General features: G+C 31.3%; 1 protein-coding gene across 1 annotated transcript; it reads left to right on the top strand.

The window, feature by feature from the left end:
* The first annotated feature begins 6,642 nt into the window (after positions 1-6,642).
* On the top strand, positions 6,643-57,538 carry LOC134701604 (uncharacterized). Its single transcript, XM_063562746.1, has 9 exons — positions 6,643-6,766; positions 34,030-34,154; positions 35,283-35,710; positions 36,343-36,396; positions 37,091-37,229; positions 45,861-45,976; positions 46,351-46,429; positions 51,661-51,983; positions 57,508-57,538. Exons 1-9 carry the CDS (start codon positions 6,669-6,671, stop codon positions 57,526-57,528), a joined length of 1,383 nt encoding a protein of 460 aa, XP_063418816.1. The 5' UTR covers positions 6,643-6,668; the 3' UTR covers positions 57,529-57,538.
* Positions 57,539-72,089: the final 14,551 nt, after the last annotated feature.

Consider the following 72,089-nt stretch of genomic DNA (forward strand, 5'->3'; position numbering starts at 1 on the left):
TACGAACACATGGATTGATTTGAGTGTCTGACGTCAGAAAAATTATATACGTCACATAAATTTGTCGTTCAATGTGCATACAATAGTTATCAAAAGTACCAGGATTATAAACAATTTTAACATTTACATAGGCAATGTACGCATACAGGGTTAAAAAATCTAAAGTATGTAAGAATAAATTACAGAAATAGACCGAGATTCAAACTAGTCCAAAAATTATACATAGAATTTATGATAATCCAAAACTTTTAAAAGAGAACAATTTAACAGGACACAAAAACATCTACCGTCTAAGAACACATGGATTGATTTGAGTGTCTGACGTCAGAAAAAATATATACGTCCCATAATTGAGTAGTAGTCTTTTTTTATCTCTATTATAGTTTGTTTTCGTTTACTGTTTCGCAAGGTGTGTTCTTTTGTTCACTCTTATAGATAATCGGAGTGCTAGGCGCCCGCTAAATGTTTAACATATCCAAATTATGTATGGTTCTCAACACAATACCGGCGGTGAACACATTCTATATGTGCCAGTGAAAAGTCAGGACCCTGTAATTCAGTTGCTGTTGCTTGTTGGTGTTTGTCGTATTTGTTTTCGTATGTTAATCAGTCTTTTTGTTTTGTCATTTCAGGGTAGTTTGTAATCGCTTGATATCGTTATAAGTTTTGCTCATTGTTGAAGGTCGTATGATTATCTTTATTCGTTAACCTTTCCGTAATTTGGTCTATGATAGACAGTTATCATTGGTACCTGAATCTTCTAATCGAATATGAGGTGTTCCGGAACGGTCGTCATTGCGCCACTTGTTGTATATGTTCCACAAGTGGGTACATGCATTGTTGTGTTACTCATTGCAAGAACAATCACGGTATAAATTGCGATGAGTTATGTCACAATCGATGAAAAGAAAATGGAATAACTTTACGACATTAGCATTGTTCCATGATGCATACAATGTAGGTTATAATCCAAATAAAAAAAGGTAAGATGGATATATCGATTATTTTAGAATCCTTTCGGTCATATATAAGTCTGTGTGTGTTTTTGGTACTGATCGTTCTAAAATGTAGCTTTGATCTTTACTGTCGAGGGTAAATTCAAGATTGTGCTTTAGACGCATACAATGTTTTAGGTGGGGTTTTTTATTTGCATACTTCAAAAAACTCATACAGCAATTTCATTTACAGTATGAAAGGGTTAGCTTCAGTTCTCCCAAAATAAATACAAGACACAATTATCGAACCAAAACAGACGAATGGTAATTTCTATCAATAAATCAAAATTATTTTCCAAATGTCGTATTTAAATACGATCACAAGAATCATAAGAAGTCAGAAGTTTACATCATGTACATGTACAATCGTTCATACGAAAACGTACTTAATCATAAAATTGAGAATGGAAATGGGGAATGTGTCAAAGAGACAACAACCCGACCAAAATAAAAAACAACAGCAGAAGGCCACCAACAGGACGTCAATGTAGCGAGAAATTCCCGCACCCGGAGGCGTCCTTCAGCTGGCCCCATAACAAATATATACTAGTTCAGTGATAATAAACGCCATACTAATTTCCAAATTGTACACAAGAAACTAATATAAAAATAATACAAGACTAACAAAGGCCAGAGGCTCCTGACTTGGGACAGGCGCAAAAATGCGGCGGGGTTAAACATGTTTGTGAGATCTCAACCCTCCCCCTATACCTCTAACCAATGTAGAAAAATAAACGCATAACAATACGCACATTAAAATTCAGTTCAAGAGAAGTCCGAGTCTGATGTCAGAAGATGTAACCAAAGAAAATAAACAAAAAGACAATAATACATAAATAACAACAGACTACTAGCAGTTAACTGACATGCCAGCTCCAGACTTCAATTAAACTGACTGAAAGATTATGATTTCATCATATGAACCTCAGGCACAATTCTTCCCGTTAGGGGTTTAGTATTATACCATCATAACATATATGAGAAGAACATAACCCGTGTCATGCCAACAACTGTTTTTAGAATAAATGTCTTCAGTTCCGACGCAAAGACCGTATCAGTGACTCAATATTAACGCCAAAATATGCAATCTTTAATGACTTTAATCACTTTATTTCATTGTTGTGTTGATGGCACAATTTTGTAGTTTGAAAAGACTTGCGGATCGAATTCCGACCTCACCACCTCTGTTGACATTGATCATTGTAAATGAACATACTCTACCACTTGGTCACGGGTATAAATGAATCAGAGACAGCGAAAAATAAAATGACATAAATATCGAACGCCGAGGAAAACTCAAACAGAAAGTCCATAATCAAATGGCAACATCAATAACTCAAACACATCAGAGGAAAGCATAACAATTGTTACATTCCTGATTTAGAACATGCATTTCCTCATGCAGAAAATGATGGAAAAAGCCTGATTATATATCTACCTAAACCCCTTCCTTCATGATATGTTCATAATTATAAATTAACTGTTAACTAAATTTATAATTTTTGTAAAACTAAGGCTTTCCTAACTCAGGAATACAAAACCTCAGCTGTATTTAGCAAAACTTTAAGGAATAGTTGGTCGTCAATGCTCTTCATCTTCGTACTTTATTTGGCCTTTTAAACATGTTTTGATTGGAACGTCAATGATGAGTCTTTTGTAGACGAAACGCGCGTCTGGCGTATATATGAAATTTCAATCCTGGTATCTATGATGAGTTTATTCCAATTGTTTATAATCACGGTGTATTCAATAAGTATACTAAATTGTTGTTTAACACCTTTAAACTTTTAAACATTAAAAATAAGACTCAACGTCACAGCTTAGAATGTAATCATTTAATACTACACTGTCATTTTGTTTTCTATATACCAGTATACGAGACCCACAAATAACAACTTAAATCGTTGGATAGTAAGCTTGCTTTTCAAAGGTTACTGAATGTGAGTTGAAATAATTTGATGCAATCTTACAGTTAAAACATTATATTCTCAACAGAGATGAACTTATACCAATTTGTCCAGTTTTTATGATTGATTAACTGTACCCCAAGGAGTAAAAAAAATTTAAAAAAATGTATACATTTGAGGGTCAGAACTTTTCAACGTCCATCTGTTAAATGTATTAAAAAATTTCAGACAACAATAAACATTGAAATGATCATCAGTGAAATAAGGTAATGTAGGTAAATAATACCTATAAAGAAGCATGTACGTGATCTATCGATGTTTTAGTTGAGAATTATATAATTCTATGTAATAAAATTTTAATTGCGTACTTTGATTTATTTTTGAAAAGTTATAGTATTGTAATAAGAAATATACTTACGACAGACATATTTCTAGGGTAGTAGACCAAAGTTTTAAACTTTTCAGAGATCCAACGGTTGCCCATTCCTATCGACACGTTCCTATCCTTTTCTGATGCAGACTCATAAAAGACCTGCTCACACAGAAAGAAAACGAATTGGCATAATTTTGTTATGTAAGGCAGCTGAAAAGATGAATAATAAAACATTTGATGACAACGTTGATTCAAATTCACTGTACTTTAAATTAAGGATACAATTGTGTTTCATATCTTAACTTTCTTTGATAAATTGACAATATGGGTCGATTGAAACAACGTTCGATTTTGCAGATGTAAACATTTTTCTGTAGTTACAATTGAGCAGAGCATGCATATGTAATATACTATATTTCGGGGTTTAATATTACAATTATGACTTCCTCGATAGAGGGTTACCACTGCCCAACTGGTATATTTCGTCTCTCTTTTAGTGATGACATGAAAGCTAATAAACCAAGTTTCAAATGATGAATACTGGTCCCTTTTCCTCGCAATCGTCGATGATTTTTGTTTTGCTTGACATGACTCACAGGGGGAATCAACAACCTAGTCTATCTCGATTTGGTTTGGTGCAGTTTGAATTGTTCGGTTTTTAATTTACTGTTTCATCTTTGGTTAACTTTTTCTTGGTCGTTGTATTTTTCAGTTTTTTAATGTACAACAATTCAAACGAGAAAACTAACGGCCTTATATATGTTAAAAAAATGAAATGATAAGTATGCATGATTAGGACCTTAAGTGTGCAAGGAAATTCAGATTCACAGGGAAAAAACTTATCCTATACACGAAAGCAATTTTAGTTTCTTGTGTACAATTTGGAAATTAGTATGGCGTTCATTATCACTGAACTAGTATATATTTGTTTAGGGGCCAGCTGAAGGACACCTCCGGGTGCGGGAATTTCTCGCTACATTGAAGACCTGTTGGTGACCTTCTGCTGTTGGTTTTTTTTTGTTTTTTTTTTTTTATTTGGTCGGGTTGTTGTCTCTTTGACACATTCCCCATTTCCATTCTCAATTTTATATATCAAAGCCTTTATTAGTATAATGATTTGGAGGCAATGTCATTAGCTGGATTGCTATTGCACCGTCTTTGATAAATTATATGCAACTTTGGAAACAAAATCCTTGCTTAGTTTTATACAATCATGCAGTACGTTTAAAACTGCAAAACCGAGTTTCAAAAAAAAAGAGTTTAAAAAAAATTAAACAACAATGATATCGCGAAAAATGATAATGATAAATGAAAACAGGGTCGTGTCAAAATTTAATGTTCGTATTTAAATCACGCGTAGATAAACTGTTTATCTTAACAATTTAGGAATAAGTATTATTGATAACAATAAAACTTTCAGTACATAAGTTAGGTCAATATATGTATTTACTTTAACTCTTCAATAAGGCAACAGTAGTATAATCCATTGCTCTGTATCAGAAACCTCAGGTTTGACACTTTTATGTCAAAGTCATTTCAATGTCTCCCACAAAAAGGGGAAGCAACACATGATTTGTTCCAATTCTTTATTTTCTATGAACTAGTATGTGATCTTAAAATTAGATTTTAAAAAAGTAAATATAAGATAACAGTTGTATCGCTGTATCAGTCAGAAACCTTAGGTCCGACACTTGTTTGACATTGTCATTGCAATGTCTTACGCAAAGAAGAAAACGTAACCAAAACGTGATAAGTTCCACTTGTTTTCTATAGAGTCGATTCTATATAGAAAAAAATAAAAAGTTATCAAGACGGAAATCAAACACATAAATCCAATTAGGATACTGTGAATTCGTCACTATCCATGAGATAATGATTGTCAGGGGTATCGTGGCCTTTCGTGAACTTTTAAATGTTCATTCGAGTAAAAATGGTCGATTCCAAACATGTATAAAAATGTATAATGCAAACTTTTGTTTTACCATAAAGTAAAATATTCTTAAAAAAAAAATTCCTGATTCAACAAAAACTTTTAAAAACAAATATAAGTGAATTCAGAGATAGAAAAAAAAGACAAGCAATAAACAAAAGACAGCTACATTTCTTCAAACACATAGCAAAATAACGACAACAATTTTCAAAATATTCATGTATCTAGGGATCAACATATATTCTTCGACAATCAATAGTTTCTATACAATTGACCATTGCAACTTTTGTCCAAGTGAGAGGTTTAGCTAACTATAAAACAAGTGTTTATTCACCATTTCTTCATAAGAAAATGCCTGTACCAAGTCATGAATATGACAGTTGTTATCCTTTCGTTTGATGTGTTAGAGTTTTTTTATTTTTTTTATTTTTTTTATGGACTTTCCGTTTAAAATGTAATTGGAGTTCGTTATTTGTTGTTAATTTACTTTTATTCAAATAGCGACCGAAGTCAACAACAGATTTGTCTTAAATAGAACACATCAAGGCATTGCCATGAACATCAACTTCTTCAAATATCAAAAACATAGAGATAATACATATGAAAACAAATCATGAGGGTCCAAACTTTGTACAAGCATAGACATTTGTGTTTAGGTTAAACTAGTTATTTTGTTTTCCTTATATCATTATATTCATCATACTAAAATCATTTATTTATTATAATTTGCATTATTTTCTTGTTTATCATTAATTTATTATTATTTTTATTATTATTACTCATATACATATATACATATATAAATATTTTTTTTTTTTTATTATCATCATCAATTATATTATCATTATCGTTATTATTATTATTATTATAATCATTTGCATTGTCCACTAAATTATAATCATGACCGAAGTCATCATCCACAATTTCATATTTTTGATAATGAACATCATTGATGATGAAGAGTTGTTCCCCGTATGTTTTCTATTTTTATTTTTTTATTATAAAAATCTCGTTTAGCTATGCACAAATTTTACGAGTGCATGCATAGGTACTTGTAATGACTATTTCAATATTATTAACTGCATTTTTTACACATTATTCAGGTTAATGGTAAATTGGCTGGTACGTAACATACCGATGTAGTAAAAGAAAGTAAAAATGAAGTGAAAACCCCACATTATACAATATATCCTTGATTATCACTGATGGTATAGTATATAATTAGACTACAGTACATCATATTATATTATTTTATTGGGTTATAAGTATATCGTATTTCATAACAATAAAATCAAATTTTATTTGAACAGGATGCAATTCTAAAAACTGTAAAATGTTGGAAGCGCTTCTGGATAATACAGTAGTAAAATTTACGGGCCTTTAAATACTGTTCCATTTGGAAACAATGGGTACTTAAATATAATTCGGTCTTGTGGTCCATCTCCTATTCATTTAGTAAGTTAATGTCAAACATGACAGGCGAAAAAAGTGAAAACGGATTATCCACTCAGTTAACGGAGAAACCTGTGGATGAAAAAATTAAACGGAAGAAAAGTAAAAGGTAGTCGATATTTAACACAGTCACATACATTTAGTTTACGAACATTGTTATGGTATTAGTGTATTTTTTTGGGAAAATGCATATTCCGTATATTCAAAATTGTTAGTTTCACATGTACATTTCAAAAGGAAAAGGTTTAAGAACATACAGATTGGTGGTAAAAAAAACTCTGAAAGAGTTTTTAAATTCGAACAAAATGTTTTAAATCTAAATTGAAACTGAAACACGTAATTATATTTTTTTTTAAATGAATAATAATACTATCAATACTATTTTCAACGGAAGACTCTTGGTATGGGTATTTTTTAATTCAAAATTTGTATACGTAATTATATTGTTTGTAAAAATTAGAGTTCAAAATTTTATTCTGCCTTAGAAAGTTTAAATTTAAAAAACAAAATGTATTCTCAAATACATGTACAACCAAGAGCGTGTGCATATTCATTTCATTAGCAACATTGCAGTTTATCGGAATGTTTAAGCATCTTATACCTGATCAATTTAACATATTACTAAGTGCTTTAAATACTTTAATTCAACTTTTTAATAGTTAAATTTCTTCTTAGAAAAAAATTCACTAAACATCCCGAAACAAAAGTATGCCCCTAGATCCTGATTGTTCTTTTTGGTATTAAAAGTCAATGTAATGCAAAGTTAAGTAAAATATGAGGAAGAAGTTCTTTATAACAATAGGAACATTTCAGAATACTGGGGAAATCAAGGAAATTGACTTCGTTTTACAACATCACCGCATTACTCTGTTGACGGAGGCTGCCATATTAGAATATTGTATAGCAAAGTAATAACGATTTCCCGCAAATTTATTATATCTTATTACCAAAGCGTATCGATCACGAAAATAGTAAGAATTTTGTCATTTTTAAACGTATTGTCTGCTTACTTTTTTCTTCACACAAAACAACATGCAATAATTTATGGGGTTTTTTTTGTAATTTCAATAGAAAATGTTTAGGGTATAGAGAACCTGCGGCTTGGTGGTGTGAATACCCTGAAAAGTTGTTTTTTTTTGTTGTTTTTTTAATTTTAACAATATGTTTGATAACTGAATTTGAACTGTTATACGCATATATATATATCAAAAATGATTGAATACTAGTACAATGAATATTATTTCAACGATAAACTCAAGCTATTTTTTTTTTATGTTTTTTCATCATTTCAATTTTTTTCTAAATGCTTATATTGTGGAAATTCGAATATGATATTTTATTTGGTATTACATATTTTACTATAAAAAATGTAATCTCACAAAGACAAACAAGATGTTGAGTAGATTAATTTCACTAGCAACATTGATTGCTAGTTTATTTATATATTTAAGCAACTTATACGTGATCACATTATCGTATTAGTTCGTTCCTAATCCAATTTTCTGATTAGAAATGATATCACAAAATATCGCAATACAAAAGTATGCTACCTAAATCCCAGTTTCTCTTTTAGTGTTAAAAGTCACATAGTTATCAAAGGTACCAGGATTATAATTTAGTACGCCAGACACGCGTTTCCTCTACATAAAGACTCATCAGTGGCGCTCATATCAATATATTTTATAAAGCCAAACAAGTACAAAGATTAAAAGCATTGAGGATCCAAAATTCCAAAAAGTCAAAGAAACGAATTGTTAAGTAAAGTATGATGATGAATTTCTCTTTAAAAATAATCAAATTTTAAAATAATTGACTTCGTTTTACAACAATCGCTTTACCGTGTTGACGGAGACTGTCGTATCAAAGTTTTGTATAGCAAAGTAATAACGGTTTCCCTTAAATTTATAATATTTTATTACAAAAACATATCGACCACGAAAACGATTTCGTAATTTTTTAACGTAATGTCTGCTTTTTTTTCTTCACATATAACAAGATGCAATTGTTTCTAATTTCAATACAATATGTTTAGGGCATAAAGAATCTGCGGCTTAATGGTGTTAATCCTCTGAAAGAGATTTTAATTATAAACAAATACACTCGAATTTCATAATTTATTCGGTATTACATATTTTACTATAAAGAAATATAATTTCTAAGACAACGATGATCGTGAGCAAATTCATTGCACTAGCAACATTGAATGATAGTCTCTGAGTATTTAAGCAAATTAAGTGACAACTTAAATGAACGTACGGACTTTAATTCAATTTTTTTCTTAGAAATAATATCACAAAACATCGCAAAACAAAAGTATGCTATCTTTATCTTGGCTTTTCTTCAAACACCAAGAGTCTAATAAAAGTAACTATGCCAATTTTCTTGCACCAGATGCGCATTTCGACAATACATGTCTCTTCAGTGATGCTCGTGGCCAAACTTTTTGAAATCCCAAGCTTATATAAAAGATGAAGAGCTATAATCCAAAAGGTCCAAAAAGGCTTGCCAAATCCGTGAAAGGAATCAGAGCTTTGAATGAGGGAGATACATTCCTTAATTTATAATAATTTATAATATTTTGTAACAGCAAATTTTAATAACACAAACAAATCCTTATTAGGAAGAGCTATAATCCAAAAGGTCCAAAAAGTATAGCCAAATCCGTGAAAGGAATCAGAGCTTTGCATGAGGGAGATACATTCCTTAATTTATAATAATTTATAATATTTTGTAACAGCAAATTTAAATAACACAAAAAATCCAAAGTAATGCTTAATCATTCCAAAAAACCATTACGTGTTGACTCCAGGTGACTCTTAAAATGTCGATAAAATTGAAAAAGCTCTATATTAGCTCCCTTTGGTGCAAAAATGCCATTTTTTTTGTATTTTAAAAATTGAAATATTTTTTTTAACTCATCGGTGAACTATCTTTTTATAGTTGTTTTCGAATAAGCTGTACATAAACTAAATAATTCTAAAATTTAAGCTATTTCTGTAATTGAGTTGAACTTCTTCTTTTATTTCGATATTACCGCTATTTCTCCTATTAGTTCAACATTAAAAAAAAAGAATTTTAACAAAAATGTATGCTTCTTTCGAAGGCAGATCGTGAGCGTAAATAAACGGTGACCCCAATTTTTTATTTCATTTTTTTATTGAGAAAAAGATAAAGTTCATTTATAGAAAAATATAGCGAAATCCTATATTAAATAAAAATAATCATTTAGACTTATACAGTAAAATATGAAGATGAAGTGCTCTATTTTAATAGAAAAATTGCAGCAAACTTTGATGAAAAATTGTCTCATTGGCACTCATACCATATATTCTAAAACTATTTTACGAAAACATCACAAAGAATCCACGAAAACAGTCTAAACCACTTGTTTAAAATTCGACTTGTTTCAATTACAGAGTCAGTGAGAAACGTAGTAAAATAAGAAAAAAAAATACTTAAAGTTTGAATGATTAATTACATGTAATAATTTATATATTTAAATAAATATTAATAAAATCAAAATTTGATTTAGTGTAACCAAAAAATAAATGATGGTCTGCTGTTTATACAATTTTGATTGCAAATGTTATGATTGTATATAATTAATATATGATTGACACCAGGTACAGACATTATTCATTTTATTAAAAACTTACTGCATTTCTTTCGAAACATGTTTTCAAAATTGATTTGATGTTTGTGTTTGTCGAATGTCCAGCGACAACTGGTTCGTGAATATTGGGGATTTGCTAAAAGCGAACTTTGATTTTCTTCCGAATGATTTTTTTTTTTTGTGACATTGGTTGGTAAATTTTGTTTGAATAAATTTTTGGCAGATGTCCAGTGAAAACTAGTTCATGGACGTTCAGGATGATAATATATTAAACTGTAAAAAAAAAATTTGCGACAGAGTAACTTATCACATTGGGGCATTTTGCTTCATTGAAAGGAATCTTCCTCATACAAAGAGCTTACTTTTCACCAACAAAGCAAATATGGTATCATAATTAACGGACGTGGCAGGGTATTTTGACTGGCTAACATTATTTTGTTATTAGCCCATAGTCATAATTAAGTTATGTGACCGCGATGTCATCAACGTTTTTTCATGGTTATCTAAGGTTTAAAATGGAATTTAGAGTAAAATTATAAGAAATGACTGGAATATTTTTTCTGTCTATTCAAAATAACATAAAAAATATGGTGCACACTGTTAAATAATCCGCTACAGTCATTCCTTAAACATTTGTTAAATGAACTCCAAATTGTGAAGAAAAGTGACTTGACATGAAATCGAAATTGCATGACAAATCTTACATACTATATTTTGAAAATGAAGACAAATAATTGTGTTCTGTCTGCAATGTATGTATCATGTGCGAAATGTAATCATTCCCATGCCAATTTCGTATTTGTATTTATGATATACAAATGAGTTGACAATCTTGTTTTATTATTAAATTTACCGAATTGAAAAACATTATAAAATTTATATAATAACTTAAAGAGTTAACCTTGGATTCATTAAATCGTGTTCTGTATCTTTATTTCGTAGACAATGGACATAAATATATCTGACAGGTGTGCTTCTCCTTTGTCAATATTTTGATACCTATATGGCACTTAATTCTCGACTTTTATTTAACTTTCCATTTAAATTGATAAACAAATGACATTTTCGATGATTGTTTAGATTTATATTCAAGTACATCCCCCTGAATGCAACACAACCAGTGTAACTCGTCTAAGCTTAACACGTGCTGCTTAAAAAATAAATCAAATTATATAATGTATTATAAAATCATAAACATGTGTATCGATCAGATATTTTTTTAATTATTTTTTTTATGAATACGCATGAATAAAAGCTATCGTATGTATGAGGTAAGATGTTTGACATGATATATGATATTATTCTACTTGCAAAGAGTTAGAAAACCAGAACAAACTAGTTGAACACAAATATGTAGGTATTATGTACAGTGACTTAACATTTTAAATGTTTATATCCCAATGGTGAAACACTACCAAACATACTTTAAACATTGGAAGAGTCGACGAAAAAAGGGGCTCACTGGTGTTAAAACTGGTCATTTAGTTTAATTTCGCAAAATTTCGCAAAAAAACGCTATTGTAATCTAGTCTCATATAGTATACATTGTCTCATCTACATTGACCAGCATATAATTTGAAAGACTAAGGGGATTCAATAATTATTACAAACATCTTCCTTTGCCATTTTCTTTTTTTCAAACCAAGAAAACACTTACAAATTAACTACAAAATAAAAGGTATTCCGTAACAGATTTCTGTTGTATCACGTGTATGTGGTTAGTCTTATCTCATAGTGCTGTTTTTATTATTTTTGACCAAGAAAGCACTTTTAAGGAGAATTTAACTTGCATATAAAACCATTCTGGTTAAAATTATTGGATTAATTTTACGTAAAATCAATTCCATTTTTAACGACAAAGAATTTGTATTCACCTTAATTCGAACCGGAAAGCTTCAAGTGCAATAAATTTAATAGATATTTACTTATATTAAATAAACAGGATTAAGTTTAATTTATTGAAGTATTGTTCAATCGTTATATATAAAGTCAAAAGGTAATTAAACATCACCCCTTTACTTCAAAATTTCTATAGTGCGCGTTCTCAAAAATGGGTACCGCAAAAGAAATTAGAAATGGAAAAAAGAAAATGGTCTATAGTCCGAGTACGAAGAGTCTGGCAGACATGGAAAAGAACATTTTTGGTGATACAAGTCTTGTGACCAAGTTTGACGAGCATAGGAAATCTAAACTCCAAAGAAAAAGCAAGTGGTATCGGTAAGCAAAGCAACGCATAATTAGCTAGTACGTGTTTTGAGTGTCACTCTTGGCAAGAGTCAATAAATGTTTTATTATATAATAAACGGATACCCCAATGTTAATATTTACGGGAGCACATGCATGTATGTCATTCCATAGATGAAATTGTTAACTTTTACCGCATAATCAAAAAAATAAAATAAAGATATAATCGAAATACGCCATAACGTTTTACAGCATTTTTAATAGTTCTTGGCTGTCATTTTAAGGGTGCGCAGATAAATAATAACAAAATACTGATATTATTAATAATGTCTTTACGTTTATTCAAAAAGGGTTGTAGTATAACTAAGATTGCATTTCTATCAAGCAAAGTTAACATAACACGCTCATTGTTGCTTTCGAGGTGGCTCTTTTTAGTCTCTTCAATTACAATTTAATTTTCATTCATTACTTTACATTCTATCTAACTACATGATCGTAAATGTATGTCGTCAGCTGAACCTGCTTAATTGTATACCATAATATATGTGGTGTGTATGGATTCATGATTTTATTTTTATTTTTTAAAATGCTTACAGTCCATGAACACTCCTAGTAGTACCTTGTAAAACTAACTATGATATTGATTTCAGTGCGCAAAAAACATATTTCTTGAATGATTTTTTTCAAGTACACTGACCACAAAAAAGATTAGAATCCTAATGGAGCAATTTAGTATTTAAGAAAATCAGAATTAAAAAAAGATGTAGCCGTTATATACATGTAGAACAATAATAATGTGAAATCAATATTGAATGAGTTTTATATATTTTATCCAACTTCCGAAGCAAATTGTTGGGCTCTCCGGACTTTTAAGGTGGTACCTAACACTACAGGGAGATAACTCTGTAAAATCAGCTAAACGTTTTAATTACGTTGTGTCGTAAGGGAATATTTAGCTTCTCAATGATCAAAATTAGTTTTTGTCAAACTGCTATATAACCAGTGTAATTTTTCTGATAAAACGGTTGGTTCAAATTTTCTAAAAATTTTATATTTTTGTCAATGGGTCAAAGTAAGTATTTTGTAAGAATTTTAAGAAAATTAAACGAGCCAAATTAATTTTAGTCAAAGTGTTGGGTACCACCTTATTAGCTTGTCATTACTCTTCACTCAAACTATGAACAAAGTGTAGTAGTCAGCCGAGAACCACCTGAACTTTTATCGATTCCGAAGTTCACGAGTTCCGTTCGTTGACTTAGTCATGTATGAATATCCTGCTTTTGAAAGGCACACCTATCGTCATATCCATATTGCAATTAAATAATCGTCGATGGAAACAAAATAACGCTTTACAGTAGACTATACGAACTGTAGATTGTGTTGTTTATTGTTTTATGATATTTTATTTTATTTTAAACTACGCACTTTATTTATAACAATATATACGAATTTATGAATTATAATAATGAGTAATTTAAATTAATTCACATTTTCGAGTTGCAAGGCTTAATTGCAACATCTTCACTTTTCCGAAGGCTGCAACTTTTGACCTTCCGAACAAACCATGACTATTTTAGTGTCCAATTACAAAAATATTGAACCAATGATTTGGTTATAGTCTTCCAAGTTTCGGGAGAAGATGTTGGGATCACGCTAAAATGTTTAACCCCGCGGCATTTTGTAAATGCCTGTCCCAAGTCAGGAGCATGTAGTTCAGTGGTTGTACTTTGTCGCTGTGTTACATGTTTGGTTTCGTTCATTTTTTGTACATTAATTAAGCCGTTAATTAACTCGTTTGCTTTTTTTACATCTTTGATTCCAGGGACTTTTATAGATGACAATGCGATATGGTCTTTGCTCATTGTTGAAGTCTGTCCGGTGACCTAGGCTATAGCTGTTGATGTATGTGTCATTTGGTCTTTTGTTGAGAGTTGTCTCATTTGCAATCATACCACATTTTCTTTTTTTTATATTTACTTAATTGAATATACAAATATTTGACTGAACTAATTTTCAGTTTGAAGTTTACATTTCACTTTGAACATTTTTACTTGCCAGAAAATTTTTGGCAAGCTGGACATATCGGAATTGGTAGTTCCTCATCCAAGCAATTGATGAACTTAGTTAAGAAAAAAGCTACTAGCACTATTATATGTGATAAAAAAATACTAGCATAAAAAATAAGGAGACGTTATTTTAACATGCATTCGATCATAAATTATTTCACATTTATAAAAAACATATGTATAAACTAGATGACAAAATTTAAAGACCCTACTTTGTACATACATGTACCTATTTATTATTTTAACTTAAATATTTACTTCATTTTTAAATCAAATAAGGACCCATATGCACCCTCCTTTGTTGTGTATTTGATTTGCAAGTTTATGTGCAATATAAATAAAGTTAAACTGTGTCAACATGCTTACATGTATGTAATAAACAAACTAAATCGTAAAAAACATCACTAAAATGCAGGTTAAATCGTGAAATAAATAGTCAGACATTGTACGTAATTACCTATGTCCTACAAATGTATGTCAGTACATATGCATTATGTAATATATAGTGTGTGAATTTCTATACCAGTTAAACAAATATATAATTTAGAATAGTATCCTAGCATAACTTTGTATTACCTATCGTGCGAAAAACGTTTGAAAAGCTTAAGATGGGGTGATAAGTAGAAAATACTATATATACGTAACCTTACGATGGCAAGTTAACTAAAATTTCGCTTTTCGACCTATAAGTAGCTGTATGGGGACTTCTTAAATGCCTATCGAAATTTTATTTTCTATAAATGTATTGCATGTCCATTAGTTATTAAAACCTACATGGAACACATTCTAATAAAAAAAGAGGCGACAGATACCAAAAGTCATAATTATCAAACTCATAGGTCGAAAACGTCTTTACAATGCCATGGCAAAGTACAAAGAGCGACCAAGGGCAAACAACACTTTATTCTATACAAAACACAACATAGAAAACTTAAGACTGATCAACAGTGAACCCTATCAAAACCGGGGGGTATGATCAGATGCTTCGGACTTGTAAGCGGATCCTGCTTCATATGTGGCACCCGTCGTGCTATTAGTTTTGACTACGATACTCTGTCCTAAAATTAGAGAGCGAAGTGTAAAAGAGGGACGAACGATTCCAGAGGGACAGTAAAACTCACAAATCGAAAACAAACCGACAACGCCATGGCCAAAAATGAAAAAGAGTTTAACGAGTAAAAAAAAAAAAAATCGAAAAACAAACGTATCTATATACATTTCTTATTGATATGTTCTCGTTTTGAACATGCAAGCATGCTATGTTTGCCACTGAACTTTAAGCAACCAATAAACAATCTTACGAATATATTTTGAACATCTATAGTATTAAAATAACGAGGTCCAATTTGTCAGCCGTCATGGGGTAAAAACGACAAATCAAAGAATTCAACGTTATAATAGCCAAGATAGGACTATGGTGTAGAGTATAAATTACATCACTCCAGACCCTTTTGTTTTCCACATAATTAATTATGCCAATAATTAACAAGTTCCGGGTCGGATTCGATACCGATACCAATAGTATATTCACCTGGCTACCTATTACCTTATCTGTATGTTCCACATCTGACCGGCGCACCACCAAACGGTGTATTTAGGATTTTGCTATAAACACGGGTCATAATCACAGGGTTGACACGTCTATATTCAATCATTGTCACAGTGTTCCCTTTTGTAGTGTTTTAATCAGTATGACTTTCTAGGATGAAAATACTAATACTTAAAATAAGGCGTATAGGTACTGTTTTCAATTTGTTAGCCGGCATGACTTAAAACAGCGAATCAAAGAATTCAACTTTATTTATAACTAATAAAGGACAATGCTGTTGATTAAAAAATACTCCATTCCAGGCCCTTTTGTTTTCAAAATAATTAATAGTACCAATAATTGATAAGTTCCAGGTCGACGAGTTCAAACAGAAAGATTTTGAAAGCAGAGAAAACTGTGCATCTTATAATCGGCATGACTTTATCAGATGACAATACCAATACTAAAATGAGGCTTACAAATAGTTATGTACTTTAATTCATTCACGGACTCGCGATATGACGGGTGTGTTTCTGCGATAATTTAAAATCCGTTCGTATTTCGTGCCTTTATGATAAGAATCCATTATAATCGCGTATGTACATTTATAAAACTGTACCCAACATCGCAAACAAAAACTGGAAAGACAAATAGAATATGAATAACAGAAGATTTATTGATTGTTATCCTACTGTTTAGTGGCATATATTTCATAATTAAAATTAACTTTAAATCAATATTAATACAAAACTTAAGGTTCTTCAATGAGAGAGATAATGGGGGTGATGTATGTCAGACACATTTGAAAGTTTCAAAAATATGAAATTGAATTCGAAACAGATTACCAATCATAGAGTTGTTTCGACATTTTTGTAAGATATACTGAACGTAGACCTCTACCTACACGAGGTTTAAGTTTTTATTAATGTCCCTATTCTGACCCGACTGTATTGTTATACACCCCACACAATCACTAGTGCCCATCTTGTATTTTACTGTTGCAGGAGTACTAGTACTCCAGATTACAATATTTCAATGTGGTTGGAATTAAACATGTTTAGGCTCCGTGTTGAAGGCTCCGTGTTGAAGGCCGTACTTTAACCTATAATCGTTTACTTTTTAAATTGTTATTTGGAAGGAGAATTGTCTCATTGGCACTCACACCACATCTTCCTATATCTATTAGTTAACCAAAGTTATTCAATATAATGATCTTTTTATGTTGTTCCAATGACAAAATTACACCCCAAACAGCCCTTTTTTTCGATCACATGACATCTACCGCATGTCATACATTATAGTATTTTCAGGTGATACAATTTGACATGCGTTGAATAAAAAGATCCACATTTCGACTCTGGTGACCACTTAACATACATTTCTATCTAAAATTTTACACAACATGTCATGTATTAGCTATAATTAATTATTCAATTTTATATTTAAACTTTTTCAAAAAGATTTGCAAGTAATAACAATTTCAGATGAAAGGAAAATGAACATGCAATTAATTAAATGATAATGAAGTTTCCTTGTTCGTTCAAGAAACTAAGATAATGTTATAATAACAAAAGAAAATTATAGCTGTTGCATGCAAAATGTTTCACGTCACAAAAGTCATACGTGATCATATGAATCTAATACAAGAGATGTTGACTTGAAAACTTAAGCTTGTATGATGTCCTCTAAATGTCTTTTGGTTATTTTTGGCATTGGTCTGACGTTTACCCTAGTTCTCCTAATATTCATACACGCAATTGAACCCCTCAACACAATACATCACAAACACATGGTTATTTTGTCGGGTTTTGATAAGTTGAAAAACGCTGTAAAAGACTAACAAATGATAGCTTGTGTTTACCATATTTTGACCATTGTTACACAACATATATACGTTGGAGGAGCAACCAGTTTCAAGAGGGTTATTTGTCTTTGTCTGAGTGAGCACTCTCTCCATTTTTTAAGTTTATATGGTCATTCCCTTCCTCTCATATGATCCAGTCTTTTTGACTGCTAAAAAGAATTTTTACTCAACCATTTTACTATGCTTACCCTGAGACAGGAAAGTAAATCGGGGATGATAGCATCCTCCTAATCCCAAAATCGTTCAAATACTATTACAACCATATCAATCAGTTATACAAATTAAGTCAAAATTAACACTGATACGGCGTTAAACAGCAGTCAATCAATCAATCAACCTATCGTATTTCTACACAGACTACATGTGATTGGATATCTCTCAGAGAAAAACAACTTCAAGTTGGAAAGTTTTTCTTTATTACCAGATTACTACAAAAAAAGTAGGCTACCGTAAAGCGGATTATTTTCGCGGGTGTTAAATTTCGTGATTTTCAATGAATAAGGTATACGAAATATTTTAGCGGTTATTATTTTGGCGGATTTAAAACTTTTATCAGTACCTTTGCATGTATACTTTTAAATTGGCGGAATTATTTTAGCGATTTTGTTCTATCAGCGAAAATAAGCGAAAATGTACTACCCGCGAAAATAACCCGCTACACGGTACTGTTCAAATGAGTTGGTGTGGTACCTTGGGAACGTGCTGTTCGCAGTGAGTCGGTGTCGTATTGTTATCATTTAATCTGTAAATGCATGTACATGTATTCATTACAAGGTAAAACAATGCATGTTAGTTTTGTGTGTACTTTATAAAGTTTATTTCAGAATTCGACATGAACTGACAGCTCTACTAAACTTTTTCATCAAAAAGTTGTTTTAATACAATGATTTTTATTATTCTTTATCAACACATGTACATTAGTCCCGATATTATGCCAATATTCACAGATATATATACAGATATATATAGTCCGGTGCGGAGGGTCCGATATGAGGTACAGGAATGCTATCTTTACTAGTATATACTAGTACATCTCAAAAAAAGAATATTATTCCCCCCTCTAAAAAATGAAGATGAAAAATTTGCTAGCAGCATTGACGCATTGTCTACTCTTCGTGTTTTAAAACTGAAAGTTTTGGCGTCATCAGCTAGGAATGATATAGTCATTGATGCAGGCCTTTGCACAAGCTCAACTAGACCGATAACACCATATCAACTGTTATGATATGGGTTGAGCATTTAAACGCTAAATGGATAAACAAAAAATATATCCAAAATGGACGTTGATAAAAAATAGAAAAATGACAATTATAAACAGTGAAATTCGTATACAAATTGTTCTTTTTTTCTCTCTCCCTGATTAAACTTGGTTTTATTATACACGTTCCTAAAAATGCATTATAATTCTTGAGACTTACTGGACATGATAATAATCAAATGTTTAAAAGATATGCACATTTTTGAAATTCAGACCAAAAAGAATATAATATTCATATTTTTTTATAGACATTGAACGAAAGATAGTAAAAACATACATATTTTAATGGATTTCTTTTATTGGCCTAATACATTGTATATAAATCTGAAGGTAATTTACTACTGTTCTTGTTTTTCTCGGCACATCGATTACCCTAACATTGACCGATATTTAAAGTACATGACATATATATATATACAAGTTACTTATCACATGTGCGTCAACGAACGACAGTATACAATGTATATATATGCCTCTTAACGTTCGAGGCATACCAGAGGGTCTGGTGGGGGTTCACACAATAAAAAATAAACAGCAAAAGGTGCAGATTATAGAATAAACAAAAAGAACAGAGAAAATAAGCAAAAATAAATTAGGAAAAGACAACAATAGGGTGATAACAGAAAGAATAATAGGTGTTTTTTGTACATTAATTAGGCTGTTTGTTTTTTCGCTTGTATTGTTTTACATTTGTGATTTTGGGGGATTTTATAGCTTTTTGATGTGAGCTTTGTCCATTGTTGAAGGCCGTATGATGATATGTTGCAGTTGATTTTTGTGTCATTTGTTCTCTTGTGGAGAGTTGTCTCATTTGTAATCATAACCAATCTTCATTTGTTTCATAAAAAATCATAAATAAAGAATGAAGGACCCGCATTCAGATTCTAATTATCAGAGATGACAGATACAAATATGAAAATAGAAAGTACATATGCAAAACTATGTTGTTTACTTTGTATTTTGCATCAATCCACCTACTAGGATTTCATCAAATCAATCACATTTGCACTCTTACAGTTTCGATACTGCATACAAATGAATATAAGCAGACAGTGTGCATTTGATCATGCATGTATGCGCATTCTTATACAATCACATTTTGTTTTAACATGTATGCAATTGTTTTAACAATTATAGTTTGTCCATTCCTTGTCCTCTGCTTGTTTTACATGGGCATTGACAGTTTGTTATAAATCAAAAGTTAGTTATTTCCGTATTAGATCTATGCGAATCAAGTTGGTTTCGGGTAATCCATAACTCAAGTGTGACTGGACAAGTATAATACTAACTTTAGAGCCCAGAAGAAATGTTTGTATATGGAATGATACTGAAGCCTGAATAGTAGTGGGGTGTGATTTGACATCGTTTTCTGTCAGTTTCATTAGAATGGAGATAACAATATTGTATTTTAAGCTCCGACGGCATCAATTAGTGATTTGATGGTCGCAAATATCCGTTTACTGTCTCCGCAAACGCGTCGCCAGTAAACTTAATTTGCGATCATGAAATCACCAATTGATGCCCTCGGAGCTTAAAATACAATTCAGTTATTTCCTAAATATAGTAAAATATACGCGTTGACAATTCGGCATTGAAACGTATAATTGAAGAGATAACATAAGTAATATTTCAATGTTTTATTTATATAGCAGGACCCTTGCGTATGTACTGTATATCACACAATCACAGTTTAATGTTTATATGAAAGCCAACTGTCAACGTTTCGTTATATATTTAGACGTTAAATATAAGTGCAAACTTTTAAGTTTTTTTTTATCTACATCTCGTTTTATCTGCATACTGTGGATTCATTTATTTTCGTGGGTACCAATTTTCGTGGTTTAAGGAAAATTTACATATTCGTGGATATTTAATTTCGTGGTTTTGGCAAAGTCTACACTCATTGCTTTAGAAAACTTGTTATTCGTTGAACATTTGAATTCGTGGTTCTCCTGTACCAACGAAATCCACGAAAATTGGTATACAACGAATATTATTGAATCCACAGTATATGCTTATATTTCTACATTTGCTAGAGTTATAAGGGGAGGGTTGAAATCTCATAAACATGGTTAACCCCGACGCATTTTTGCGCCATTCCCAAGTCAGGAGCTTCTGGCCTTTGTTAGTCTTGTATTATTTTAATTTTAATTTCTTGTGAACAATTGGAAATTAGTATGGTGTTCATTATCACTGAACTAGTATATATTTGTTTAGGGGCAAGCTGAAGGACGCCTCCAGGTGCGGGAGTTTTTCCGCTACATTGAAGACCAGTTCGTGATCTGCTGTTGGTTTTTTTTATGGTCGGGTTGTTGTCTCTTTGACACATTCCCCATTTCTATTCTCAATTTTATTTATATATAGAATCATGACTAGAGATCTTTAATAAAAAAAAATGTGTACATAATGGTATTTTTCCATAGCATTTTTGAGTCATCTAGGTTATTAAACCATTTAACCTATCCAGTATACAAGGGTCAAGCGCGAATACGAAAATTAGGGTTCATTGTCCAAATGAATGTTGAGAAATATACACACGAAGCAAATTGTAAAGAATGACTAATTTTTCATGTCAATCAAAGTCTTAAACACATTTTAAATACAATCTAATTTTATATTCATTTGTCAAATTTGTAATATATGTCCAGTCTGAATGAAAGTGCCATCAATCTAATAGGTGCAAGGTCAAACATAAATAGTTTTTCAGATTTAATTATTACTGTGCATGAATGATTGGTAGTAGAAACGTGTGAAATAATGAGCATCAAAGACGTTGTTGGTTAAAACTGTAATTTGGCCCTCGTAAATTTTAACCAGTAATAATTGATTAGTTTTAAACATAAATAATATAATTATATAGCTATAGTGGATTGGGAAACAAGTTGTTACAACTTATACTATATCAATCCCTTTCCACTTTACGGATGCGAGTGCTGCCTTGTAACGGCATTAGCCTGCTCTTCTTCGAAATTTACAAGGGCATCTTTTACCTTCAAGAGATATTGCATAGTTAATTAAAAATTAATCAAAGTTTATGCATGCAGTTTTTGTACTCAAAACCATACCAGGCAATGGGGTCATGATGTCAATGACACATTAATTCAAAATATGTAAATATTTTGGATAATCAAAGGGATTGGAAGCATGAAATTGATTTTGCTAATAAATTACAATTTAGATTTAACGCCTACGTAAATATCCATCAACACATGAATGCATGCGACATATATATATATATATATTATCATTTATCTTCGATCATAAAAAGGTCACATGCCTCGATATATATGCGGCAATTAAATGGTACTTATTAATATCTACCAAATGGTTTATATAATTATGGTTATTGTTACATAAAAATGTTGAATGCATTGATATATTTTATGGTGATTTTGGAGGTTACAGGATGAAATTTCACCGGCTTAATTATTTGGCTTAGTGGCAATGTGAATATTGGAGGGTTGAATGAACTTCTACTTGGAATTTTATATCAAATTCAGAAAAAAAATATTTCAAGGACTTTTAAAAATATCACCAAAAAATCATATCGTCTTGACATTGTACGGATTTCGCTGTCTTTTTTTATCAAGCATTGTTCAGTTCACGGAAGCGTATATACGTATTAGTGCCACAAAACTCTTTTTTGAATTTCTTATTATGTTTGCGTTGTAACTCAAATCTTTGAAATATAAAGGGAACATTTGCAAAATAAGGCAAACCTTTCCGTTAAACGCAAACATTTGAGATATAACATAAACCTTTGCGTTTCAACGCAAAGGTCGCAAATATTTGCGAAATAAATAAAGTTGTGTGGCGCTTATACGCTTCCGTCCAAATTAAAACTTTAAAAATAAGCTTCTTTCTTTATAGTGATGGGTGATAGCTTAAAATCTCAAAATCAAAAATATAATTGATGACAATTATCCATTGTAATTAGATTTGATGTTTGAACATATAATGAAATGTTGCCAAAGGTCAAAATATAATCAAATTGTGATTGTCTGATTTACGGTAAAAATTACAAGAGTCCTGCTTTATAAATAAATCATAAGAATATTACTGCCCTTATCCCTGAAGTTATTGGCACAGAATAAACAGTATGTTCAACTGATTCAGATAGGACACCTTCTAAATAGAATTATACCTTATCCATTACTAGGTAAAAATATAGACGTTTTCGATTGAAATTGTGATTAGTAAAATAACAACTTTGCAGATATTTATTCATTTGTTGACTAAGAAGAAAATCACTGTGTATTTCCACAGTATTATTTAGTGCGGAAAATACCATAAAAACAATGCATGTATTACATGAACTTTTTGTTCAATTCGAAAAAATGAAAAATATTGAGGAAATTTAATTAAAAAAATTATACTATTTTTTATTTGATATTTCGTTCAGTTGATTTTAAAAAGCGCACCAGGAAGGTTTTTTTTACGGAAACTGTCCAGGCTGTGAAATACACTGTCCCAACCTTATTGTGGTAAAGTTATTTTCTTAATCTGAATGGTCGCCCTTTGCATGTTTTCTGACGATTTCACATCTTTCCAAAAGGAACAGTGGTACATGTGTAAACTATGTTCTTTGTACCATGTCGTACCGATTTCTAATAAGAACAAGCTCGACTGTCAAGTTTGTTTATTATCAAAATATAAACAAATATACATGTATGATTGATGAACAGCTACCTGTTTCCATTAACATTTTTAACCTTGTGCATGCCTTGCTGCGTGCTTACATGTACATGCAGTAAAGATATATCAGGAAATAAAAAGAGCTTCAAACATTATTTTCTAAATGTACCAATATAATTTGTCTAAACATCATCCCAACAATGTTAGATCTGAACGCAATTTTTTTTATTGTTCCCTTGTCGGGATTCGAACTCGTGCTCCTGAGATATCGTGGCACCAAATCGCATTGTACTTTGCCCGACGCGCTTAACTACTCAACAGCACCTATGCGCTTACAAATAGAGCTTTCGGTGGCCGGGTGTTACCATTCCGCGTCAGTTTTAATCTAGCGTCGTAACACAGTGCATGCTATATATAAGGCATGTAGATACAATTGTAACAGATCAGATAAATTATCTATAATTATAAAGGTCCTACAACTTAATGTTAGATGCAGTCACATGATATATATATTATGAATAACCTGAGAAACTTCCACAATATCATTTACTCCCATTGATAAGTTCAGCAGATTCTGTGTTTTGTTTCAAATTGTTTGTTAGCTTCCAGACATACTAACTTTGGAGAACTATAGGGAAAATACCATCATGCAATTTGTTTATGTTTCTGTCTGAAATCAGGAACCTTAACAGTGGTTGTCTTTGTCTTCTGTCATGTTAGAATTTGGTTTGACGTCAAACCTTGAAAGAATTTTGATAGCAGAATGTTTTCACCTCTTTTGTAAGATATGACGATTTATGGGAAGCTTGTATCTACATGTATTAACACTAGACACCGCTTGAATATCATTAATATTTGTATGTCTTGGTGTTTTGCGTTGTAAGGTTGCTGTCTTCATAACTGATAACCCAATCTCCTTTTATTTTTGGTCATCTTCTATAGTTGCTTGACTATAGAAACGAATGGGGGTGATTGATTTTACAATGCGTTTTACTCCTACAGATTATATAGATTTTAAGTAGTTTCAATGCTTGGTAATGATTTTCTTAAATACAAGAATGTATTTTTATGACATAGGGTTCATAGAACACATTGGTGTCATTCCATTATTTAATAAAGAATTATCATTTATTGAAGTTTGATATATTTAAGATGTTACACGTTGTAATATTCCAAATCTATAAATTAGTTAATAATTCCGATTTAATTTTACCATTATTATTGAGGTCAAAGAAATAAGAAAAAATCCCAAATTTCCCTTGGTTTTTTTTTAATCTTTACCAAAACCCATTTTTCTTTTTTAATTTTTCGTTCAATTTTCAATTGTCTGTTTTTGATATGCATAATCAAATAATAAAGAGACCTAAACAAAATCCGAATCTAAAAACAAGGACATGTACATGTACCGTTCAGTTTTTAAGGGAGGAGGGGTCAAAACAAAGTAGCTTACAAACTCAGTCACAGAGAAATGCATCGCCTTTGTGTTGGCGTTTCAGACTAGCAAAGTTTAGTCATAACTGAAAAGTTAAATGTAAAACAAAAACCCCTAACTATTCATTGACTTAATATACAAACGTTCAACCTAATATTAATTACAGAAGATTTATTGTTTGAATATATGCCATTCTGTTTAATAACCTTGAAGGTGAGTTCTTAATTTTGATATAATGTCTCTCCCACGAAGATATAGTCAGAGTAATAAATTGAATTTCCTTACAACTATATATATTGGATAAATGATTTACACTTTAACATAGAATTTTTTTCCAATTTGAATAAATTTTCTAGTATATTAGTTCCCTGTCATTAAAAAAATCAATTAAAGACACAATATTGCAAGTTTTAAGAAAACGAGATACGGTATGATTGCCAATGAGACAATTATTCACCAGAGACTCAGAAAAAGATGCTAGCAACCGTACAGCCTTCAACGATAAGCAAACTCATAGAGTAGAGTAAGCTTTAAAATGCCCTGCAATGACAAAATATTAACCATTTAATCCGAAAATTCAACGTTCTGATTAACGTACAATACAATAAACGACAAACAAATATGAATCGATTAGCAGATACGAAATTAAGGCAACCACTCAATCATAGTTTTCTAGCTTGAGACAAGTAAATAGAAATGTTGGCGCTTTAACATTTTCAGTCGTACAGCACAACATAAGAATAAAGTGTGAACATTCGTTTGAATGCTTGATTCCTTAGGTCGAAACAAAACACTATAAAAATAGACAAATAAAGAAACGAGACACACAATACTAATCTACGTTGAATAACATTGCCAAAGATTTCAAGAAAAGAAGGTTGTTTCTTTTTGTAAAAAAACATGTACAACACGTTTGGTATTAGTTATACTATGTTTAAGACTGATTTCAAAGATGCAAACCCTGTTTTAAATAGAATTCCAATTTTTGTTTGTAAATTGACCTTTTTTGTAAGTACTGAGTACTTTACATTTGGACAGTGCTATGTTTTTAAATTAAATGTTTTATTTGCATACAGCCATGGTTGATAAACAAACCCAGAATGTATCCCTATGACAATTTTCATCAGCAAGTTGAGCATTAGGTCATATATCGGAATGCACTTGTTTGTCAGTAGTGTTAACCTTCAACTTTTAACCGTAAAGTGTTGTCATGAAAATGGTCTGTTGTGTAATACATGAAAATAAAACGTTTACAAGAAACAGAACAAGGCGGAAGAAGCTAAATCGTAACAATGAGATATGTAATAAATGGCAATTTATGGTTAAGTTCTCCTTGTATTGACCTAATTTGATATTTACCCTTGACCTTGTGATTCGTTATTTATTATTTTTGTCTTTATATATAAGACTAAAGATATTTTCCGGAAAAATAAAAATGCTTTGATTTTTAAACGTAAACTGCATGTGTCAAAGTTAATGAGCTCAAAGAAACAAAAGCTTTTTTACAATCGCGCTTTCAAAAAACTGAATCAAATACCATCAATTATTCCGTATTCAAATATATCTTTCTTAATATTTTTTTTTCAATACGTTTATAAAGCGTACCCCAATCAATTTCAATTATAAACACATCGAGGAGAACTTGAGTACAAATCGACCATTCCGTGACAGACTCGAATAAGTATATCAGAGTATGGGCTAATTTTGCAGGAAAAAGGCTACAAATTATAAAGAACAGAGACATGAAAATAGAAATATAATAATGGTCCTTAAATAAATATTGTAAAGCATAAAGGTTAATGCTGTGCTAAAATATGACAAATAGAGACTAGAGGTAAAACAGAAAAAAAGACAGAAATTTTGTATAAAAAGTTTAGGAATAGTCCTTAAAGAACTAAGAATCCCTATCCAAACCCTTAATTATATGAACTGAGCTTACAACCTATGCCTTACAGTGCAATACTTAAGGTATAGTATGTAGATATTAAGCGCGGTCGAATCCTTTATTTAGTTTTTCCTTCGTTGCATTGAAAGTTTTTGCATTATACCAGCTTGTCTTGAAAATTGCATTTTGACCTTACATGACCCTGACCTTTGAGTTAGATATTGCCATCAACTTCATGGGTGTCTCGACTGTCATAGTTGCATACCTCCACACACCAAGAATCGAAAAAAATATAGCATGAGTCATTCTGTAGTGGTGTTATAACATGCAACTGTTAGAAGTACAAACACGCATCAATCAAGAAATAAAAATGAAAACAAAATTAATGACGTTTTACACATATAATGACAAAGTACTGAGCAGACGAACTCTGTTTTGACCTTGACCTTTCAGTAGTTCATTTACACCTTGTTTATAATTATCTGTTACATGTAGTTATTTTGATTAAAACAAAATATAACTTATATCAAACGAAGTACGTCTTGAAATCATTTGTTTATTTTGATCTGACTTTAAATAAACAACAACAGCATATATAGCAAGTGCAAGATTGACGAGTTGCCTTAAGCTTTGTTTGCACAATATCCTGGGATGTGTTTGTATAATAAATCAAAATATCATTCAATTTGATATTCTCATATCTTTATTTTATTTGATGCATAACAAATAACTGTTGTATTTATCCCTGTGGTTTTTCATGGAGCATTTATGTTTTCTTTTTCAATAATCAATTCCAAGGTTATGGATAACCCGTCCTGTTAAAGCGACCATTTATCGTCCATTTCAAAACAAGATTTCAAAATCAATCTAAGGACTCCACTTTTAAAATCCAGCTGCCATGATAAAACCAAGGTCCCTGAAAGTGGCAGTAATCACATATAACACATACACTCAATGTCCAAGTTATAGGGGAAATCTACTGTAATACAGTACTATAGATGAAAACGTTGAAATGATGATTTACCTCGTGATCCTTAATCATGTAATCATCGGAATTACATTTGAGTATTCTAGTTACTTAAGGGTTGATTCGATGCATTTATTGGTTGACAAAAGGCTTGAGTCTTAATATATTCCGTTAATTCCTTGTTTTATGAACACATATGTGCTAAATTTTATCTTGTATGTTTTATTTTCGAAGGAATGACGGACTTTTTTTGTTATATTTATGTATGACCGATAATTTGTGTGCACTAATCCACATACCATGACCGCTTTTTAATAGATAACAAGATATATGTACTAGATGCAAAAAAAAAGTGCATGATGCTTATGTATTAAATGTCATGCAAATGCAATAGTTCTTCTCATTTTCCTTTGCAAATGTCAAGTGAATGAACCCAGTCGAAAACATTCTAGTGTCCTCAAGTACAAAATTTAGGTCATTAATAACTATAAAAATCTAATTATAGGCTAATTAGCTAGACTCTTACATATACATAAGGAATGAGGAAAGAATTCTCCTTAAGACAAAGCACGAGGTTATTTTCTTGAAAACCCAGAACGAATCTTAAGTATATAAATATGCAAAATGCTATTGTCTGGAGATTGAGAATTTTAATGTAAATGTCACATGTTGCGCATGTTTATTCAATTATTGACAGAAAAGTGCCCATTTTGCTGTCAGATATAAAATATAGGCCATGAAACTTTCTCCTAAATTCATCTCACGTATGTAATCATCTGTGCGTTTATAGGTTAATGTATAATGTATAAAACATCAAGAGATCAATGATCACGAATCGTCTTAAAGAGAACCTCATATTTTCCTTATATGGCAATAGGTTGATGTGGTAAAATTGATTGGTTAAAGACTAGTTTTTATTTTAACACGACAAATACATGTATATCTATCCACAGAATAGCAAGGGACGGAGATGAACATAAGGATACATATGCCCAAATGTTAAAGAACCAGGGAGGGGGTCCTTCAATTCTGCTACTCATTCTTCAAATTTATAAGCCATTTCCCTTATTTTTGTTAATGTATATATACTCATTATTCTCTCCTTTTTATTTTTTAGCACCCTATCATTCTCCATTGTTTATTTGTTGTTTGCCTGTCTTTCTTTATGTTTCATTTTTTTGCACTGTTTGTCAATTAATCTCTACTCTGTTAACTCTTTCCAGACTTTCATTATACAATGAGCAAACTTCTAGCCGTAGAATAAACTACAAGTATTTAGCCATACATATTTTTTTATTAGTTGTTAGTGACTTTGAACAGGCTGTCAGTAACTGCAAGTACTCTCAGATCAGTACTTAGTGTCTTTTTGTCGTTGAGATATACAAGTACATGTACCTGGCAACGTTCTTGTTAGATGTATTTCTATTTGCATTCAATTAGTGAGTTCTGCCTTTTCCAACTGATTGTTATAGATCGTTCTTACGTTGTACTGTTACACCACTGTTCCAGGTGAGGGGGAGATTAGATCATGCTAATGACATGTATATGCCTGTCCCAAGTCAGGAGCTTGTGATTCAGTAGTGGTCGTTCATTAGGCCGATAGTTTTCTCGTTTGAATTGTTTTACATTTGTTATTGCGGGGCCTTTTATAGCTGACTATGCGGTATGGGCTTCGCTCATTGTTGAAGGTCGTACGGTGACCTTTATTTGTTAATTGCTGTGTCGTGTAGTCTCTTGTGGAGAGTTGTCTCATTGGCAATCATACCAAATCTTCTTCTTTATATCAAATGTCCCGAAATGACAAAATGTAAATCAAGTCAAAAGAGTATAGCAATAGCCAGATTGATACTATAAACATGAACAAACAAAGAAGACGGTGAATACTGAACCACAGGCTGCATGAACATTAAAGAAGACGGTGAATACTAAACCACAGGCTGCATGAACATTAAAGAAGACGGTGAATACTGAACCACAGGCTGCATGAACATTAAAGAAGACGGTGAATACTAAACCACAGGCTGCATGAACATTAAAGAAGACGGTGAATACTAAACCACAGGCTGCATGAACATTAAAGAAGACGGTGAATACTAAACCACAGGCTGCATGAACATTAAAGAAGACGGTGAATACTGAACCACAGGCTGCATGAACAAACAAATAAGGCGGTGAATACTGAACCACAGGCTGCATGAACATTAAAGAAGACGGTGAATATTAAACCACAGGCTGCTACCTTAGACAAGCACATTACGAATATGATGTAACGTGTTAAAACATTTTGTGTCACCTAGTTAGTGTCAGGGTGTAGTGTTATTTTTAAGTTGTCCAGACTCGACTAACCCGTTAAAAAAACTTTGCTTACTCAACTCGTTGTAATAACGTAGTTATCGTTATAACAGGTTAGCAAAGTCGTTAAAATGACTTAATACATCAAACTCTGCATCCTGTCACTAACCAGCTTCCATGTTATAGTTATGTGATAATGCGTTAAACACACTTTCTGTTATCATCAATTATGAAGTCTTCAAGATCTGGTAACTTCCCGATTTTCAAGATTTTTTTCGAAAAGAGACTAATAAAATTATAGCACGTCACTTCAAATAATATTTGTCAAAGCTGAGCCTATCATAGCGTGCTATGCACTATTAGTTTGTGCTTATTGTTAAAAACACCGAAAGATGACCTACTATTGTTGATGAATTCTACGCCGGGAAGTTATCTCATTGGCAATCATGCCACATCGTCCTATTTTAATACTCGTTACGGTCATTTTTAAATATTTTTTCTAGCATTGAAAACAAACTGTCACGTCAAATTATAGAAAATATAATTTTGAGCTGCAGTAACTGTTACCGTAGGTACTAACATGATTTTTATTGTTGGACTCACTATAATTATTTTCTGTCATTTGTTACATAATATTAATTATTTAATTGCAAAGGTATGTTTATTTCTTTACACAAACGTTGTTTGAATTTTAATCGCATCTGTAATTTTATTGTGTCTACTAATTTTTCATCCCATTTCATCTATACAGGTATCCTTGACCATATGCTGTACAAAGTTGCATTGCATAATTTCAAATTTTATGGTATTTTTGTACAGTTAATCATAATGTTGTTTACTTTGAACGTTAAAAGGAGTAAACCAAATTTCACCAAATATTCAATTGATTTGAAGGTAAAACTACAAAATATTGACTCCGTAACATGTTATTTATTTATTTGTTTATGTTTTTGCATAATTAGATAAAACAAAAGGTAAACAAGAGAAAAACTGTGAAAAGAGCTAGCAAATTTAAAATCCCACACCCGCCATTTGCTTACTAGGCAAGTCTAAGTCTAATTCAATGTTTTGCTTTCAAATTGTTATCCGGGTTTGAAAAACAAATAAATGGAATTGTATAATGACGGTGTGAGTCACGTGATGTGAGTCTGCTAGACTGATTCTATGAAATTAACATTGGAGTTATGTTGTGTCCTGTTTTGACCATCTACTTGTTCCTCTGCACGTTGCATATTTACTAAGTCACTGAAGTTCAATAAAATTTCCAAAACATCTTTGTTTAGTAAAGAAAAAAGGTTGAACAAATAAAATAAAAACATACCAAGCATGTTTAGTACTTTTTTAACTTTGTCGAGATGAATGACCGAATTCTCGTTGCAATGGAAAACAGCCGTGCAATAGGCACGACACCTTTACATGATGGACAGAAAATAGAACATTATAATAATATCACCCTAATTAATATGTTCAAAAGCGTGTACTTTTATAATGAACCAGCGAAACTAAAACAATAAGATATCCTGCGACAATTGATATTATTATAATTATTTGATATGATTCAGTAAGATAATAATACCCATGCCCAATAGATGTCAACATAGCTGTGAATTCGAGATTTAAATTTCCTGTTTTTCGCAATCTTGTTTTACAGCGAATTCCGCCTAGACACTTTTTCTTAATTTAAAATCTCAACACGAAATGAACTGTAAAAATATGTATTGTCTTTAATTTATAACTTGCGAGATGTTGCATAATGTATATCCGCTACTACGCCCAATTCTTTTAATACACTCTTAATTATTTCATTCATAAATTATATTAAAATTTTAGGAATATATTTTTACAAATTTTAAATTTCCAAAAGCTGTTAATGACATGGTTTTGCAGTAAAATAAGAGTACGATTTAAATTTAGAAGAAGAAAAATATTTTGAGAAAAAATTGCAAGCTTGTGACGAACATGATCTATTTTATTTTTGGAAAGGGGACAGTTAGTGGTGTCGTTAATGTGTTTGAAGTGTTATTTAAAGATATTACCGCCCATTATTTATAAGAAAAATGTCCATATCTTAAGCGGACATGACTTTCTTTCATTAATGTATATTGAATTGTATAGTAGTATATTTCCTGTGACGCACGTGTCTGACAAAAAATGTATGTTTATACTCAAACCAAATCAACCAGGGATCATTAGCCTTCTTCAAAGTGCATTTGACCGTACTTTTAAACTAATAATTGTACTGAAATCTGGACAAGCAACTTCGACATGATCTTAGAAATTACAAAATATTCCGTTCCCTATACATTTAAATCATGATTGAAAGTTGTAAATTTAAAGACTTGGCCAAAAAAAGTAAATAAAACACTTTTTTGACAAGTATACGTTACTCTTATCAAGTATTTACCGATGTAATTTATTTTTATTATTGCATTTATTTTTAAGAACTTTGTGAAGATGAAATGCATATTCAATGTAGTACAATACAAGTGCTACTTTTGATTTACATGACCATTGCTTTTGACTTTTGTCCAGCAAAGTACAAGTTTCTACCTTTAAAAAGTCGACGACAAAGGGACGACATACTCCGAAGTAGCACAGAGCTGACTGCACAATCTGACTCTAAATGTAACAACGGACCATTCATAGTGATTGAATAACTGACTGTTGGTGTTAAGGGATTCAAGATTCAAAGTTTTATTATCCTCAGACAGAACAGTGTACAAGAGGTCAATATACATAAGGATGTACTTAGGTGAGGTTTTGACATTTGACGTGTCAAATGTTCGGACTTCTTGGTGTTTTTCCATACAATACAATGTAAAATATTGTGCCCCATAACACCCATTTATTTTTTCATATAAGACTTCATAGCTCATGATAGGTCATTTACCTAAATTTTAGAAGATTCTTGATTTTCTGTCTTTTGTATTGAGACCCAAATAATACCAATACAAATATAAGATAAAAGTCCGAGTCAGCCTTTTCCCGCCATATTTTAAATCTCAAATATCTCAAAAACAAGGTCCATGACCTATCAATATTTGTAGCTTATCTTTTTCCTTAATTGATGTTCTACCAGCTTATAGTATCAATTTTAATTTCCTAATTTCTTAATTTTTACATAACCTCATCTAAGTTTATCCTAAAATTCAACTTTCAGGACTATTTTCTATATCGTATGCCGCCATGGCCAGTAGGTATTAGTGGTGAAGGAAGCCGGAGCACTCGAAGAAAACCATCGACCTACGCCAAGGAAACTAGCAATCCTTGTCAATTGTTCGTGTTTCGAACTCACAACCTCAATTAATTTGACTGGCAAATGGTTACAATGGATGAACTAATTAGAACTTTTAGTCAACCTTTCTATAGAAGCAAAACCTGATAGTTTTATGTTAATTGTTTGTGAGTGTCAAACGCCACTTTCACCGAAAGCGGCTTTGTCGTGGTGGCCAGTTTGTATATGTGGTGCTTGGTGTCCCTTCTAGTCTAATGCTAGTATGCAATTATTTGCACCTTATAATTTGCTTACTTTATTCATTCCCCCGAATGAAGGGATATTTTAAATTGATTCTTGTTTATTTATTTTTTCAAAATTAAAATTAGAAACTTCATGCAGTATATTAAATATCTACTCTTATATACTTTCAGATGTCGTCGACGGGTCTCCCAATTATTACATACCCACATTGCTCTTATAACTGTGTGCGTTCTCAGCGCATTAGATGCTTCATGTGTCCTTGGTCAGATCATCTGTGATATACTCATAATGACAGGTGTGTACACGTGTATTTTGTATTATTGAAAATGGAAAGTGTGTCAGAGAAACAACAACCCGGCCAAAGAGCTTTACTAATCAAAATATGTATAGATACATGTATCCTTTAATTTTGTATTATGATGATTGTATTATATGTACTGCAAGTGGTGAGACTTTAATTAAATATTGAATCTTTAATTTTGCAATCCAAATAATTTGTTAATGGAATTTTGCCGTCAGCCAAAGTTAACCTTAGATGAATTTAGCTATACTATGTACTTCCTTGTCATTATTTGGCATCTAAACCGTTTTGATTATTTTCTTCCTTGACTTTATAATTATTTGACATTAAGCGTTCATGATATAGGTAAACCCAGGAAATCGCCCCTCATGCATGCATTTCATATTTTATTTCTCTTGTAATATTCCAAAATGGTTTTTAGTTCCTGTTTCTTGGTGCATCAAACGTCATCGTCCAATGACAGCTGTTTTATTTCATCCGTATGTTTTGACATTCTACAAACAAGCTTAGTCTCGTGATAGCTGTCTCATTTGTAATATCAAGTGTCTATCATAACTGATAAATTAGACCTTGTCTCCAAGAAAATAGTACACTGCTACAATTGTAATTATACTAGTATAAGATGTCGTTTTGGAGAGTGTAAAGGTTTGAAATTAAAATCTAACGTTAAGTTCCATACGGTTGCATAAGTTCGTCAATATATGGCTTTTGCATGTATTTTTAATCATGCCACGTGTGATTTTTATAAGGGACTGATGCATATATCATTTGCATTGATCCCAGTTTCGCGATGCATATATCATTTGCATTGATCCCAGTTTCGCGGATAGAATTATAATCTGTCGAACGGTAAAAGTTTGGTGCGCAGGAAAACTTGTTAAAAGTCATCACTATCTGGTCGGAATATACATATTCCATATGTGACATTCATTTTATGTTTGTTTAGCCATTCTTTCTTGTCTTTTGTAAATGATGAGACTTTCTGTTGTTGATACTTCCTTATGTTATGCCCATTTCTTTTTTCTTTTTTTTTTTCGTGACGGTACAGGGGTTCCAAATATGATATTGAACCCCTTGCTGCTGCTTACAACGTTTATGAACTTACAATATATTTCATTGTAGAAAAAATTCACAACAGCGAAGTGTTAGAAACGGAAGCAGCAACAACATTTATCAGCGCATGCCCAGCTTTAAATGGGACAGACACAACCAAATCGCTAACATCAATTGTAAACATTTTAAAAACTATTGATGACTGTAATAGTTCTCCACCTGGTCATTTTAATGGCCATCATTATGATATTCATAGCAATACTCATGGTTTAAGGGATGCCGAAAGCGAGCCTAAACAGTGGAACAGAATGTTGACGAAAGATTCAGGCTCATTCTTAAAACGGAGGATTTTAAGTATGACTGCGCACCATCGGCGTGTTAAGAGAGCATCAGCAGGAGGAGATGATCATGACCACCACGAGCACACACTCTTGGAGGAACTTACACACGTGTTCCATTTAGGGAGTATGGTTATTCTTTCAATACTCGTGGTTGAGGTACTAACAACAAGTATTATTATTAGTATATATAGCATGCTAAAATAATTATTCTTTTATTTTACTTCAAATAACGAAAATATTGCATAAATACCACCAAGAAGACTACATGTAGTTTCTATATTTACGATAAAATCGTACAATACACGCTATTCTGAATATCTTTGCCTCGGTCATTTTCCAATAGTATCTCTCATCGTCAAGAATATACCTAAAATATTTGCCACTGGACATTAGGCAACCAACAATTGACTGATACTATCTTTTTGAATTTATAATTCAAATATTAATGAAGTTGTGACAATGCATGTTTCAATTGTTATATATTAAGACGGAACTCGTGGCATTTCAGATACATTTTGTTAGTTTTTTGTCTTTAGTTTGCTGTCTCATTTCTTATATTTATTAATTTGAAAACTGTAAAATAGTGCTTTGTGGAAAATGCGATATTGTATTCGCTCTAGCTAAACATGCTACATGTACATGTGTATACCTCAGTTTTGATACTATAATATTAAGCTTTATTTTTATAACTCTAAGCAAAAAAGCGTGATGAGACATTATTTTTACAATTTTACTCAAAATCCTTCTAAACAAAATCTTAAGGTAACATCTAAACTTTTTCTTTTCAGACTTTCACCAAAATGTTTGTAATGGGAGAGAAATTTTTACACCACAGATTAGAAGTTAGTATAATTTTACTACAATATAGTTGAAAACAAAATATCACTTCTCGGTGAGACGATGTGTTATCTATAAGATACCTGTCACAATATTTGTATTCGTCCATCTTACCTTAAAATAAAGGAAGTTCCATTGAATTTATGACATCTACAAAATAAACTGTCATTTAAATTTGTAAACTGAACAAAATATATCATCAATTTTAATATATCGTTCATTGTACTATTAAAAAAATCGAAATTCTGGGTGTCCTACTTTCCTGGTTAATTTGCTTTTTACTCAATCAATGTTATAATGTTGTGTTTCTGCTTCATCTACGTGGAAGCACAGTACTGATAAAACATGTTAAAAAATTTAGAACTCTTCTCGAAGTTGTCCCCGAAGTTTAGAAAAAGTGGCCGATGGTTCTACGATGGTTAAAATATGGCACAACGAATAGCCCGATCTGGATACGATCAGTCTCGATTTTGAAAATTTCCATAATCGTGTTACCATCGGCGTATAAATCGGGACAGTGTGACGCGGGCATAATCAAAATCATGTGCCGATGGACACACAATATAACGACAACAGAGAACACCCGAATCTCACCAAATACCAATGATGAAATAATAATTTCGGAAGTGTTAGCAATGATGTTTTTTTAAATTGATATTAAACTTTCACAAAGTAATATTAATATTTAAATGACCGTAGGTGTTTGATGCCTTTGTTGTGACAGTCTCCTGGTGTTTAGATATTGCATTTTATGATGGTATCTGGGCTAAACCTGGAACAGAAGCAGCTACAATACTTATATTTATCTTACCATGGAGAGTCATCAGGATTGTCAATAGTAAGTACTTAAAAGAAACAGACTAAAATTGTTTTATTTTCTGTAAGATGTTTTCAGAAATCATAGTTTAATGTTGTCCATACCATGTCAATCATATTAATAGAATCATATTCAAAACAGTGTGGTCCTGGCCATTGATTGACGACATAAATTATCCCATTGACTGGGACAGATTAGGTGAACGTTTGTCGGTAACAATCACTGCTCACTATGTACTTTTTAAAGACACTGAATCTGTGGGGTCACCAAAGGTTCTCAACACCCAAATAAAGCAATTCGAAAAACGAATCAGGAATAATACGATGTGTTGATTTATATCAATAATATAAATCAAAACATAAAGGTTATTCCTGAATAATTTTTCGAATTATTTTATTATTAAAGGCGTTAAGAACCTTTGGTGACCCCACAGTTTGAATTCTATAATAAGTAAGAAGTGAGCAATGGTCGTTACAGACAAACGTTTACATAATCTGTCACAGTCAATGGGATAATTTAGGTCGTCAATCAATGGCCAGGACCACACTGTTTTGCATATGATTCTATACCATTAGCAGTTACAGTACTTTTTTTTTGGATAACCAAAAACAGAATCAGCTGGATAGTCACTGGAATTCCGGAAACATGTATTCAGGGCAACAACGTAAAGAAAGTCAAAAATAGAATAACCAAAGCCATATAATGTAATTTCATCTTTGCCACAGGTTGTTAAGATATTCTAAAAATAAAGAAAATTAAAGAAAATAAATATTTATAACATAACAAATGACCACAAAAACCAACTATGATTGTACAATTCGACTGAAGCAGTATCGTAAAAATCTAAAGGGTATTTACAATACGACATATATATGTGAATCTAATCGGTAGCATGTTTTGAAATCAAAAAAGAATAATAGACATAAACATTTAAAAAGCAAGTTATTTCAAAGACTAATTAAGTAAACAACGAAAATTGATACGAATTGGCATAGTACTTCATAAACTATCAACTTTATTTCAAAACGCTTAAATTTTATTCTATTTGTTGCTGGCTTCTGAAATATAATTTACATTTCCTGTTTTTCAAAAAACTTAAAATAAAATTGAGAACAGAAATGGAGAATGTGTCAAAGAGACAACAATTTTTACATTAAGATCATATTTAGAACATAACAACGTACTATTTTGTCGTTTGCATATAGTATATGAAGAGCTAATCATATCATTAACATGGTACCATGAAGTACAAATAACAGATAATGTACTATCTAGTGCAGATTCAGTCATATTTAAAATGTTTATATCGTACTTAAAATACTCATCGCACATCTAATATCATTAAAGCACTCAACGAACATCCAATATCTTCAAACCAATCTGGAAGAAATTACATGTACCAACCAAAGACAGTTTCGTTATACTTTGTTTGACACACGTGATGAATGTAGTATAGGTTGCATGAGACAGACATAAACAACAGTAAATCAAATACAAATAAATAATTACAATACATGTATGTTTCATTTGAATCAGTAATTTTGATTGGCCGACCACAATTGCAACCGGCATTCCATTGTCGTGATTATATTATTTCCGTATGAAGTACAACAGCAATGAAGACATTTGCTATATGTATCTGTGACGAATGTTCAAACAACGCATCATATCACATCTCCTTATCTTAATATAGGGAAAAAGCAAACAAATACATGTACCTTAATATAACTCTTGACGTTATGGTTGTAGCAAATATATACAATTAGAAGAAATGAATGCCTCATTTTTATAAACGTTGATTGTGCTCATATTTTTGGAATTCAGCGCTTCATACAAAATGCGCTTCAGTCAACGCTTTTACAACCCAATAAATTCATATATAGCATGTATTTCTTAAATTATAAGATGTAATGTACATGTATGTTTCATTTAGAACCAACACTTTTGATTGGATGAAAGCAATCGCGAGGCATTTCAATATCCTTTTGTTTATGTCAATGCACCTTAAGGGCATCCGATACAGTTTCAAGGGAGTTAACTCTTGGCGCGACGTAAGGCGTTTGAATTCCCGCAAAACGTCACTTTTTGCGGGACGTAATGCGTGTAATTTTGCGTAATAAGAAACGTAATGTGAATTTTTCGGTGCTCCAATTTCTGTTTCTCCCGCATGCTAACTTCTACAACATTAATATTAGTTGATTCTAACAGGATAACAGGATAATCAAATGATAAGAAATAAAACACATTACTGTTTTCTGTGAGATCTTTAACAAAATATCGTATAGTAAAGCAATCCCAAGATGACTGACCCTTTTGGTGTTACTAGTAATATAATGCATGTCAATTATCATTTTAGGGAAGGCGCTACCTTAAATGCCAGCTATATACCAAGACTATGTCCTATGTATTGATTGATTTTTGATTGCTTAACGTCCAGTGGCAAATATATCATTATCCTTCATAAACCATGATTTAGTCCGGATCCGATTTCCTGTCAATTTATTACAGCACAGAAAACCAACAATGCTATTTTAATACTGATACCGAATATTTTACACGAAGAAGTAAACTTCATTACTGAACAATTTCTTCAATTTATTTATGTTAAATTAATTGACTATATACATTTTGTTCCTCTCGTAATTAGCTTTCGAATAAGGTATAAGGTTTATCTATAATTAGGGGCTAAAGGGTCGCAGCAGTTTATTCCATTATTCAAAATATCCATTTCATTATTCAAAATTTGCTAACATGTTTAACCCCGTCATCTTATTTATATATGTGTCTGTCCCAAGTCAGGAGTCTGTAGTTTCGTGGTTGTCGTTTGTTTATGTGTAACATATTTGTTTTTCTTTCATTTTTTAAAATAAATAAGGCCGTTAGTTGTCTTGTTTAAATTGTTTTACATTGTCTTATTGGGGCCTTTTATAGCTGACTATGCGGTATGGGCTTTGCTCATTGTTGTAGGCTGTGCGGTGAGCTATAGTTATCGACGTCTGTGTCATTTTGGTCTTTTGTGGATGTTTATTTCATTGGCAATGATACCACATCTTCTTTTTTATTTTTCTTCATTTTTTATGCATATTGTGGCATTAAGGTCGTCCGTAAACCCTGTTATGGTAATTGCGAATCAAAATAAAGCTAAAGTGTCACGGTCATTTATTTTTAAATTTTTTTCACTATTCACCGCTTCAATTTGAATAATGAAACATAAACCACTTCATTATTCATTTTTTAATATTGAATATTGAATAATGAACTATTTCATTATTCATTATTGAATAATGAATAATCATTATTCATTATTGAATAATGAATAATGAACTATGAATAATGGACGTACTTCAGCGCGGTGATACATAATGGTATTCCGCTAATATCAACAATGATACAACTTCAATAAAAGAACAAAGTTTATATTACCTCCACGTAGCACGTATTCTATCAAACAAAAATACCGAACTCCGAGAAAGTTTCTAAAGGCAATAGCCAACAATATTTTCATACGCCCGTAAACATTTTGATTGGACGTAGTATGGTATACAAATGTCCGGCGTCCGGCTGTCCGTCGTAAATATGGTACAGTATATCATATTATCCTAATGTCATTAAACTTTTAACATGGTTCTTTTTACAGGATGGTTAAACGATCTGTATTCAAATTTTATTTATAAGGATAAGGAATGAGTCAGGATATACTTCCAATAACTTCCAGTACCACCCCGTGTTATTTTAAAAACCTGCATTATGGTTTTTTCATTAGACTACGGGCGTATCATGAGCTTGTAGCGCAGGTGTTCATTCTTGACTTTTTTTTTACAAATACACTATAGAAATGACGGAATGACAGCAAATACAATGCAATTTCCGATATAGTTAATATTTCCGAATGGCATACTGACTCTTTTAACGAATAGTTGATATGCAGTGATTTTCGAACGTGTCCATACGATATCAGTTTCATAGAAATTTGGCAAGAATTGTACACTTGAAAAATCTAATTAACCACAAGGACCAGAAGGACAGACAGATGCAAAGCATGTGCGATATTGTATGTACCCCGCAATGTGTAGCACTGTGGTGAAAAAATATGTATAGTAAATTACCAATGAATTTACCCATAGGTAATAGGCTTTGTCCAGTCCTCTCGCTATTAACTCAATCGTTTTTTTCCGAATAAAAAAAAATCAAAATTATTGTATAGTTTCTCTCTCTGGACAAAAGCATCTTTAAGCATATTGAAGAATCTCCTTTATAAGATTTTGTTTTTGTTTTCTAACAACATAAAACACAAGATATGGCATAACTGTAAATGAGATAACTCTCCACAAGAAACAAACAGGACACAGAAATTAACAAAGTTATCTATAGGACACCGTACGGTCTTCAACAATGAACAAAGCCCATACCGCATAGTCTTTGAGCTATACAAACTATGAATTTTAAACTGCTTAGGAGCCTCTCAATTTTATTCAAATGTAATCAATGACCCGAAAAAAGGTTAGATTTTATGAATAAATGTTAAATTATAAAAAGTGATTAAAACGTGAATAGAGGGATGTAAAGGAGTATTGTAATGAAACAGCAGCACATCAAACAAAATAAAAATCAACATCTAGAGGTCAACATATTTGATAGATTAATACATCAAATTAATACATGAGTTTGTACAGTACATGTAACTGTATGTCAAGTTCTAAATTGCCGAGTCTTTAATTTCAAAAGCCGTAAAAATTATCAACAGTCCGTAATAACTTTAAAAAAAAGTTTTTCTTGAGATGTTTCTCACTTAGACCACAAACATAGAGAGGTATTTATCATTCACATGCTTTTTTTCCCGGAAACAATATTACCAATTTAGAGTTAGTACTTTACAAGCAATATTTATACATCTGAAAAATGTCGCCGGTAATTTGCAGAGATAACGTCTGAATTGTCTGCCAGCGACGTCGTGCACTTTGGCGCTAACGTTGAGGTTACAAAGGGGGGACGCAATTTTTAGGATCAATCGCGTTTATTACGGAATCAAGCACGGTGACCTATATTTTTTATTTGAGATTTGGAGAAAGCATGACAAAATGCAGTTTATGCAGAAAAATGATAAAAATGACATTTTCAGAAACAGTTTATTTCCATTTTTTAGGTTTAAAAAAATACCGCTTTGAGCATCTGGTCTGCAATGTCAAGCAAGGCTTGAATAATTGCATAGTTATTCGTGTAGTGATTTATTTTTTTCCTTTTTGTCATTTATCACAGCTTCAGATTGAACCCGATCTTAATAATTTACGACGAAAAATATCTGCTCCAAAAAAATTATAACATTGCCAATTTTTTTTACAAAATTGCACAAATCCCCAATTTTTAGCCTCAATTTTCTCGAAAACAAGCACGGTGACCTATGTTTTATTTTGTGTTTTATTTTATAACTCGCCAAGGCCTACAGCATATTACAAAATTATAAAAATGACATTTAATCGAGAAACTGTATCGGATGCCCTTAATAGTGGTGACCTCGCTTGCTTCTCAAGATAACTTCACAATGTGTAAGAAAACGTACCAAAAATGTTATAACTCGTTATTTAATATTTACAAACTGTAAATAGCATAAAAATATAAATAAAAACAAAATCATAGGATTGTATCATACAAAGTGTGCTTCGATATACGCTTGTGCACTCAAATAAGACTACAATAAGAAGCATTTAAATCTCGAATAAAAAAATGTTTTTAAGAACAAAATATATGCAAAGTTAACCCACCTCTTACTTCGCAATTCTCAATCACTAATAGGTTGCATTAGAATATAGCACTGATATTCTATTTTCTAGTTTGAAAGAACTATTAGCTATAGTTGATATCATTTTATCGAGCAAATTTTTTTTTAAAGGAAGACTTTTACCTTTTTTGTCGGGGGAAGTTCCTACGTGATATTGAATATTAACTAATTTGTTTTTATTTCGAATTTTTAAACATACGAAATAGGAAGAGCCCGACAGAAGACGTAGTGCAATTTTGACCTTTCTAGACATTGGTACAGTATTTATTGTTAAAAATATGATGAAAATCTGCAACAGTAAACGTACATTACTTCATTTGTTTACAAATGTTTGACATATCATTCAGTATTTTTATTGTACATCACACGCATGAAGCAAATGAAGCAACTTTTAATGCACGTTTTGTTTTGCTATTTTTTGCAACTAAAAACTCGACAGTCAAATATTAGATAGCCAAATATATAGAGCAGCTTGAATCGAGGCCAATAAAAACAGACATGCTGTATATAGAACAGTGCAATAAGTTTGTCGTCCTTTTTACTCAACATGAATGTTCATCTATCATAATATGAAGTATTGATTCGGTTATAAATAAAAGTGGTTATGCAAGCAAATATATGAATTAATTCAACGTTTGCTTGTAATTTATCGTTTATAATGAATGCTGCTCTCTTGAACATGTCCCAAAGGTTGTTTTCTGGTACGCGTCAAATTTCGTCGTTTTGAGGTCAAACATCCGATCCGCAGACCAGGGTTCATTTTTCATTATTTATATTTTGTTAACATTTCATTAGCTTGACAGTTGAGAACAAATTTACATGCAATTATAACGTAACATAGACAAAAGTCTGCCTTAAGTGTCAGATTTGTGGGAAATTAATAATTAGTAGTATATCTTATAAGCAACACAAAATATTAATTTAGCGTAATGTTTATATAAAAGCTTGCTTTACAAATACTTTTCATCGTTTCAACAGTTTGTTTTCGTCAAGTGTCAAAAATATAAACTGTAGAATGAAAATAGAAATAAAACAATTACACAAGACAACCGATTTCCGGAGTTAATACGTTTATTTGACTGATAAGACAATAAATAGTGCAATATCACATTTTTTTCAGCTAATTAATTATTTCTTTACAGCTATATTTCACATTATTTTTTTTAAGACTACTAAGTTTTTTTAAATGTTGAAGATACATGTATGGCATAAATTCTGCACTATGTACAGTGATTTAAAAACAAACTGTTTCACTTCTTGGTCATTCGGGTTCCGCTTTGTATTTCTTTAAAAACAAACCATTTAAACACAAATTCCTCAAGTTATGTCTTGTCCAATTTGAATTTACTTTTTACTATTACAATTTTCGAAAAAATCTCAAGAATTTTATGCAAGAACTAGTTTACACTACATGTATAAACTCATAACAAAACTATCAATTGATTAACCTGTAGTACGTATATGCTTGGTATGATGGTACTGTTATGTAAAGAAAGGACAATGATACCTAGAGATTAAACCTTAGGTCAATCAAGGGGTCAATCAAAAGAAAATGTGTCGAAAAAAGAAAGACAACACTATAATCAAAAGAAAAAAAAATGAGAATGAGGAGCAGACAAACAGCAATGCCCAAAACATTGATTAGAAAACTACAGACAGATTAGCAAGAAACTCTTATCAAAACTTGGCTTGAATTCATGTGTTCCGAAAGGACAAGCAGTTCTTGTTCGAATGTCTTTTGTGACATCCGCTATGATTTTACTACTATTACAACAGCCAAAAACTGCAATTATCGTATATCAAATTAAGAGAGAAAAAAAAATTGTTTTTAAAGCATGACAAACCATGCATATGTGTGGTAGCCTTATTTTTACAAATAGCAGTTGCATTTATTAAGTTTGTTTTTTAAATTCGGAAAATGCAAAGAAAAAGAGGGGCTTTTTTCTATTTTTTTTGTATAAGTTACTAAAAAAAAGTTCCTAAATAACTGTGCCGTGCCAAATATTTTCCGTAGTAGGCGTAATAAATTTACATAAATTACAGCACTGCCAATGGTAAACGAATGCAACACGTTTATATCTAAAATCTTACACCATTATGTCATCTTAATGAACTAAATTGTCCATTATTCGCGCGCTGATGGTCAGATTAAGATGGGACTCTTCATTTCATAGAGACAAGGACAATGGAAAATTAAAGTAGTTTAACAACAGACTATATATCATATTTCATGAAAAATTATGCTAACTATCACAAATTAATTATCCCCTCACAACAATATTGTAAAAGGTATACAGTACGTGATTGTATGTAAAATATTTTCAGATACAAATGTTGTTGTTTTTTATTTGAATTCGATCTTTACAGCGGAAGACTTTTAAAATATGATTTAAGGTGGTAACTAACACTTCAGGGAGAGAACAGGGAAAATTAAATTTTTCAAGGATCAAAAAAGTTTTTGTCAAACTGCTATATAACCATTGTAAATTGTCTGATAAAACGGCTGGTTCAAATTTTTTTGAAATTTTAATATTTTTGTCAAAGGGTCAAAGTAAATACTTTGTCATAATGTTAAGAAAATTAAACGAGCCAAATTAATTTTAGTTAAAGTGTTGCATACCACCTTAAGCTAATCAGACAATAGGTTAAAAGTCATGTTCACTTGATTTGAAATTATAGAAGAAGTATTGTTACAGAAATATATTTTTAGTAAAACGGACATAAAAACTGAAATGTTTGTTGTTGGGTTCGTGTGCTCGGTCTTTACTTTTACATGTTGTGTTTTGGTCATTTTTCTTTTTTTTTGTCATGGCGGTGTAAGTTTAGTCTTTCGACTCTCTTTAACACGTGTTACAATTGGTTTAATTTGTTTTTAGGCTTTGTATTAGTTATCCAAGAAAAAGATTTGGTACAACTTAAAATAGTAAAACAGCAATACAGACGAACAGTGAAAAGAGCAAACGAAATGAAGATTAAAACAGATGGTTATAGGGTAATTCCTCTATATATTAAGCACATAATTATAAACTATTCTTTTGAAAAAGCCAAAACAATTTAACCATGAGTTCTTTATATTTTGGATATCTATTGAGTTTTAAAAATGTTTCAGCAAAAGCGATTTTTTATTCATTCTTAATTGTTGAAGTATGTGTGTCTTTTTAATGGAAAACAATTTTTGACGGAGCGATAATTTACCAATTAAACAATACATTAATATTTGAAGGGTATTTCATGTGAAACTTATGAAACCCTTTCCATTCTTTCTTCAACAGTAAAACGAAATTCAGTTATCTAAAATTGTACAGATTTTAAAGTCCAGTATTTATTATATTATTATAAATAAAAACTAGTTTTTATATTTTTTAGACAGAAACAAGACAGCTACAAGGATTGTGTCGGAAACACGGAGCAAATGAAACAGAGATACAGTCATGTGCTCCATTTGGTAAGGATCCAATTTACATTTTGTCTAACCAAAAAGCGTGATTTTTTTTTCGAAATACTGAGAATTTTCATATCCCAAGGATAGATTACCTTAGCCGTATTTGGCACAACTTTTTTGGAGTTTTGGATCCTCAATGCTCTTCAGCTTTGTACTTATTTGACTTTTAAAATATGATTTGAACGTCATTGATGAGTCTTATGTAGATGAAACGCGCGTCAGCCGTATCAAACGATAAGCCTGTATCTTTGATAATCAATCAATCCGTCACATGTTGAAGGTCAGTAACTTTCGCCAATCCGTTATATATTCCTCCAGAGATATTTCCGTTGACCGGATTGCAATGCAAACAAAAAATTAACGTAGTACATAATGTAGAATGTTGATTTTTTTCTGTGAATATTTCTCTGACCTAGTCATGCATGATTATTAGGTGATATCATCTCAAATCTATGCCAATTTTTTGTTTGCAATTATCAGATCCACTTATTAATGTGTCACCATTAATATGAGACAAAAACAGTATAAAATTTAAAAAAAATAAATTATAACAAGGTTTTAGTTGTTTGCTGTATAACGGTATGTATGCATATGTACAAATATGATATAATTTGACAGAAACAGTGTTGTCCTGACATAGCATTATGTATAACAGTAATTAACCCATTTGTTTTTAGAAGTTAAGTACTTTTGTTTAAATGTTTTTTTAGCAATCGTTAATTTCCCTGTTCCCATTCCAATCACTTGTCCCCGTAACCTAAACTTTTGGTTTTTGTAGTTAATATTTTGTTCTGTAGTTTGATTTATCTTTTTATATATCGATTATAATTTAATACGCCAGACGCGCGTTTCGTCTACATAGGACTCATCAGTGACGCTCAGATCAAAACAGTTGTAAAGCCAAACAAGTAGTAAGTTTAACATTGACAATCTTATTTCTTCTCAATTTTACCCTTCGAAGTAACTTCGACTGCAAGAAAATACGAAATCTCAAACTTGCATGTGCAGTTCAATTGAAGTATATCAAGCAAAAGTCTTGAGACATACTCTTAAATCTCAATAGGGGCAAGTAGTATTACTTGTTTATTTGTTGGAATGGTAAATGAATGCAGGAGTAGTAATTTCTTCTATTGCACCTAATGTGAAGGTAAAGCCAATTGCACTTATCCTTCGAGCAACTGATATATTAAATGCACATTATACATGTAGTATTGCAAAGCTTGTCGTGCGTGTCTTTACATAAAAGTCCATTTAAATGTTTCTTTACTTTTGTATTGAAAAGTTCGAATACTTCCTTAAGGATCTTAATGATTCCCTGTTTATTTTTAGAGTTTGCTCAGATGCTTATTATATCAAAATAGCGATAATTATATATAATATAACTGCACCGTTACGTGTACGTCTTCGCGAATTTGCCCATACGTACGCGTGTATGCGAAATTAATTTGTTGGAAAATAACTTCTTTTGCACGGATACCATCAAGTTCTTTTAAATGATAAAGTAATAGAAAAATCATAGAATTTCAATAGACCAAAATAGATTTAGAATAAAATCAATACAAAATGAATTTAGATAACAACAACAATAACAAGAACGACATTGAAGATTGATATACTTTCTGTGTAGATAAAGAGTAGAACAGAAATGGCGATGTATAAAAAAAAAAATGAAATTTAAAATGAACAGGTCAGTTTGGATAGATCTACTTAAGTTAAGACATACAATCGTAGTACTAATTCGGAACAAATCATAATAACTGAGTAAGAAGTTACTGTAGTTTTGTGCATATCAGCCCTCATCGCGAATTGAACGTTCTCAGCACATATATTACAAAAGTTAACGTACATTTTGTAAATTAGATAGACAGCTAATCATACTGAATATGCTGAAAGTTCAGTTGACTGTGAACGGAGGACGTTTTACCCTGATATCTATGACGAGTTTATTAATACTGTCTCTCAAATAGTATTGCTACAACCAAAGGAAAAGATAGTTTTAAAAAATGAAGGAACTGTTAATTACCGGTACTTCGTGTTACATGATTGTTTAACTGTTTCGATGGCTTTATATAAAAAGCGTTTGCTTCACTTGAATCACAGTGCGTTTAAACGATGTATACTCCAGGTTTTAAAATGACCTTTTTACGACATCTATGATATTATATTTCGATAGTAATGACCGATTGATTGTCTTATGTTGACCTTATTATGTTTTATGGCAGTAAAAATCATGCTCAACTGTCGTTCAACCTTTTTTTAAACCAATATATGTCATATCAATATCGATCAGACAAGAGATTAAAGGTCATATCATCACACATAGTCATATAATACGACAGAAACTAGCGTCTTTCGTCATTCATTTTCATTTCATTTGGAAATATATTGTATAAAATGATGATAAAAGCTATAAGATTTTTTTAATAATTTACTCACCAAATAGTCAGTTTTAGGGAATGTAATACGTACCTAATGAGATTGTTTCATTATAAGTAATATTAAATCAAATTGTATTATTCCTCAAGACGGTTCAAATTTGTGTGATAATAGTTTTGCACATAGGAACCTTTGGAGGATAGTTGTTGCGTTGGCAATCATACCAATATCATATATCCTTATCTTCATAATTATTATCTTTATTAAAAAAAATCGAAAAAACACATTCCAATTTTATCGAAAATATTGGTTTTTAAAGGAAGACTTTTTACCTTTTTTGTCGGGGGTAGTTCCTTCTTGATGTTGAGTAACTAATTTGTTTTTATTTAGAATTTTCAAACAGACGAAATAGGAACAGCCCGACCAGAGACGTAGTGCAATTTTTACCTTTATAGACATTTGTTCAGTCTGTTTAAAATTAAAATATGATGAAAATCTGAAACAGTAAACGTACATTTTTTTCTTTAGTTTACAAATGTCTGACATATCATGCAGTATTTTAATGTACATCACATGCATAAAGCAAATGAAGCAACTTTTAATGCACGTTTTTTTGTCGCCGACTTCTTCGACATTTTGATTGATAAAATATTGCACATCAACAGTTATCAATTTGCATTCGTCATCTCTATCAAGTGATATTTTAAGATTTGATTCTAAAATGTAATTTACTATCTATATACCTTTGATATATTTTTTAAATTATAATTAGCGCATTTGTATGATAGTTGTTTTACATAAAGAATTTCGTCTAAAACGTGGACTCTTTTCGAGTTTTATTAAGGAATGACTGTAATATTTTTGTCAACATAAAAAATTTGGTGCATACTGAATATCTCGCGTAGCAGGTTATTCACAGTGTGCACCACATGTTTTATATTATTTCGAATAGGCAGACAAAGTGTTACAGTCATTTCTTATAATTTAATTCTAAATTCAATTTCAAACCGTAGAAAACCATGAAAAAACGTTGATGACGTCACGATCACATGTTTAAATTATGTCTATGGGTTGATAACAAAATAACGTCAGCCAATCAGAAGATGCGTTGCATCCAAAATTAAATTATTGAAAAATGTACCAGAGAACACATATATGTACAACGTGCGATTTAAAATGATTCAAGATTAGGTTATGACAAACGGAACTATTTTTCTATTTTTATTGATGAAACCTCAATTCTAGTTTTAAAAAAAACCATTGATAATATTTTTCATTAATTTCACCATTCTGAAGTATTATGAATGATGTGTCAGGGAACACGTAGTACATGTATGAATCAAAATGATTCAATATAAGGTTTTTACAAATGGATCCATTCATTGATGAACCTCAACTGTAGTTCAACATAGACATTTTGATTATATTTTTATTATCTATTTCGAAATGTATGACAGCAAAAATTGTCACCAAAAGATACGTACATGTAGGAAAAAACAAAAATAAGTTTGTACCTATGCAAGGTACAAGTACAAGCAGGTCTATTCATTTATTTTATTAATAAAACCTCAAATAAAGTTCAAAATAGAAAATTTAATAATAGTTTTATTACTTTTTATTGATGTTTGACAGGGAGAAAAATATTGTCAAAAAAATCCATCTATATTTGATGTGTAATATCCTGTTTACATAAAACAATATGAAATGTCACAATTAAAACAAACTAGAATTAGGACAAGTTACATATATTCCTCATTTGTATATTTTGGCTATAAATCAATAGTGATCGTTTTATATATATTTTCAAAACAGAAGGGAACATACTTCATAAACTCAGAATTCTAAAACAAGTAATTATAGCTGGGGAAAAATACCTATATACTTTAAAAACAAGTATATAAAGGTTACATTTTTCAGAGACAAGTGCATCTGTTCGAAAGCCAGAATTTGCCAAAATATTAAATGCAAATTTGTATTTGAAGCACGTATGACTGGCTCGGAGCATGCTAGATAAAAAGATCTAAAGAAGATATAAATTGGTTGTCACTTCAATTAAAAATCGTTTTCAACTTTCAAATTTAGTTAAGTTAGAAATATGTTAAAAGCTAGAACATTTTAAGAATTTAATATAAACCATTTATTACATTAAGAAATGTTTTAAATTGTATTTGGAAATGAATTTTCAGAAAGGCCAGTGATCACGACATGAACATATACATGCATTACGGAAACGAAAAGTGAGACAAATGGAAAATGCCAAACAATAAGAGAGGCTTCAAATCTACATATTAAAACTTTTAAGACATGTTGTTTGTTTATTCTTTATATTCTAGCACGCCATTATTCTGTATTCAATTTTGTTTCCCTAGTCTTTATATTTTTGCCCTTTTTCTGCACTTTTGACCCATAATTTTTTATTCAATTTACCAATACATAACTTAATTCAAAAAGATAAAAAAAAACGACTGTCACTATTTATACAAAATAGCAGTTATATTTAAAGTTTTGCTCAAAAGTTATTGGTAAAGATTATAGTTTAGGGAGATCTTGGGATAACAATCCGAAATTTACAATTCGACAGAATTCATAGTTTCCTTGGTTACCAAAAGTTCAATATCATGTTGATAAGTAAGTGAAGTTGCTACATTTTATTCTCGTTCACACTTTAGAATCTAACAACACCGTACATGTTCCTCTTATGCACATTTTTCTAGTATTCATTTTGATTGATAACACTGCCTTCGTGTACTTTAAAATCTTATCGTCCTTCAAAAGTTTAAAGCAATGTTGTGTAAAAAGTATGAAATACAAATGTTATTATTGAACACTCAAATCATATCTTCCCTTTATTCAAACAGGGAAAAAAAGGAAAGTAAGCTCAGTTTTCTCAGCAATGAACAGTTTTGCGTCACTAGCTATGATAGGAGCAGTATCAAGTGTACCTGATTTGCATGTGGCGCGCGAGAGTTCTGATGAAGAGGAAGAGGACATTGGGTTAAATAACTCAGAACTAAAAAAGAAGGCAGACCATATTCTACGTTCAGTTTCAGTCGATAGCGGCATGTCGACTGCTATTAATTCGCCAGTAACATTTTCTTTATCCCCTGATCCTATGGAAGATATGTCAAATGGAATTGTGTTTAATTTTGACGAAGCCATCACCACTAAGGATTTAAAGACGGTATGTACAACTATTGTAATTCATTATGCTTTTATGTTATTTGAAAGAGAGTCCGTTATCGAACCTGTATTAAAAAAAGTAGTTAACATATTGTATATTGGAGTTTTTATACTTTATCAGCTAGGATAGCAATCGAGCCCACTAGAGCGAACTTCTAAATTAGTATATATATAAAATTTAACTACTCTTTTATCAGCAATTTGTATTAACAAAATATGGTGTTTATTGGTCATTATAAAATGAATTGAAATCCTTAATTTAGTAAAACTGCTTTTCATTGATACATAGACATGGATAATACCACATTTTCTTTTTTATATTGAATGCGTGACATTACGGCACTAATATGTGCTGTCATTGCCTAATACTTTCAAATATTAAGTCATTTCCATCATCTAGAGAAAAAAAGGTAGTGAGATTAAAGTAAGAACGTACAAATTGCTGACAAAACTTCAGCAAAACTGCATATCAACAATCCAGATTTGCTAGAAACATTGCACTGGCATATCAGTTTTCATTTGTAGCAAACTATAGTCCTTTAGCCGATCAGCAATTTGTTTTGAAAATTATAACTTACGGGTATGTTTATAACATAAAAGCAATTTGACTATCTGTGTCAAAAGGTCTGAGTTAGGAAATCGGCTATATCAAGGTTGTTATTGTTCACAAACATATTTTTTATACAGAAAACAATTGGAAACTTCACAAATTTTATTGAATACCTATTTGCGCATTAACTGAAACTTTGATTATCAACTATGAAAATCAACGCTCTTGTTATTTCCAAAATATAGTTATAAACAGTCTCAGTATTATCAGGACAACTATTCCTAATTTACATCGTGATGGAATCTGTATTGTAATCAAATAAATGCGTTGTTTTCTGGATCGCTTAAATAATTGACACAATGTTTAATTTATAATGACTTTTACGATCGATTTTTAGAACTTCGTTTGATACAATTTGTCTCCTAAAACTTGTCAGTATGTGTGACACGCCGAGCCTTGTTTTAATATTAGGTCTATAACAAATTTTTTTTTTGTATTTCCTTTTATTGTGTAACTAGTATGACTCTTGCGATACATTAAGGTCATTAGATTTCGACCTTGAAACTGGTCCAAGCTCGTGTAACTGATATTTTACGTTTTAAATAACGATTTTGGTCATAAAGCATTTCATAATTCAATATGTAATATGCATTTGGAGAGGTAAATCGTCGACCGCTGGAGAGTCATAAGTTTTGTACGAAATACCCCAGTTAAAAAAATGTCATTATTCTTTCTATCAGCAATTTGTATAGGCGATCTTTAAATGGGGTTTCTTTTTGTTCAAAATATGAAATAACATGAAAAAGTAAGTGCAACTTATTACACGCGTACAACCCCTTATACAGTTTTTCGGTTGAGTGAATGTAGTCGCATGTGGTTCTTAAGTGAATGCATATGGAAAGATATGGACGTGCGATGTTGCTGCATTGACACATTGCACATGAATACTTATTTTCTAATTTTTTGTTAGTAAATTATAGTTATTTGGCAAATTTCTCAGACAAAATTCACCTACTGGAATTTTCATAACACAGTAATTGGAAACTTTAAAACACTATAATGAAAAAGAAAGCAACTTTAACTTTGATTGTCAAGTTTGAAAATCAGTATTCGTAAATTTAGTAGTTCTAAAACTATCATTGTTTTACGACAAATTTTCAAAATGTAAAACGCGAGAATTGTTGTTTGTTTCGCTAACACGTGCTCAGTTAGTGACTTTTACGCTCGATGTTTTGAAATTCCGTTTCATATGATTTGGTTCGTCAGACTTGTCAATATATGTGACATGCCTTTTTTAGTAGTAGGTCAATTATAAATATGTCATTTTTTTGATTTCTTTATTGTGTAACTAGTATGACTATTGAAATACATTCCTCAAGGTCATTGGCATTTTACATTGGAATGGATTCGGTAACATAATCAACACATGGTTAATAAGTGACTTTTACGTTGAATTTTTGAAACTTCTTTTTATTTGTGTGTTTCTTCAAACTTGTCTATATCTGTCACATGCCTCAAGGTCATTAGATTTTGACATTGCAATTGGGTCATGCACGTGTCAGTTACATTTGTTTGGAAATAAACGTGTCCTGAGGTTTTACGTTTTAATAATAGATTTGTATCATGAAACATTTAATAACAACATTAAATGCGTATAAGTGTTAGCTGTCTTAAAAGCTTTGAAGTTCTCCACTGTACCATAATTTTAAATAAGATGTTGTTAATGTGAATGTTTAAGTTATAAAAAAAGTGTTAGTTGTCTCACTTGCGTATAAACTCATAAGTAAGGTATTATAAGTGCGTTTTCGATATAATGTGTTATAGTGTACTGTAGTTCGTCCAATAATAGTTCTTACGAAAACCTCAAATTTGCCAATTCCAACTTAATGTATTGCCAATATTATGATTTCATAAAAAAAACAAATAGAAATGTTGTACGATTCGGAATGAGTCAAACATCTACCAGAGTTCAAAGGAAGTAAATGCAAGCAAGTATAGGCAACCGTACGGTTTTCAACTTTTAGAAAACCATTTCCGTTTAGTCTCTTCAAACTTGTCAATATATGTGAAATGCCAGGCCTTGTTTTAATATCAGCTCAATCATAAATATATATTTTTGTATTTCTTTATTGTGTAACTATCCTGTCTATTTAGATAAATTCATCAAGGTCATAAAAATTTTACCTTGCAATTTAGGTCAAGCACGTGTCACTGATATTTCAAGTTTTAAGCAAATGATTTTGATCACATATCACTACGTAATTTAATATGTAATATACAGTTGCAGAAGTTTATTGTCGACCACTGGCAAATATTGATAAGTTCTATACTTAAAATTATACATACAAAAATAAGATGGCATTATTCTTTTTATTAGCAATTTGTATTGGAAATATGCAGTTATAGTGTTTCTTTTCGTTAAACATAAAGAATAAAATGAAAAAGGTCAGTTCAAATATTTTTACGCATACAATCCTTATGAAGTTGTTCGGTTACATGAATGTAATAGCATGTGGTTTACTGGAGGACATGAAAACGTTATTTTGCTACATTGACACATATTTAGAAACTTCAAAAGTTATATTGTATAAGTAAACTAACTTTAACTATCAAGTCGGAAAAGTCGGCATTCTTTCTAGTTCGAAAAATAGTTGTCTACACTATAAAAGAGGGAAGAAAGATAACAGAGGGACAGCCAAAAAAATAAATCGAAAACAAAGTGATAACCTTTCTTATAACAAATATTAAATACAACGCGAAAGAGCCTTTGCTTTATTTCAAAGAATTGTTGTATGTTTCGCTAAGATAATTACACGTGGTACGTAAGTGCCATTAACGCTCAATTTTTTGGAAATTCCTTGTCATATTTTTATTTTTGTAAGAATTATAAATATATGTGACATGCCTTTTTTAGTGGCAAGTCAATTGTAAATATGTTATTTTTATTTCTTTACTATGTAACTAGTATGACTATTCTTCAAGGTCGTTTGCTTTTAATATTGAAATTGAGTTTGTAAGATAATTTAAACATTGTTTATTAGTGATTTTTACGTTCGATTTTTGTAACTTCGTTTCATTTATTTGTTTCGTCAAACTTATCTATATCTGTCACATGCATCAAGGTCGTTAAGATTTTGATATTGTAATAAGGCCATGCACGTGTCAATTATTTTTTATAGAAAGTAAAATCACAAAAATACTGAACTCAGAGGAAAATCAATTTTTTTGGAAAGTCCATAATCACATGGCAAAATCAAAAAACAAAAAGCATAAAAAACGAATGGACAAGAACAGTCATATTCCTGACTTGGTACAGCATTTTCAAATGTAGAAAATGGTGGATTAAACCTGGTTCTATAGCGCTAACCCTCTCACTTTAATAACAGTCTCGTCAAATTCCGCTACATTTACATGATGCGTTAAATAAACAGTCACAATTAATAACATAGTCAAAATATGGGTACATCAGTCATCATCGTATAACAATTTAACAGGACACAAAAACATCTACTATCTACGAACACATGGATTGATTTGAGTGTCTGACGTCAGAAAAATTATATACGTCACATAAATTTGTCGTTCAATGTGCATACAATAGTTATCAAAAGTACCAGGATTATAAACATTTTTAAAATTTACATATGCAGTGAATGCATACAGGGTTAAAAAATCAAAAGTATGTAAGAATAAATTACAGAAATAGACCGAGATTCAAACTAGTCCAAAAGTTATACATAGAATTTATGAGAATGCAAAACTTTTAAAAGGAACAATTTAACAGGACACAAAAACCTATCTACGAACACATGGATTGATTTGAGTGTCTGATGTCAGAAAAATTATATACGTCACATAAATTTGTCGTTCAATGTGCATACAAACAATTTTAAAATTTGCATAGGCAATGTACGTATACAGGGTTAAAAAATCAAAAGTATGTAAGAATAAATTACAGAAACGTGTCCTGATGTTTTACGTTCTATTACCAGATTTGGCCTCATCAAACATTTCAATATTTGTTTTAAATGCATATGATAAACGCATCATAGGTTCCAGGATTGATATTTTGTATATATGCCAGACGCGCATTTTGTATGCAAAAGAATCATCATAGACGCTCGAGTCACAAAAGTGAACATAATGCAAAATAGAGTACGAGGTTGAAGAGCAATTAGGACTAAACATTTATAAAATATTTGCCAAATACAGTTAGGTAATTTAAACCTGAGATAGAAAAGCCTAAGTTGTAGTTCAAAATTCATTTCTTTGAAATCAGATTTTTATAATTATGACTATATTAATGATAATTCATGTCAACACAGAAGTGCTGACTACTGGGCTGGTGATACAAGTGTTAGATGTCTTAAAAATCTTGTCGTGCTAAACTGTATCATACTTTTAAGTAAAATGTAGTTTATGTGGATGTTAAGTTAATGAAAGGATGTTAGTTATCTCCTTTGTGTTTCCATGTGATAAAACCCGTCTTAAATTGGATGTTCATCCATAAATATTTCTAATAAAATCATCGTTGCCAATACTTACAAATTCTAAACTGAATATAACGAGCAAAGAACGCACGTTAAATGGAAAATACACGGAATGATGAACGATGAGCGCAGGCACGTCGAAACCACGATTTTAACACACACGCAAAACGAGCGAGGAATTATGATTTGCCGGAAAACATGTCAGTTTGAATTTGGAAAAAAATCTATTCTCTTGTAAAAGTCTTCGACCGTTTGCAATTCATGGTCGACAATATTCATATGATCTGGACTGATGATTCTATGAAAGGCAGCCACCGTTTTTTTAAGTTTAACTGGGAACGTTAGATGTGTTGACGTATTATACATGTGAACCTTAAACAATTAAAAAACTGGTCATATATTGTAACTTGTTTAAACATTTTTTTTAAATTCACTCATTTTGATAATTAAATTATGATTATACATGTACCTTTTGTGTTTTTCAGGGAATTCATACAAAGCTGTAAAATATCAAAGAAGATGTTGAAGTTCATTTCCTCGCTCAATGGCTGAAACTTGGATAAAAATGACAAAGGAAGATATATGTGTCACTATTCGTTGACAAGTTCAATCTTATAATTATATGCATTGAAGAAAATTCCAAACAGAATTGTAATTGTAAGAATTATATATATACATTTATGTATTGACTATTTGATATTTGTGTAGCATGTTACAAGTGCATGAGATATATACAAGGAAATGACAATTCCAGTTCAGTTGCACTCATTAGAAAAATAACCAGCAAATTCTATAACGATAACTTATTACAACAACTGTTTATAATTAAACGCATCGTAAATCATGATATATATATATAACAAAAGCTTTGTTTTAAGTTTAAAGACGCCTATGATATCATAATGAACGCAAATATTTCTTATTGGTTTTTTTTTCTATACTTAGAGGACAAATTGAAATTACTCAACGCTTTTACGAAACTCTAATTGCCTTCAGTTGTTATACTTTGGTTTTTTGCACGAGCCATCTAATACAGTATTAGTTATTTGAATGTTATTGTTTTGCACATTCTAACTTCAATGCTGCCTGAATTATTTGAATATTACAGCTAAGTTTTTTTAATTTTTAATCAGTAATTGGTTTGTATATAACAATTGCATTATTGTATGTTTCATTAGAATATGTGATTTTGATTGGGTTACAATAATTGTGAGGTACTTCAATATCAAATTATTATTTCCGTCTAAAATTCAACACCTATGATTGCACATGTACAATGGCAAAACATTGAATAGAAAGGCAACCGAAACGCTAGAAATATTTTTGGTTTTATGGTTGTAACATAAAAATGTAATGATAAGAATGTAATGCCTCTTCGAAAATTTTATTGAGTTGTTAAAACGTTGATCAAGTGCACCTTTTAGGACAATTCAATGACGTTAAAAATGCAGTGAATGCTGCAGTGAAAGCTGTGTTTTCCTAACGAAATTATTAAAATAGGAAATTGTATGATACTTATGAAGATATACAACGAACCTGGATTTTTTCGATTGATTTCAGAAAGTTTGTCAAAATATTCATTTGTATTATTTTACCAAAATTAAAACATCAGATCACGTTCCTCTTAATATTTATTTTGATGCATGTGATCAGGAGCATCGCACTCGTGCTGATAAGCAACAACTGCATGAACAACTTGATCAACATAATGCATGTTACAGCCAGAACTTATAATGACTAAGTTTTTTGAAACGTCATATTTTACTACTGTCATAACAATACAATGCATGTTTATAATAAAAGTCTCTGTTTCATATATAAGTTAACGTGATTGTACTATTTGCAAGATTTCATCTTTCAATATTTTTTGTTATCATTCTCCCTTTGTTTCAATGGGTTTCAGACTACGACAGCTCTATTCGATTTTTAACTAAACAAAAATTAGAAAAAAGATTTTTGAAATAATATTTATAAGCGCATTTGTCTAGCTTCTCGCTAACCACCACCATTTTGAAATACTGATATATTTGTCTTAAGGCCATTCAAACGTATACATACAGATAAATAAAAAAAAACAAGAAAAACTGGCCCTATATAAGATGTATGTTAAAAACTAATTGTTATTTTTTTAAATACAGGTTCATTGAAGAATCTGTTGGTTGTTTTTTTTGCATTACAAAGCTTTGAATTTGATTTATACATGTATTTGAAAATTCCCATTAATATGTATGAATATTTAATGCTAAGTTTATATATATATCTGGAGTAAATTTAATTTATGATCCCTTTAAAATTTCGGTTGGACCTTGAAAATCGCTAGGTATCTGTTTGTCTTGTGTAAAACGAACTTTCAGTACCGGACTTGCCAGAAGACGACTTATCCATTACAAACTGCTTTTAAAGGCAGCACGTTTGTTTGATACACGTATGCATATTTCACTTTCGTTTCTATTACCTGCACGTAGAGCAAGCATTTATTGTAAACGAAGTACAAAAACTAACTTACTGAATAAACAAACAATACAATAAATAATGTAGAAAAACTTGTGAACTTTATACTTGCTAGTTGTGGGACAAAATGTTCATTAAACATGGATGGGACGTTATGCGAACGACGGTAATTATCCTGACTTTGAAAAAGCAATACAACACCTCCAACATTTATGAACAGTATTATAAGTATCTTGTAAGAAGTTATCATGGGTAGTGACTGTGAATTTGTAATGTGAAATTGGTCCGGATATGTATGTTCTTATCCTGCGCCTCAAAAACGAAACATGTGTATCTCCTTTTTAAAATCGGAACTCATCTTAAAATAATAAAATTGAGAATGGGAATGATGAATAAGATTTAAAAAAAAATAGTCTATTGCACTTTATTTCGATTATTTAAATATTGTTTCAGTAAAACTAGAGGCTACGTGTTGAAGAACTGTACTTTGACCTATAATGGTTAACTTTTATGAATTGTCAATAAGATGGAGAGTTGTCTCATTTGCACACATACATTTTTGTATTTTTTTCAGTGTTTTATAGATTCTCCTAATTGAAATGGTCCCATTTATGTTCTTATATCCATCATGACCAAATATGGTCATGTTCATTTGGACATGCTTGGCTTACTTTGTTTGACATCACCAGAATCAAAGGAGATTGAACTCTTGAAATAGTCAGATAGTTTTACATATTATTATTTTTATTTATGATACACAAAAGGAAGTAATAAGGAAATATCGGATTTAGACATGTGTCGTTCAATTTCCTTTTCAGAAATAAATACAAACAATTTGTGCATTCTTTCAAATTAATATTCAGTCGACAGTAGATGAGATCCTCTTTCTCATTAATTCCCGTCCGTATGTTGACAGATCTTGCTATAAACATTTGTTGTTTTAATTGTTATTATACCAATATTTATTTATATTCGGCATAATTATTTCCCTAATTTTATTACGATTTTATATCTCCCAATCTCGACCAGTAGGTCAACCCTCTATCTTAGCATCCTATAAGTACAATCGATGGCGTGGATTTGTGACATCCTATTATTTCTGTTATGTTTGTTTTTTAGCAAATTTTCTCTTATTTTTTGGTTAGTGATTAGCCAATAATTTCATATTCTCTAGTCTCTAGTCTGTTTGGTCTATTTTTCTGAATTGTTTAGTTATTTGGCCATTTATCTAGCAGTTTGTGTTCAGTTTTTTGTATTATGTTAACGCCATCCAGACTTCATAATTTCATGATATAGTTTCCGATAAGTACTGCATGAAGTGAATTACTTATTCTGATTGGACATGACATATTCTATACAATATTGAAGAAAAATCTGCACTACAGTTGTCTCTTCTACAAACTTGTCAAAACTTTACAAAATCTTATAATTAATACAAGGACATCATTCGTAAATAGAAATCATTGCGCAAACATCGTATGTTGTTAGGTAATTCACATACCAGCTTGTATGGTAAAATTCTATATTAAACCAACAAGAATGTCATAATTCACCACTAAAATCTAACTTTACTTCTTAAAAAGACATATTCAGAAGAGATATAGTTATAATATTGTTAGTCATTAATGATGCCATTTATTGACTCACTCTTAAAGTGTTTTCATCGGCAATAAACGCATGTATTCTAAAACCAGTTGTTGTAATGATACGGGTTATGTTAATTTCGACACCTGCTAATAGCCCTTCTTTAAATAATTTTGATCATTCAAATTTTCCTTGTTCTGACTATGGACATGGACTTTGTTTTACTACGTATCGATGTGTGTTACCTTATTCCACATTGGATACAGACAGGGAGGCAAAATTGAGGTATCTTAAAACACATTTGACCCGACTGATTTGATGCGTCTGCCCAAAGTCTGGAATCCCTACCCTTTGTTGATCTTGTGTGTTGTCTTTTTTTTTTTCATTTGTAAGTTTTGGACTATTGTGTTTAACCAATTGCACTAAAATAGTATACATAGTGGTAAAGGGATCAGCTGAAGTCCAAAACTGCGTACTGATGTTCTCGATGTCGTGGTTGCAATGTGCTCTTGTCGGCTCTTTACTCGATTTTTGTCGCTTTGATACACTCATCGTTCTCAATCATATGTAACGAACGAGATTGCGGAGTGAATACTCCTTAACATTAGAGAATGGAAATTGGGAATGTGTCAAAAAGACAATAACCCAACCATAGAACAGACAACAACAGAAGGTCACCAATATTTAGTACATTTTTGAACACATCAAGGCATCAACTATTTTAAATAAATCAACAATTCGCCCTTCAATAACACATGTATCAGGTTTAATTTGCTACTTCTTACTAACGTTCTTCGAGAAAATATGTTAAACCAAATAATCAATTTCAATGAACAAAGGCAGCTTTAGTATAGCGGTGTTCAAAGGTCATACATCGATTGAGAGAAAATAAATCCGAAGTTACAAACCAATACAAAGGGAAACCAACCAACTATAAGAAGAAAATAAAGGAACAATATGAACACCGAAGTGAACAGAAAAAAAACCCGCTAACACACATGGAAACGAACTGTTTGATAATAACTAATACAACAACCTTTTCCGTACAGGGCAAATATTTTTTCCATTTGCAATCATCTTCTGGAATATTTTCAAAAACAAGATTTTACCAGTTTTATGAAATGGTAACTTCTATTCCACTATACCATTGACTGTATGCATAGCAATAAAAGGAAATTGGTATTTAATTGATTGACAATTGCCGTTGCATTTTCGTAAGATAAAAGCAGTTTGTAGAACAACTAAAGATATAATTCTAACGACTATATTCATGATTTATGTTTCATGGAACCATGTTTGTAAAGATTTACTGTAATGGAAAAAAATTCTGAAGACGAACCTTGATTGGGTAGAAAAAAAGTAATTTTAGAAATAAAAGATACGATTTTAATACACAAACGTATATCTTTAAGGATTTTCTTATCCCAGGCATAGATTATCTTAGCCGTTTTCGGCACAAATTTTTGGAAATTTTGGACCCTCAATGCTCTTCAACTTTGAAATTGTTTGGCTTTATAAATATTTTGATATGAGCGTCACTGATGAGTCTTATGCAGTCGAAACGCGCGTCTGGAGTACTAAATTATAATTCTGGTACCTTTGATAAAATTGAGAATGGAAATGGGGAATGTGTCAAAGAGACAACAACCCGACCAAAATAAAAAACAACAGCAGAAGGTCACCAACACGTCTTCAATGTAGCGAGAAATTCCCGCTCCCGGAGGCGTCCTTCAGCTGGCCCCTAAACAAATATATACTAGTTAAGTGATAATGAACGCCATACTTATTTCCAAATTGTACACAAGAAACTAATATAAAAATAATACAAGACTAACAAAGGCCAGAGGCTCCTGACTTGGGACAGGCGCAAAAATGCGGCGGGGTTAAACATGTTTGTGAGATCTCAACCCTCCCCCTATACCTCTAACCAATGTAGAAAAATAAACACATAACAATACGCACATTAAAATTCAGTTCAAGAGAAGTCCGAGTCTGATGTCAGAAGATGTAACCAAAGAAAATAAACAAAATGACAATAATACATAAATAACAACAGACTACTAGCAGTTAACTGACATGCCAGCTCCAGACTTCAATTAAACTGACTGAAAGATTATGAACCTCAGGCACAATCCTTCCCGTTAGGGGTTTAGTATCATACCATCATAACATATATGAGAAGAACATAACCCGTGTCATGCTATTTAAAGTAATTTAATAAATATATCATACTTTTAATTCTATAATGATTTCACATCACTAAGAGCAGACGTAACTGGCAGTATGCTTTTGAGAAAGATAGTTTGTATTTGTGTATATTATAGTTCGCTTCTGTTAAAATGAACAGGAAGATGTTTTTTAAACATCAACATTACGTTGAACACATGCATTTTGTTCCAAATGATATGTTTGTGCAATGCTCTTTTTTTTCTCGTCATCAAACGCTTCATCTCCAATACATCAAGTAAAGAGTCAAAACTCCAAGATTTTAAAAACCTTTATTTTAAATTTGACTTTTTAGTTATATGTTATATTCCTATTTTTTCTATGCCGCTTATACGCCAAAGTAGCAAATAGCATTAACTTTGTGAGTGTACAAGAATAATATCTAAACTTACTAGGATAAGTTTACAATCATAATTTGGATATTAGATTTGGTTATTTGAAGATGATCAACTACATGTAAGTACTTAGTATCCATTAATTTCATCATTGACTTATAATGGACATATATTATTACTGCATGTTTATCACTGTCAACATTTGGACTAGCTTGTCAATGGTCTTCGATGAATCATGTACCGAAAAGGTTATTGGAAATACCAAACGTGTACTTTTATGAAAGTCGGTTGTCTGAAAGTCACCTTATTAATAAAGAAATAAATGGTCCATTGTGTACATAATAGATTTCTGTCCAAATAAGAACGCTCTATGAGTATGACTAATTTTCTTTCAAGTATTCAAGGTTATATAAAACTTTGTATATGAAATTTTGAGCTATTTTTTTATTAGTTATTGATGTTATTTTCCCCCCTTATTCCTTTATTAATTTTCAATTCTTATTTGTTTTTGTTTCTTTATCTATTTATCTTCTTTATTCTTTATAATGACTGAGTGCATTTCCACTTTAATTTGTTTTTGTAGTTCATGAATTGCAATATCACATGACAAATGCTTAGTTTACAGTAAAAATACATATATAGTTTCCACAATAGCCAGTTCCGTTGTTTTTGGAAAAGCTTAAGCTTATGGTTGGTTATTACATTGTTTATACGCATCTGTAAAATGGACTTAATGTCTATCGCATTACAATTCGACACACATCTCACAAAGATTAACGGTAAGATAGAACACGACTGTTGTTTGAAGATAACGTTTAACCCTTTCAATTATAACCAAGATTCATGTTACCCCATTTAGACCTCTGTGTGAAAGAAATATCGTTCTAATCCGACTCATCAGCTGGACTTTTTTACCATAGAAATAGCATTAAAGCTTGTAACCGGTCTTTCATTTGTATTGGGAAGTAGATTAAGGATGCATCAGTAGTTTTCTGATGTTCCAACTCTATTAAGAAAATACAAGCTTAAATAAAAAAAACATCATATATTAGCAACAACAAAAATAAGTATAGACATCTCAAATTGGATATATTGTTTTAGACATTGAGTTATATATTTGAATATATTTGAAACGAGTTTGCTGGTAACAGAAAAATTTCTGCAACATGGGTCCTTGATAGTCAAACATTTTTAAATTGAAGTGATTTTTTATTGACACCCTCAAAACTAAATGAGTGTTACAGACATTCAGGATGTATTCCGTTTATTGTAGCTATTTTAAGTAAATACATGTGCAAAGTTTGTTTTATTCTATCCATGGGATCAGTTGATTGCAATATTACCCACGAACAAAATTATTACCAGATGATGAATATATGCATATATTTATAACCAACATGTAAGCGGACGATCATTGGTATTTGAAGGTGGTGTAGTAGCAATTTACAAGATCGAATTTTAATTTTTGTATGTTGCTGTATAAAAATAAGAATATGCTGTACAAAATGTATGCTTGCCAATTGAGACAACGCTTTACCATAGACCAAATAATGCATACGCTGTTGATTTTCATTTTTCTAAACAATTCTTTGCAGCATCTATCATGTTTTTCGTTACAGAATATTCATTTTCATCATGTCGTGGGCAATGTTTTTTTTCAATTTCAAACTCGCCAAGTTATTTATTTTCAAGAAATTCGACACATATCCCCGTCACACAAAACGAGAATTAAAGGTCACTCCTTTTAGTTTTTCAATAATATTCTTAATTTTTATTTCCCTTTTAGTTCGTTTCTTCTGTCTTACGTCATCATACAAAAAAAACACAATTAACAATTTATCATTTTCTCTAATCTAACGTTATCAGTGCCCTAGAAAAAATCGACAACCATGGTGTGCATACAAACTTAACCCCTTTGTTAGTTGGGTGACGCATTTCCTCTCCTACATTTTCCAGGACTAAAATCATACTTTATAGTAGTAAGGAGATGGAGTTAAAGATTCATTTCGACTATGAAACAGCAGCTGAACTTCGACTAACTAGCTAGCCAATTGTAAGATAGCATGTAGTATAGGTTGCAAGTAAAAGATTTTATCAGCCATGGAGAAAGATTAATGATGGCAATATTAAACAGTGGTTTATTGCGCTTGGTAGAATGCAGTTATATGTTGCACCCATATCATAGAAACATTGTTACACATATGTTACACATAGGAATTAAATATGCTGCAGCAGATTTGCGAATCTAATACTATTGGCCTAAATTTCGGATGGATTATATGTAACATGCGGTGGTTTCCCCATATACCTTAGGTTATTGGATAGAGAATGTTACATATATTTTTAGACATATAGATGTAAGTTTTTTTAATCATTAACGACTGAAAAGTAAAATAGCTTATGTGCAAGGTATTCAATCTACATGCCACCATTAATCACGTTCTGTGTCACGATCCTGGGATAAAGAGAGGAGAGGAGAGATCACTCGACTTACGAAAAATATTGTATATGATAGCCTAAAGATAGCCATGTTGTTGAGGAAACTTACACTGTTATTCGGGTTGTCCCAATGTTACAGAACCAAGTCGAAGGTTTAAATCACACTGAGAGAAAAAAAATATAATTGCTTCCGCAACTTTGCAGATTCAATGTATTTTGATTAATTTAGGCGGAAGTATATGTGATTAGTTGTGTCATCCCCGTATTACATGTATAACTATACTACTGTATCTAAAAATATGTAAAATATGCCGTAAATATTAGTTGTCATATATTAAACAGATGATTTCGGAAAATCGTATTTAGTAGATATACATAGTCCTGAGATAAATAACGTTACATAGCGGGATCTGTAAGAAATTCAAACTACTGCCCAAAAAAAAACATATTTTAAATGTATTTTCAGGAACCTTGATATAAATCACGGACTGCTGAGCTTGCTAATGACACACCAGGAGATAGCAGTCCACAATTCAATATCGATACCAACTGAATACTAGATCATAAGAATATAACCATATAGATTTAATGCACTAACTAACCTACAATGTATAATGTTGAATTCAATTGATCCTTAATATAAACTTGAATGTTTAAGTTGTGATTTGATCAAAGTTGACTCAAAAGGAACCCAAACCCACATAATTTATATTTTTTTTTAAGAATGTCTTCTAATTGTATTCTGTCTTTGTGTCGCACACCTATTGGCAATACGTCTACATCAATTTTAATTGAAGCATGTACCAATAAGAGAAAAATTAAAAAAAACATTGGATCAGAAAATATAGTGGTTGGATATAACTGTGCTTGCAATGATTTGTCTTATTTCAACGAAGATAATATTTATTGTAACAAATAATATCACATATACAAATATCGTATACATGCCCGTTTTGAAAAGGTTTCATGTGTTTACAGACACCCGTTTACATATCAGATTCTTTGGATAGAAATCGACTTTATGAATATGAATTTTGCTTCCACTACCCGCTTTTAACCTATTTTGAGTGGCAAAAATATAATTTATGAAAAGTCTTAAAAACTGTAACACGAAAAAAATAAAGTCAGGTCAAAGTAACTGTTTGACGAAACGCGCGTCTGGCGTATATACTAAATTTAGTCCTGGTATATATGATGATTGTATTTAAAACCACTGGGTCGATGCCACTGCTGGTGGAGATTTATTTCCCCGAGGGTATCACAAGCTCAGTAGTCAGCACTTTTTGTGCTGACATGAATTGTCATTGATATGGTTATATTTATAAACTTACTGTTTACAAATTTGTGAATTTTTTGAAATACTAAGGCTTTTCTACCTCAGGCATAGATTACCTTAGCTGTATTTGGCAAAACTTTTAGGAATTTGGTCCTCAGTGCTCTTCAACTTCGTACTTTATTTGGCATTTTCAACTTTTTGGGATTCTAGCGTCACTGAAGAGTCTTTTGTAGACGAAACGCGCGTCTGGCGTATATACTAAATTTAGTCCTGGTATCTATGATATGTTTATTATTTGACAACTTATCTGTTATACGAAAAAATGCAACAGACAAAACTTTATATTTTATTTCGCACTTGAATGTCTCGAAATCAATCAAAGTAAATCTATACGTACAAAAACATAAGTAATGTCTAATAATACTTATGTATTATCTTAGGAATTGCAATTGCGTCACAGCATTTTCAATTTACAGCAAATGTTCTGACACAAGTATATCTACATGCACATCAATCATGTCGAAATATTTCCAATAAAGATAAACAAACAAATAAAATTAAAGAATGAATCATACGGCAATTGATGTATGCACCAAGACAAATTGAACAACCTATACTTAAAATATGATTTAATAAATAGTTACACCCTTCCGTTTTTTGTCTCATCTATGCACTTTTCTCCAGAAAAGTTAATTAAGTTCATGTATATGTAAATCAATCCGATTGCTTAACGTTACGTTACGATAAATGAATCAGAAAGGAAAAAGGTATAACTAAATTGCAGTATTGGTAAAAGATCCATGTCTTCGATGTTTTTAAAAATAATTTAATTGTATTTGGCAATTCCTAACATACAATTTATTTACCTCACTATCTGTAGATATGCTTACACTCATTGTCTTTCCCTTATGCTGAGTTTACTCTTCTGACCGGAACATTAGATATACATATATTTATTTGTAGACAAACATATTAAGAAAATAAAAGAGCGTATACGTTTCTATGGCGACCAACTAAGGTATTACAAATTTAAACAAACAAGGAAAACATCAAACTAGCAGAAAGCTGATAACGACGAAAAAGATCAGAATCAATTGCATGTCATTCTTACAAAAGTAAACAATTAACTTTCAAATCTGACAAAAACGATTTGTCCTATTTATTTTAAACTATAACTTATCACTATGTAAAGATTTACCAAAAAATCTTGAAGATTGTTTAACAGCGTCAAACAAGTTAAAAGAGCCTCGATTGTAGTCATAGATGCTAAAACATTAGTGTTACGTCCGCAAATCAAGTTCAAGTTGTCAATTAGGTTGACTCTTCTCTCACAAGGATTAACCACACCATAAAACATCATAAGGTCACATAAATCTAGACATGATTTAAACAAAGTTTTAAAATAGTTACCGGAAAGGTCAGAAAAATAACAAAAAAAACAATTGTTCGACATATTAACAAAGTTTGACGGTTTACGACCTTCCAAGAAACTCGTACCATTTATTTCAATATAAATTTAAACTGATTTCAATAAACTTCTTAATGGTGTACTACTTTACGATAACTACTACTAAAGATCAAGTTGAGTTAACCAATGGCAGAAATAAATACTGATATGGAATTATATTGCTATTATGTAATTTGAACAGTCAAATTGCATTGACCGTAACTATATTCCTTTGTGATTACCGTGTTTGTAAGAGTTGAATGTCCATTTGGTACCTTTCGCCTTTCTTTTGCACTCTGAAGAACCAGACACATTGGCGCAAAACAAAAAGATTTCAGTCAACAGGGAATAGATAATTTAATGCGAACTTCAGTCCCCTTTTCCTGGCAATAAGATAAAAAATACGTTTGATATTTAATTGTGGTCGCAATTAAGTTCCGCCTCATCAAATGTTGGTTGTATAACATACATTTCATATAATATTTCTTATAACTTGAAAAATACGTAAACGTTTAAATTATCTTCCAAGTTTTGTTTTGATTTTAAACGGGATATTCCATTGCACTTCCGTTTTCAATTAGCACCATTGTTCCATTTCGGTCAACCATATACAAACAGAACGCAGACGTCTCATAAGCAACACGATGGGTGCCACATGTGGAGCAGGATCTACTTACCCTTCCGGAGCACCTGAGATCACCTCTAGTTTTTGGTGGTGTTCGTGTTGCTTATTCTTTAGTTTTCTATGTTATGTCATGTGTACTACTGTTTGTCTGTTTGTCTGTTTGTCTTTTTTCATTTTTAGTCATGGAGTTTGACTGTCCCTCTGGTATCTTTCATCCCTCTTTTACATGTCTAATTCATCATTCCTCCTATATTTTATCTTTTGGTAGATCAGATGAGTTGCTATGTCAAAGATCGAATTACTTGGTCGAAAAAATAGAAATCCCATTAATATTTAATTTTCAATATGCATCACGATTGTGCAAAAGTTACTTTTTATTGTTTCCTATACATGAACAACGTTCGATACTTTTTGGAACTTTTGGTCCTTGGTGATCTTCAGCTTTGTACTTGTTTAGGCTTTTAAACTTTTTTCATCTGAGTGTCGCTTGTTAGTCTTGTGTGGACGTGGCGCATGGTTCGGCATGCCACAAAACCAGGTTCAACCCACCATTTTCTTCTTAAAATGTCCTGTACCAAGTCAGGAAAATGGCCATTATTATATTAAAGTTATTGTCTTTATGTGTTACATTTTAATGTTGTGTTTTTGTTGTGTCGTAGTTCTCTTATATTTGATACGTTTCCCTAGGTTTTGGTTTGTGGTCCGGATGTGTTATTGCTAAATCGATTTATGAATTTCGAACAGCGGTATATACTACTGTTGCCTTTATTTATAATATTTAGTTTAGTTGACTTCACGTCCTAGATATAATACAAACTGGCTGTTTCTTAAAATGCAGGGTATATAGGTATAATTCTAGACCTTCTATAGCCTACATGTACAATGTGGTATGAACTTTGTCACTGTTGAAGGCCGTACAATGACCTACAGTTGTTAATTTTGTGTCATTTGGTCTCTTCTGGTGAGTTCTCTCATGGCCATACTAGGAATCCTACCATATCATCTTTTTTTTATATATGTATCAACAGCGATAACATTATATTACTAGAGTACCAAGTCGGCGGATATTTCTTTATTGGCATTATAAATTTAATCTACTATGATGATTAAAATGAATAAAGGCAACAGTAGTATACCGCTGTTCGAAACTCGTAAATGGATAGAAACAAAAACAAATCCGGGTAACAAACTAAAACTGAGGGAAACGCATTAAATATCAGAGGAGAAAAACGACACAACATTAAGGGATAATACACACAGAGACGAACTAAGCATTAAACAGAATCCGATGAAAATAACAAATTTTACATCAAAACTAATTCAGGAAATTTGGGATAGACAAATGCTGTTTTTTAACAAAGGACACCAAAATTTAGGTTGATTATATCAAACGTAATGCGTAAATTGTAATATTATGAAGATATTTCGGAAATAAAGTCAATTACATAAATGTGTAGTCCATTATTCCGATAATTTGTTTTTGTTAAATCCTAGATTTAAGTCGATACTTTAAAAGAAGATAAGAATAACACTATATCTTAATAACGCTTAAGTAGTTTTGACTTATATATATATATAAATATTTAGTCTAGAACTATTTGCCCTATCGAAACATGTATATATATGAAATATATATATTGTTTGTGATATAAATAAGTAGCTTATACATGTATGTATACCAGAAGTACTGTCATATATTTAAGATAAACACTTAACTATATGTATTGCATAACACTTGTACCTAATTTTAAAGGAAAAAATATTAAAAGTGAAAACGAAATGCGTTTGTTTTTATATGAATAACACATAGCTGAGAGGGGGAAGAGCAGATTGTTACCCCGATAAAACATTATCAACCGCAGCAAAGCCAAGGTTGACAATACTTTTTCGAGTTGTACCAATCTGCTCTATCCCCCTCTCAGCTATGTATTTTTCAATTTATTATACTGAATAACCTTTAACTAATGTCTTGTACAGATGAATTTTATATAAAAAGTAGTTCTATGACGTCATGTTCATAACAACGTTACCGGTATTAGAAAAAGCAACAGATGTGAAGTAAGATGTGTTACTATTTTTATTTTGACGGTCAAATAAAAGAATCTGGGTCAAAACGTAAATGCTTTATTACTAAATTTCCTACATTTTAGCATTTGCATGTTATTTATAGAGTTTTATTAACGGAACCCCCGCCACTTTTAGATCTTTCGTTATTGAGAGGGACTTTTAATTATGAATTTTCGAGTATTTCACGAATTGCAAATGTTTGTAAAAAAATGTAAGACTGCGAATCAACATAACTGCAGTTATTACGTGGTTCTTATTTGTATGTTTGTATGGATCTTTGAGTCAGTTGCACTTGTGATGTTTTGTTGAAATATACTAACATTATTTTCAGGCAACAAAGCTGAACTATAAATAGCTGTCACACAAGTGTGAGGTTTAGCTAGCTACATGTATAATGCAGGTTTAACCTATCATTTTCTTGAAAAAAATGCCTATTTATAGTGGGCATTTGTCAGTTGTTATCCATTTCTTTCACGGTTTATATAATGTGAATTTGGACTTCGATGGTTTTTTTTGCAGGTCTATGGATAAAGATCCAACTTAATTAACCACCTCTATCTTTATAAAACAAATCACTACAGTATTGAAACTATGTCTTAAACGTTGAATTTGATCTT

This window comes from Mytilus trossulus, unplaced genomic scaffold (genome assembly GCF_036588685.1).
Source record: "Mytilus trossulus isolate FHL-02 unplaced genomic scaffold, PNRI_Mtr1.1.1.hap1 h1tg000247l__unscaffolded, whole genome shotgun sequence".
NCBI lineage: Eukaryota > Metazoa > Mollusca > Bivalvia > Mytilida > Mytilidae > Mytilus > Mytilus trossulus.

Excerpts from the sequence above, each read along its gene's own strand:
- LOC134701604 (XM_063562746.1), top strand. The coding sequence starts at position 6,669 with ATGTCAAACATGACAGGCGAAAAAAGTGAAAACGGATTATCCACTCAG. Across the intron at positions 6,767-34,029 it reads AAACGGAAGAAAAGTAAAAG|ATGTCGTCGACGGGTCTCCC; the intron begins GTAGTCGATATT and ends ATATACTTTCAG. Across the intron at positions 51,984-57,507 it reads CCACTAAGGATTTAAAGACG|GGAATTCATACAAAGCTGTA; the intron begins GTATGTACAACT and ends TGTGTTTTTCAG.